The 72,089-nt window shown below is 44.3% G+C and overlaps 1 protein-coding gene across 1 annotated transcript; it reads left to right on the top strand.

The window, feature by feature from the left end:
- Positions 1–21,182: 21,182 nt before the first annotated feature.
- On the top strand, positions 21,183–62,689 carry GALNT5 (polypeptide N-acetylgalactosaminyltransferase 5). The gene is made up of 10 exons (XM_040440889.1): positions 21,183–23,199; positions 44,850–45,016; positions 46,311–46,430; positions 47,895–48,030; positions 49,675–49,794; positions 50,737–50,854; positions 51,878–52,201; positions 53,800–53,880; positions 55,232–55,393; positions 61,098–62,689. The coding sequence occupies exons 1-10, from the start codon at positions 21,452–21,454 to the stop codon at positions 61,236–61,238; spliced, it is 3,117 nt and encodes a 1,038-aa protein (XP_040296823.1). The 5' UTR covers positions 21,183–21,451; the 3' UTR covers positions 61,239–62,689.
- The last annotated feature ends 9,400 nt before the right edge of the window (positions 62,690–72,089 follow it).

The following is a 72,089-nucleotide window of genomic DNA, read 5'->3' as shown; positions in this document are numbered from 1 at the left end:
TTTTTCCTGGTAAGTTTTATCCTGCAATCCATGTACTAGTTTAGTAGCTCTTCTCTGAACTCTCTCCAAAGTATCAATATCCTTCTGGAGATATGGTCTCCAGTACTGAGCACAATACTCCAGATGAGGTCTCACTAGTGCTCTGTAGAGCGGCATGAGGACCTCCCTCTGTCTACTGGTAATGCCTCTCCCTATACACCCCAGCATTCTGCTAGCATCTCCTGCTGCTCTATGACATTGTCTGCCTACCTTTAAGTCTTCTGAAATAATGACCCCTAAATCCCTTTCCTCAGATACTGAGGTTAGGACTGTGTCACTGATTTTATATTCTGCTCTTGGGTTTTTACGTCCCAGGTGCATTGTCTTGCACTTATCAACATTTAATTTTAGTTGCCAGATTTTTGACCATTCCTCTAGTTTTCCTAAATCCTTTTCCATTTGGTGTATCCCTCCAGGAACATCAACCCTGTTACAAATCTTTGTGTCATCAGCAAAAAGACACACCTTACCATCGAGGCCTTCTGCAATATATATTAAACAATGTGGGTCCCAGAACAGATCCCTGAGGTACCCCACTGGTAACAAGACCATGGTCTGAATATACTCCATTAACTTCAACCCTCTGTTGTCTGTCCCTCAGCCACTGCCTAATCCATTCAACAATATGGGGGCCCTAGCCGGCGTCCATACATCAGCCAACAAAACACTGCTCTGCTGAAGACATCAGTCTCCCCCGGCCCACAGCCCAGTGCTTAGCACATGGACCATTCGCCGACGGAGACCCCTGCGCCCGGCAGCTGTGACAGGACATACACGGGAAGATATCCACTCCAATGGTTTACCCTGACACTGAGAGACATGATGACAATACACAATATATTAGAAACACATCCTAATAAAATTTCCACAACAATTGTAATGGTGAATGGAACCATGTGCACTGTTAATAAAAGTTTTATCCTTCTTGTTTTAAAACTAATAAAAACTAAATTTACAAGAAGTGACGTCAGAGGCTCAGTAAGAAGATGCAGTGCTCACTTGCACAATGTGGCCCCTTCCAGCAGCAGATTGGGGTGCCGGAACTTGGACCCCTACCTTTCAGGTATGGATGACCTATGCAGCAACCTCCTTTACACCTCATAGTAGCATCTTCAAGAAGCCAGAATGTAGGAGATCTGGAGCGCTGTATAAGAAATATAGAGCTCTATCTACTATAAAGATATAATAAATTCTGGACCTTTACGATAGCTAAAGGGGTTTTCTGGTTACACAAAAAAAAGTGAATTACACCAGCATTGAACCTTACTGCATTGGATAAAATCAGATGATGAAGTTCTGAGTGCACTTCAACTCTTCCAGTATAATTGTGATCTGTGACCTGCACCCTGTGTTTACATCCCAGCATAAGACTCACCAGGAGTGTCTGTAGTATCAGGTCTCTGCCTTTCCTTCTCCTCCCAGCAGGACCTGGCAGTCTCATTAGTATTCACTTCACTGAATACTAATGAAGCTCCATTGGTAGCCTTGGCAGCCTCATTAGTATGCACTTCACTGAATACTAATGAAGCTGTGTTGGATATAGGTTGGGGAGAGGGCCTATTTCAGCACATAGACTTTTACAAAAGAAAATATTCAACAGGTCTTCATCAGGATTTGAACCCCAGACCTTCTGCACGGTAAACAGCTGACTAAGGCTACTTTCACACTTGCGTTGTTTGATTCCGGCAGGCAGTTCCGTTGCCTGAACTGCCTGCCTGATTAGGCAAACTGTATGCAAACGCATGTCATTTTTTCTGACTGATCGGGCATTTTTCTGAATTATCAGGATCCTGATCAGTCTGAAAAATGCCTGATCAGTCTGAAAAATGCGTTGCAATACAGGATCCGTTTTTCCGGTGTCACCCGGCAAAACGGATCCGGTATTTTTTTTCTTCACATTTTTAAAGGTCTGCGCATGTGCAGACCGGAATACCAGATCCGTCAATGCGGTATTTTGAATGCCGGATCCGGCACTAATACATTCCTATGGAAAAAATGCCGGCATTCAGGCAAGTGGGTTTTTTTTGGGCCGGAGATAAAACCGCAGCATGCTGCGGTATTATCTCCGTCCTGAAAAGTCTAAAAGACTGAACTGAAGACATCCTGAACAGATTTCTCTCCATTCAGAATGCATGGGGATAAAACTGATCAGTTATTTTCCGGTATTGAGCCCCTAGGACGGAACTCAATGCTGGAAAAGAATAGCGCTAGTGTGAAAGAACCCTTACTCACTCCTCTAGAGAAAAGCTTTGAAGTAGAAATGGGATTTTTTGTAGTATGACAGTTTTTTCTTAAATATCACAAAACAGTAATTGTTATCTCTATATCATAGTGAACACATTATTTACGGTGATAGTGTAAATAAAAATAGGGGGGGGGAGCATACGGTTTGTCTGTATGGAGCCCTGAAATTCCTGATCACAGCCCTGGATTCAAGCCTGCCTGAAGCTCTTCTGGAAAAAACCCGCCCTAAGGCCTCATGCACTCGACCATTGTTCGGGTCCGCATCCGGACCCATTCACTTCAATGGGGCTGCAAAAGATGCGGAGAGCGTGTGCTGTCTGTATCCATTGCTCTGTTCCGTGGCCCCGCAAAAAAAATAGAACATGTCCTATTCTTGTCCGTTTTGCGGACAAGAAACGGCCTTTCTACAATGGGCCGCCCGTTCCGTTCTGCAAATTGCGGAAGGCACACGGGCGGCTTTCGTTTTTTGAGGACCGGAAAAAACGGAACGGTCATGTGAATGAGGCCTAAGACACAGCATGATTGCTGACATAACGTCGACAGGGCAGGGTCCAGGAGAATAAGAAGAATACTGCCTTGAAAGACAAGGTCATTGATGATGTTGTGTCTACAGGGAAGAGCTCTATAAGCCTTGCCATGCCGCAAATATAGACGTGATGTCACCAGGATAGGGAGCCAACACAGCGGAAAATGTCACGTGACCATGATTGGGGTGCAGAAAAACAGGGCATTACTGGTAAACAATCACTGTTAGTAAGTGATAATGTGTCGTTTCCTGTTAATTGATGCTGAAAATTGCAAAACCGGAATACCCCTTTAATTCAAAACAAGGGAAAAAATATGAATTTTCTGTGTATTGGCAGGGATGCTTGAGGTGACATAGGCTTTAAAGGGGTTTTCCAGGACTTTTTCTATTTAACCCATCCCTATTAACTCCAATGCAAGTTACTTACAAATTGATTTCCATTATTGATGCTCCTTCTGAGTCCGGATTGCAACCTCTTCACGCTTCACACTGTCTTCCGTGTGGAATAACTTTGCCCAAAGTAGTTTTAAGAGAGGTTTAGGAAAATTTCAGGTCCTTGAAAAGTTTAAATGTTTTCCCTTTATAATAATATACAAAAAGTTAAAAGAAAAAAGTTGTGGTGATTTTCGTACTGAATAATTTATCTCTTGGTATAATATGCAGCTGTTACTAAGGATGTGCTTGTAATTCGGGATAAAGTAGATCCATTATTTATGTGCATTTATTTGAGAAATTGACCTGAGGCTGCCTCATCAGCTCTTGCATTAAGCCAGCCATGTCAGTGATTACACAGCAAATTTACTATATGCAGGTATTCAATGACAGATTTTGTGAACTGCAGATGCTACCAGCAACTCCATAACGCCGTCCTATATTGATGTAGTAATTTGCAGAACTTGTTTCATAAATTCTCACCTTCAGTCTTCACAGCAATTTACTCGGCAACAACTTCAATCTGAGGCTACGGTTACATGGCGACTTCGGTCCACACGACATAAGATCGCTGTGCTGCGCTGCTAAAATCGCACAACCAGTGGCACTTTCAGTCATTGAATGGAAATTACTGAATAGGTCATTGTGACTTGCATTGGGGTCCTTGATAGCACAGTCACCATCGACCAAAAATCTATGGATTTTCTGCAAAACATCCCAGTAGTGCTGCATTGTGACCCCACTGACAATCATTAGATGACGTGTTACTACTAGGGTCCGTACCGAACTTTGCAGGAAAAGTTTGGGCTTGAGTTCGATGTTCGGGCATTTAAAGGGAACCTGTCACTGGGATTTTGTGTATAGAGCTGAGGACATGGGTTGCTAGATGGCTGCTAGCACATCCGCAATACCCAGTCCCCATAGCTCTGTGTGCTTCTATTGTGTATAAAAACCGATTTGATACATATGCAAATTAACATAAAAGAGTCATATCTTACTTGTGTGACCAGAGAAGAGTAATATTTTCAAGCTATGACTCATCTCAGGTTAATTTGCATATGTATCAAATCGTTTTTTATACACAATAAAAGCACACAGAGCTATGGGGACTGGGTATTGCGGATGTGCTAGCGGCCATCTAGCAACCCATGTCCTCAGCTCTATACCCAAAATCCAGGTGACAGGTTCCCTTTAACCACCTCCGGACCGCTGTACGCACAGACGCGTCCTGGAGGTGGTTGTTTCATTCCGAGTGGACGCGCCGGCGCGTCTTCTCGCGAGACGCGAGATTTCGGTCACAGCCGGCCCGCGCATGCGCATCGCGGGCCGGCAAAAGTTCGAGGAGAGTTGCATCAGCAACCTGCCAGCCAATGATCGTCGCTGGCAGGTTGCTGATTTTTAAAAAATCGAATCACAAACCAGATAACAGATCATATTAGTAAATATGATCTGTTATATGGCTTCTCTGCCCCTGTGCTGGTCCTTTTCGTCGGTTGGATCCAGCACAGGAGCAGACTTCACAGTGAGTACACCAAACAGCACACCTTAGCCCCAGATCACCCCCTTGCACCCCAATTAACCCTTTGATCACCCCTTTGATCGCCCCTGTCAATCACTAGTGAAAGGAAAAAAAGTGATCAGTGTAAACTGTCACTTTTTTTTTTTCACTGGTATTGGCTGTTAGGTTTTAGGGATAGTTTAGGCCCCTTGGTTAGGTAGTTAGCGTCAGTTAGCGCCCACCCCACCACACCGCAGTCACTTTTATTCGCTGATTAGCGTATCGCTAATCAGCATTTGTACTTTTATAGTATCTGTAAGTGATCAAAACTGATCACGGTCAGATCTATAATAGTATTAGTGTCACTTTAGTTCGCCCTCCACCCAAAACGCAGTGTTTGCCCGATCAGGCCTGATCGGTCGCCCACACGTGCGTTCACCCACGCCCGCCCCACCGCAGTGACAAAAAATTATTATTTTTTGATCACTGCACATTCACTTTACACGCACTGCGGCGATAAAAAAATCAGTTTTGATATTTTTTATCAACCGCAGCGGCCTCCGGTACTTCGCTAGCCTCCCCTTTGTAAGACAGGTTTGCTTTTTTTCTTGGGTAGTCTCAGGGAATACCCCTAAATTTAGTAGTCCAAAATGTCAAACAGGGGGTATTCTTCTGAAGAGGCCTACAGGATTCTGACCCAGTCGGATGAGGAGTGGGAACCCTCATCTGACGAATCTAGCGGGTCAGAATATGAACCTGTAGAAAGCAGTGGCTCTCTGACCCAAAGTTCGGACGAGGAGGTTGAGGTCCCTGGCAGCACCAGGCGTACCCGGCCCCGTGTCGCTAGACCACAGGTTACGCAGGATCCGCTTCAAGAGCAGCAGAGTGGGGCTGTCGCTGCCGGATCACGTGGTGAGGCATACACCAGCAGCGCAGCCCTTCCTGGACCTAGTACCAGCACTGCCGTACAACCTGGTGAAGTAGCGAGCACCAGAAGGGCAGTTGAAGCTGGTACGGTGGCACGTGCAGTAGTTACCCCGTCGCAGCCACCGCGCAGACAGGCCCGTAGACCCCCTAGAGTCCCTGAGGTGCTGGCAAACCCTGATTGGCAGTCACCAACTTCAGCCGCACCTGTAGTTCCCCCTTTCACCGCCCAGTCTGGAGTTCGGGTTGAGACGGCTCAAATCGCTTCGGCCCTGGGATTTTTTGAGCTGTTCTTGACTGCGGAGCTCTTGGACTTAGTCGTGGCAGAGACCAACCAATATGCCACACAATTTATAACCGCAAACCCGGAAAGCTATTATGCCCAGCCTTTCCGGTGGAAACCAGTCCAAGTTTCCGAACTTAAAATTTTTCTGGGCCTTCTCCTCAACATGGGCCTGACAAAAAAGCATGAATTGCGGTCATATTGGTCCACGAACCCAATTCATCACATGCCCATGTTCTCTGCTGCTATGTCCAGGACACGATTTGAGACCATCCTGCGTTTTCTGCATTTTAGCGACAACACCACCTCCCGTCCCAGAGGCCACCCAGCTTTTGACCGGCTCCACAAAATTCGGCCCCTCATAGACCATTTCAACCAGAAATTTGCAGATTTGTATACCCCTGAGCAAAACATCTGCGTAGACGAGTCCCTAATACATTTTACCGGGCGCCTTGGCTTCAAACAATACATCCCAAGCAAGCGTGCCCGGTATGGGGTCAAATTGTATAAGCTCTGTGAAAGGGCCACAGGCTATACCCACAAATTTCGGATCTATGAGGGAAAAGATCAGACCCTGGAGCCGGTCGGTTGCCCTGACTACCTGGGGAGCAGTGGGAAGACAGTCTGGGACTTGGTGTCACCCTTATTCGGCAAGGGGTACCATCTTTATGTGGACAATTTTTACACAAGTGTGGCCCTCTTTAGGCATTTGTTTCTAGAACGGATTTGCGCCTGTGGCACCGCGCGAACTAGTCGCGTGGGCTTCCCCCAACGGCTTGTAACCACCCGTCTTGCAAGGGGGGAGAGGGCTGCCTTGTGTAACGAAGAACTGCTCGCGGTGAAATGGAGAGACAAGCGTGACGTTTACATGCTCTCCTCCATTCACGCAGACACGACAATCCAAATTGAAAGGGCAACCCGTGTCATTGAAAAGCCCCTCTCAGTCCACGACTATAATGCGCTCATGGGAGGGGTGGACTTCAATGACCAGATGTTGGCTCCCTATTTAGTTTCCCGCAGAACCAGACGCTGGTATAAGAAGGTGTCTGTATATTTAATTCAATTGGCGCTGTACAATAGTTTTGTTCTCTACAGTAAGGCTGGGAGAACAGGATCCTTCCTCAAATTCCAGGAAGAGATCATCGCGAACCTCCTTTACCCAGGAGGTTCCGTGGCCCCATCCACCAGTGTAGTTAGCCGTCTACACGAGCGACATTTCCCCAGTGTCGTTGCTGGTACCTCAACCCAACCGCCACCCCGAAAAAAATGTCGTGTCTGTAGCAGGAGTGGAATAAGGCGTGACACCCGCTATTTCTGTCCTGACTGCCCTGACCACCCTGCCCTATGCTTAGGTGAGTGTTTCCGGAAGTACCACACACAGGTACACCTAGCATAGGGATTGCATCTCACAGGACAGGCACACAGGGCTATTAGGGCCCTTTTACTCACAGCTGCTGCAAACCTCTCCTTTCACCTGGGATAAAGTGCATAACGTACTTCGCCACATCTTTGGGCGATTTGCGCTTTGCACATTGTCCCATGGGGAAGGAGAGGTTTGTTCTATAAAGGTAAAAAAAACTAAACAAAAAAAAAATTACCGGTAAGTAAAAAAGTTACAAAAGTTAAAAAAAGTTAATATGTTCTGTTCTAAAGTTAATAAAGTTATTGCTTTGCGGCCTGGTTTTTTCTTTTTTGTTTTGTTTTTTTTTACCTTTCAGGTGGACCAACCGATCGACCAGCTGCAGCACTGATGTGCATTCGGACAGAAGCATTGTGCTGCTGTCAGATTACACGCAAGTCGGTGTATGCGGCGCTGCAAGACGAGATTTCTCCTCTGCAGTAAAAGATACGTTTGCCGAGGCATATGAGCTGAGGAGGTGGCGGTGTTCATATACTTTGGCAAACACTTTGTATATATAAAAAAAAAAATCCCGGCAATGATTTATTCATCCACATCGATTGATGTGAATGGAGAAATCGGGTTTGCCAGGGCATACGAGCTAAGTGGGCATGGATGTTGGGCGGAGCTCCTATGTCCTGGCAGACGCCTTTCCCCTCCTTTTTCTTTTTTTGGCAGAGATTTTTTCATCCACATTGATTGATGCGAATGAAGAAATCTGTGCCGTTCATTTTTTTCTTTCAGCCCAGAGGCTGAACGGAAAAAAAAAATCTCATTACCCGTATGCTCAATATAAGGAGAATAGCAGAAACTCCTAATGCTGGGCATACATGTAATGATTGCGGAGACCCTCAAATGCCAGGGCAGTACAAACACCCCACAAATAACACCATTTTGGAAAGAAGACACCCCAAGGTATTCGCTGAGGGGCATATTGAGTCCATGAAAGATTGAAATTTTTGTCCCAAGTTAGCGGAAAGGGAGACTTTGTGAGAAAAAAAATAAAAAAATCAATTTCCGCTAACTTGTGCCAAAATTTTTTTTTTTCTATGAACTCGCCATGCCCCTCATTGAATACCTTGGGGTGTCTTCTTTCCAAAATGGGGTCACATGTGGGGTATTTATACTGCCCTGGCATTTTAGGGGCCCCAAAGCGTGAGAAGAAGTCTGGTATCCAAATGTCTAAAAATGCCCTCCTAAAAGGAATTTGGGCCCCTTTGCCCACCTAGGCTGCAAAAAAGTGTCACACATGTGGTATCTCCGTATTCAGTAGAAGTTGGTGAATGTGTTTTGGGGTGTCATTTTACATATACCCATGCTGGGTGAGATAAATATCTTGGTCAAATGCCAACTTTGTATAAAAAAATGGGAAAAGTTGTCTTTTGCCAAGATATTTCTCTCACCCAGCATGGGTATATGTAAAATGACACCACAAAACACATTCCCCAACTTCTCCCGAGTACGGCGATACCAGATGTGTGACACTTTTTTGCAGCCTAGGTGGGCAAAGGGGGCCACATTCCAAAGAGCACCTTTCGGATTTCACAGGTCATTTACCTACTTACCACACATTAGGGCCCCTGGAAAATGCCAGGGCAGTATAACTACCCCACAAGTGACCCTATTTTGGAAAGAAGACACCCCAAGGTATTCCGTGAGGGGCATGGCGAGTTCCTAGAATTTTTTATTTTTTGTCACAAGTTAGTGGAAAATTATGATTTTTTTTTTTTTTTTTTTTTTACATACAAAGTCTCATATTCCACTAACTTGTGACAAAAAATAAAAACTTCCATGAACTCACTATGCCCATCAGCGAATACCTTGGGATGTCTTCTTTCCAAAATGGGGTCACTTGTGGGGTAGTTATACTGCCCTGGCATTCTAGGGGCCCAAATGTGTGGTAAGGAGTTTGAAATCAAATTCTGTAAGAAATGACGAGTGAAATCCGAAAGGTGCTCTTTGGAATATGGGCCCCTTTGCCCACCTAGGCTGCAAAAAAGTGTCACACATCTGGTATCTCCGTACTCAGTAGAAGTTGGGGAATGTGTTTTGGGGTGTCATTTTACATATACCCATGCTGGGTGAGAGAAATATCTTGGCAAAAGACAACTTTTCCCATTTTTTTATACAAAGTTGGCATTTGACCAAGATATTTATCTCACCCAGCATGGGTATATGTAAAAAGACACCCCAAAACACATTCCCCAACTTCTACTGAATAAGGAGATACCAGATGTGTGACACTTTTTTGCAGCCTAGGTGGGCAAAGGGGCCCATATTCCAAAGAGCACCTTTCGGATTTCACTCGTCATTTTTTACAGAATTTGATTTCAAACTCCTTACCACACATTTGGGCCCCTAGAATGCCAGGGCAGTATAACTACCCCACAAGTGACCCCATTTTGGAAAGAAGACACCCCAAGGTATTTCGTGAGGGGCATGGCGAGTTCCTAGAATTTTTTATTTTTTGTCACAAGTTAGTGGAAAATGATGATTTTTTTTTTTTTTTTTTTTTTCATACAAAGTCTCATATTCCACTAACTTGTGACAAAAAATAAAAACTTCCATGAACTCGCCATGCCCATCAGTGAATACCTTGGGGTCTCTTCTTTCCAAAATGGGGTCACTTGTGGGGTAGTTATACTGCCCTGGCATTCTAGGGGCCCAAATGTGTGGTAAGGAGTTTGAAATCAAATTCTGTAAAAAATGACGAGTGAAATCCGAAAGGTGCTCTTTGGAATATGGGCCCCTTTGCCCACCTAGGCTGCAAAAAAGTGTCACACATCTGGTATCTCCGTACTCAGTAGAAGTTGGGGAATGTGTTTTGGGGTGTCATTTTACATATACCCATGCTGGGTGAGAGAAATATCTTGGCAAAAGACAACTTTTCCCATTTTTTTATACAAAGTTGGCATTTGACCAAGATATTTATCTCACCCAGCATGGGTATATGTAAAAAGACACCCCAAAACACATTCCCCAACTTCTACTGAATAAGGAGATACCAGATGTGTGACACTTTTTTGCAGCCTAGGTGGGCAAAGGGGCCCATATTCCAAAGAGCACCTTTCGGATTTCACTCGTCATTTTTTACAGAATTTGATTTCAAACTCCTTACCACACATTTGGGCCCCTAGAATGCCAGGGCAGTATAACTACCCCACAAGTGACCCCATTTTGGAAAGAAGACACCCCAAGGTATTTCGTGAGGGGCATGGCGAGTTCCTAGAATTTTTTATTTTTTGTCACAAGTTAGTGGAAAATGATGATTTTTTTTTTTTTTTTTTTTTTCATACAAAGTCTCATATTCCACTAACTTGTGACAAAAAATAAAAACTTCCATGAACTCGCCATGCCCATCAGTGAATACCTTGGGGTCTCTTCTTTCCAAAATGGGGTCACTTGTGGGGTAGTTATACTGCCCTGGCATTCTAGGGGCCCAAATGTGTGGTAAGGAGTTTGAAATCAAATTCTGTAAAAAATGACGAGTGAAATCCGAAAGGTGCTCTTTGGAATATGGGCCCCTTTGCCCACCTAGGCTGCAAAAAAGTGTCACACATCTGGTATCTCCGTACTCAGTAGAAGTTGGGGAATGTGTTTTGGGGTGTCATTTTACATATACCCATGCTGGGTGAGAGAAATATCTTGGCAAAAGACAACTTTTCCCATTTTTTTATACAAAGTTGGCATTTGACCAAGATATTTCTCTCACCCAGCATGGGTATATGTAAAATGACACCCCAAAACACATTCCCCAACTTCTACTGAATACGGAGATACCAGATGTGTGACACTTTTTTGCAGCCTAGGTGGGCAAAGGGGCCCATATTCCAAAGAGCACCTTTCGGATTTCACTCGTCATTTTTTACAGAATTTGATTTCAAACTCCTTACCACACATTTGGGCCCCTAGAATACCAGGGCAGTAGAACTACCCCACAAGTGACCCCATTTTGGAAAGAAGAGACCCCAAGGTATTCGCTGATGGGCATAGTGAGTTCATAGAACTTTTTATTTTTTGTCACAAGTTAGTGGAATATGAGACTTTGTAATAAAAAAAAAAAAAAAAAAAAAAATCATCATTTTCCGCTAACTTGTGACAAAAAATAAAAAGTTCTATGAACTCACTATGCCCATCAGTGAATACCTTAGGGTGTGTACTTTCCGAAATGGGGTCATTTGTGGGGTGTTTGTACTGTCTGGCCATTGTAGAACCTCAGGAAACATGACAGGTGCTCAGAAAGTCAGAGCTGCTTCAAAAAGCGGAAATTCACATTTTTGTACCATAGTTTGTAAACGCTATAACTTTTACCCAAACCATTTTTTTTTTACCCAAACATTTTTTTTTTATCAAAGACATGTAGGACAATAAATTTAGAGCAAAATTTATATATGGATCTTGTTTTTTTTGCAAAATTTTACAACTGAAAGTGAAAAATGTCATTTTTTTGCAAAAAAAATCGTTAAATTTCGATTAATAACAAAAAAAGTAAAAATGTCAGCAGCAATGAAATACCACCAAATGAAAGCTCTATTAGTGAGAAGAAAAGGAGGCAAAATTCATTTGGGTGGTAAGTTGCATGACCGAGCAATAAATGGTGAAAGTAGTGTAGGTCAGAAGTGTAAAAAGTGGCCTGGTCTTTCAGGGTGTTTAAGCACTGGGGGCTGAGGTGGTTAATAAAGCTTGTTGAAAGGCTGCAGGGCAGCCAATCAACAAGCTTTTAAGCTGTAGGCACTTAGAAGCCATCACAGCCATGCCTACTAATGGCATGGCTGTGATTGGCCGGTGCATCATGTGACCCAGCCTCTATATAAGCTGGATCACGTGTAGCACCGCCCATCAGCTCTGAGTATTGCAGGGACAGGAAGCAGGCGGCTGAAGTGAGGGACAGTGTTAGTGCGATTTTTGTGGGTGCACCCCTAAAACAGAAAAGATAATCATAAATCAGGCTGTTAATTGGTGACCTACAGCGACTTTTTTTGTGGGTGCAATGTAACATTGTACTTTGTACCCCTGACACACAATTATAATAGTTAATCCCTCTGTTAGTTAGGTACATGTCATATAGCCATTTATTGCGTGAAGTACACCTGCACTGCATATGTGACAGGGAAATTTATATAGTTAATCCGTCTGTTAGTTCAGTGGGTGACTTCAAAGATGAGGAGAGCTTTAAATAAGGGACTTGGCCCCGGTCGTGGTGCTGCTGGTGGAGCTCCTGTTGCAGGGAGAGGACGTGGTCGATCTGTGCCAGCTACATGCCCAAATGACACACCTTCCTCAGGTGCACATAGGCGACAGAACGTTCAGCGTTATTTTGTAGGTCCGAATACAGGTGTATGAATGGTGAGGCCAAAACAAGTAGAGGCGGTAGTAGATTGGGTGGCTGACAGTGCCTCCAGTTCCTTCACATTGTCTCCCACCCGGTCCCCTGCTGAAAGCACAGAGTTGGCCCCTGCAGCCCATGGGCATCTGTCTTTCACCTCACCCCTTGCAAATAAGCCAAGCAGTCTGAGCCCCAAGTCATGCAGCAGTCTCTTCTGCTTTTTGATGACTCTGCTGGCAGGGTTTCCCAGGGCCGTCCACATAGCCCTGCTCCAGAAGTGGAAGAGATGGAGTGCACTGATAACCAACCACTTATGTTTCAGGATGTGGACATGGGAGGACCACCGCAGCACGTCTTTGATGATGATGATGAAACACAGGTGCCAACTGCTGTGGCTTTCTGCAGTATGCATACCGGCAAGGAGGGCAGGAGTGAAGAGTGGGTGGAAGATGAGGTGGAGGATGATGAGGTCCTAGACCCCACATGGAATGTGAGTTACGTGTGCAGTTAGGAGGAAGAAGTGGTGGTCACACAGCGCCAGCCATACAGCAAAAGAGGAAGCAGTGTGTGCTGTCATTCCGTCTGGTGGAGACGGAGACTTTTAAAAAACTTATGGCGGTGGCTGTCCCACAGTATGTGGTTCCCAGCCGCTACAACGTTTCCAGGCGAGCCATCCCTTCCCTGCACAACCAAGTGGCGGCCAAAATTAGGTGTGCACTGTGCAACGCCATCTGTGGCAAGGTCCACATAACCATCGATATGTGGACCAGTAAGCACGGGCAGGGGCATTATATCTTCCTAACTGCACACTAGGTAAATGCAGTGGCGGCGTGGCCTGAGGCGGATAGCAGTTTGGCGCATGTCCTTCCGCCACCGAGGATTGCAGGACATTTTTCTTTGCCTCCTGTTGCCTCTTCCTCCTACTCCAATTCCTCCTCTACCGCCTCCTCATCCGGTCAGCGTAACAACTTCACCACCAACTTCAGCACAGTCAGGGGTAAACGACAGCAAGCAGTTTTGAAACTCATCTGTTTGGGGGAAAAAACCCACACCGCGCAGGAGCTGTGGACGGGCATGGAACAACAGACCGATGAGTGGTTGGTGCCAGTGAGCCTCAAGCCCGGCCTGGTGGTGTGCGATAATGGGCGAAATCTCGTAGCAGCTCTGGGCCTTGCCGGCTGAATTTGGTGGTGCAGAGGTTCCTGAAAAATTACCCCGATATGTCAGAGCTGCTGCAGAAAGTGCGGTCCGTCTCTGCGCGCTTTTGGCGTTCTCACCCTGCTGCTGCTCGCCTGTCTGTGCTGCAGTGTAACTTCGGCCTTCCCGCTCACCACCTCATATGCGACATGCCCACAAGGTGGAACTCCACCTTGCACATGCTGGAGAGACTGTGCAAGCAGCAGCAGGCGATAGTGGAGTTTCAGCTGCAGCACGCACGGGTGAGTCGCTCTGCGGAACAGCACCACTTCACCAACTAGTGGGCCTCCATGCGGGACGTGTGTGCCATGTTGCGCTGTTTCCAATAACTCCACCAACATGGCCAGTGCCGATGACACAGTCCTCAGCGTTACTATCCCACTTCTATGTCTCCTTGAAAAAACGCTTCGGGCGATGATGTAAGAGTATGTGGCACAGGAGGAGGAGGAGGAAGAGGGATCATTTCCACGGTTATCAGGCTAGTCATTGACAAGTGGCTCGGAGGGTGGGTTCCTGCACCAACAGAGGCCAGGTACACAATTGTCCAGCCACGGCACAGTTCTGGAGGATGAGGAGGATGATGAGGAGGAGGAACCATGTTCACAGCAGGGTGGCACTCAAAGCAGCTCATGGGCATCACTAGAGCGTGGCTGGGAGGACACAGACGATGCACCCCCCACAGAGGACAGCTTGTCGTTGCCTCTGGGCAGCGTGGCACACATGAGCGATTACATGCTGCAGTGCCTGCGCAACGACTGCCGAGTTGCCCACATTCTAACTTGTGCTGATTACTGGGTGGCTACGCTGCTGGATCCCCGCTACAAGGACAACAAACCGTCCTTAATTCCGTCACTGGAGCGTGATCGGAAGATGCGCGAGTACAAGCGCACGCTGGTAGACACGCTGTTGATGGCATTCCCACCTGACAGCGGGGGCACAGTGGAAGCACAAGGCGAAGGCAGAGGAGGAGGAAGAAGTCGCCACGCAGCTGGGACACTGCCAGCACCTCCGAAGGTAGGGTTAGCATGGCCGAAATGTGGAAAAGCTTTGTCAGCACGCCACAACAACCAGCACCACCAGCTGATATGGAACGTCTTAGCAGGAGGCAGCATTTCACCAACATGGTGGAGCAGTATGTGTGCACACGCCTACAAGTACTGAATGATGGGTCTGCCCCCTTCAACTTCTCTGCCCCCTTCAACTTCTGGGTCTTCAAATTGGGCACATGGCCTGAGCTTGCCCTTTACGCCTTGGAGGTGCTGGCCTGCCCTGCGGCCAGTGTATTGTCCGAACGAGTGTTCAGCACGGCGGGGGGGTGATCACAGACAAGCGCAGCCGCCTGTCCACATCCAATGTGGACAAGCTCACGTTCATTAAAATGAACCAGGCATGGATTCCTCAGGACTTGGCCATACCTTGTGCAGAATAGACAAGTATACCGGCCGCACCCAGCCATTGTAATACTGCAGCGCACTTTCTCTTTGTTTTCTTTTTTATATTTCCCAATGTTTTGGGGTCTTTCCAAATTTATAAAAAATAAAAAAAAATACAAAAATAGTGTTGGCTACCTCCTCCTCCTCCACCACCGCTTCCACCTACACCGCCACGTCCACCGCCTCCTCAACCTCCTACTCTACTTTAACCTCCGCGTTCAAGATCATTATGTTGTAAATCTTTTTAAATTCTATGTTATTTTAATTCATTACCCTATCCACATTTGTTTGCAGGGCAATTGTCCTGCTCTTACCCCTATTTTGCTTCCTTTTGCACCCCCTCTAGCCCTTTCTATGACCTTTTTAGAGCCATTTTAGTGCCCCAAAGTTCGGGTCCCCATTGACTTCAATGGGGTTCGGGTTCGGGGTCAAGTTCGGGTCCCGAACCCGAACTTTGCAGCAAAGTTTGGCCGAACCCTCTGAACTTTCAGGTGTTCGCTCAACCCTAGTTACTACATGACATGTTGCTATGAAGCCCCAGCCTATATCAGCTGTCATGCAGCAGACACAGTAAGGGTGCATTCACATCACTGTTTAGCTTTCAATTCTTCTGATCCATCAGAAGAAGAGAGAGAGGAGAAAAAAACAAGATCATGTGAAAAACGGATCCTGTGCAATCCTATGCATAACTGATGCAACAGGATCTTTTTTCTTTACAGGATCCTGTTTTTTTTTTCTCTCTGTCTTCTTCTGACGGATCAGAAGAATAAAAAGCTAAACAATGATGTGAATGCACACTAAGGCCTCTTTCCCACGAACATATTCGTTCCGTAGCCGTATTGCGGGCCGCATACGGTGGTTCTGCAATACACATGTCACAAGTTATGTGCATTCCGCATCACGGATGCAGATTCATTCACTTGAATGGGTCCGCAAATCCAGAGTTGCGGTGTGGAACGGAACGGAAGCACAGAACGGTACCCCACGGAAGCACTACGGAGTGCTTCTGTGGTGTTCCGTTCCATGCTTCCTTTCCGCAAAAAATATAGAACTTGTTCTATCTTTTTGTGGAAAGGATGGATCGCGGACCCCTATCAAGTGAATGGGTCCGCGATCTGCATGCGGCTTCACCGCGGTCGGTGCCCGTGCATTGCGGATCCCAAGAGGGCTACTACAAGTAAGGCTACTTTCACACCAGTGTTTTTGCTGGATCCGTCATGGATTAGCAAAAATGCTTCCATCACGATAATACAACCGTCTGCATCCGTTATGAACGGATCCGGTTGTATTATTGTCACGAGGGTGTCAAGAGCCACGTCTGACTCCGTTATACCTGGGGTCAGGAAGTCGCAGCGGGTGGCTGCGCATTCAATGTACAAAGACAGTGCTGTTTCGTAATGGTAGCTTTCTGGGTTTGCCTTGCAATCCTTTTTGGCTCACTCAGGGATCCGTAGCTTCTCCTCCTCAGCTGTTTCTTGTCCAGCAATCCCAACCTCCTTATATTCCCATCTCCCACTTCTCTGGTTGCCAGATATAGAGCTTCCTGCCTGGACTTCTATACTGACCCACTGGAGCTGAGTAGCTGAGATCCCTGGTTGTTGTTCCAGAACGTTACCCTCCGGATCCCTGTTGGGCCTTGGTGGCCTGCGGTTGTCGCCCACCTGGGATTATATGTTTGTCTGTATTGTCTGTCCTCTCCTTGGTGTTTTCCTCTTAGTGTCAGTGGTGCGGACTAGTGATCCCACAGGGCTCATTTTAGGGAAAGCCAGGGTTTAGGCACGTGATCGGCGTATGGGTGAGGAACCCGTCTAGGGACGTCAGGGCAGTCAGGTGCCAGCCGCAAGGTGAGTTAGGGGCCTTCCCATTTCCCTCCCTTTGTGTGACGCCGGTCATTACAATTATGTTTAAAATAGCAATGATGGATCCGTCATGAACTCCATTGAAAGTCAATGGGGGACGGATCCATTTTCTATTGTGTCCGAGAAAACGGATTCGTCCCCATTGACTTATATTGTGAGTTATGACGGATCCATCTTGCTCCGCACCACATCACGGACAGAAAAACGCTGCGATGACGATGCAACCATTCTGGTGCACTCCATTTCGTCCATTGACAATGAATGGGGACAAAACTAAAGCGTTTTCTCCCGCTATTGAGATCCTATGACGGATCTCACTAGCGGAAAAGGGAAAACGCGACGCACCCGCTTCTTATCCGGGCCCTCACACGCGACGCCCGTGTGAAAGGTACGGCCACATGGTCAGGTTTCCTGATGCAGTTTTACAAGCCAAAATCGGGAGTAGAAGTAGATCATAAAAGAAGAGAAAGTATAAAAGACAGATATAATGTCTCCTCTTTTTTGAATTCTCATCTGGTTTTGGCTTCCAAAACTGCACCAGGAAACCTGACCGTGTCGCCGTACCCATAGTCAAGCCAGGAATGCGGCATATATGGTTTGATTAAATCTGGATGTGGTCAGGTCAGTGTTGTTTGGGACATATTGTATTTTGTTGATGGCGTCTAGTGTTTGTGGCTGTTTATAGTTCCTCCTGTATTTGAGACAAAAACTGTAATAGCATCCTAAAACATGATGGCAGACATCTTTCTTCCATTAGAAGGCGGTTTAACTGTAAGGCTGTGTGCAAATACAAAAGGACACAACTGATGTACGTGTTCACAGCTTTTGTCCACTTTGTCCATCCATATTACATTTTTCTGTCCAAAACTGATGTGGAAGATGTCAGAAATGATCCGGTATATGAACTATAGTATCGGTTCTGCCATCAGTTTCCCTCTGGCCATAATTTGCTTAGGAGAACTAATCAAAGGTCCCCAGTGTGATCTATAAAGAGCTACACACCGATATTTTAGTTTTACTAGCCGTGTCCACCAGGGGGTGCAAGGCAGTTTTAGGTCAGCAGTTATGTCACTGTGTGTAATGCTCGGTGATACACAGTAAGCCCGTGTGATGAACCCGCAGACATGTACATCTCTCTTATGGCAGTGAAGACATTGCAGCTGATGTGTTTGTACGTTACAAATAATAATTAGAAGAAGACGAATTTGTGCATTGCCAATATATCATCAGAATTCATTCCTTTTGTTATAAACAAATGTTATCTTTTCCACATAATGAAACAAGTTAATAAACAAAGTGAGAATAAGCACATGCATATACATATTAAAATGAGAACATAAAATGTTCCATATATCTACTCGGACAGGAAAAAAGAAGGAGGATAAACTGAAAAATAAAAAATAAAATAGAAAAGAAGAGATTATGGGTTAGATTTATTACTCCCACACTACATTAAGTTTCATGAAGAGGCCTGTGTCGTGTCTGCAGATTTATACTGACCTGTTACATGTGCTGAAGACATCTGTGTTGGTCCCATGTTCATATGTGTCTGTATTGCTGAGAAAAATGATGTTTTAATATATGCAAATGAGCCTCTAGGAGCAACGGGGGCGTTGTCATTACACCTAGAGGCTCTGGTCTCTCTGCAACTGCTGCGTCCTCGGCACTGTGATTGACAGGGCCAGGTGTGATGATGACGTTTTCCCTGCCTGGCCCTGTCAATCAAAGTGGAGAGGATGCTCCAGTTGCAGAGAGTGCAGAAAGAGCTGAGCCTCTAGGTGTAATGACAACGCCCCCGTTGCTCCTAGAGGCTCATTTGCATATAATAAAACATCATTTTTCTCAGTAATGCGGACACATATGAACATGGGACCAACACAGATGTCTTCAGCTGCCAAGCGCACATGTAACAGGTCAGCCGGTGTCATAGGTACAAAACTGCTGACAGATGCCCTTCAAATGCCTCCTTCAGCAGAGCAGGACCCATCATGACTGGCATAGGATGGTAAATCAGGGCCTGTATGTTTAGGAAGAGAAAAGGACTAATAATGAAGGAGAAAGGAGAAACACTTACGCCATGGAGGGGGGAAAAAGAGCAGAAGTGGCAACTTCTGTGAAGTTACTTTATGTGGGACCTCCTATCAGATTCGGACTGACCCAGAGGGGAACAGGTCAATCCCCCGGAGGGCCATCGAGCAAGGTGGGCCCCTAGTTCTCCACTCTCTGCACAAGAGGCACATGGCACTGACTGCACCACATATGGATAAGCAGTGTACAGCATCTCACTCAACCTATGTTCATATTAAAAACTGGGTACAGCATTTAACAAAGCACCGAGCGTATTATTGCAGATGCATCTGGTGGCTGAGTTGACTTCTTCTGGCAGGCCAGCCAGTATCTTCTTCCTCCAGAAACCTGCCCTCTAAAAGTCACTTCAGGGGCCCCCATAATTATCTTGTAGCCTCTTGCTGCTGCTGGCCCTCCGTGAACAGATAATATTTGCATGTAGCTTTACAGCGGACCCAAAGAATGAATCTTACTGGCACCCCAGTTTGACGCTGCCTCCTGCGATTCCCAAAACATCTGTATTCTTACTTTGATAATGAGTGCCTTCCCTAAAAGGGTTGTGTCAGCTTAGAAATTGGGGGCATAGCACTAGCAAAGCTTGGTGACAACCAGTATGGCTGCAGGGATTGCTAGGCACACCCCGGACCAGAATGGCAGGGAGTAGTCAGATATGGAGGCAGGCTGTGGGCATCAGGAAAAAATAATTTATTCTCAGACAACCCCTTTAAAGGGATTGTCTCATATGAGATATTAATATATATCTCTGCCATGTGTCCGATAGGTGTGGGTTCCAAATTTGGGATCCTCACCTGTCTCCAGAATGGGCCCCCAAAAGTGACGGAGCGCCCCCCACGCATGTGCCTCATGCTCTCCCTTCATTTCTATAGGAGTTACGAACATAGCCGAGCATGCTCGGCTATTTTTGGAAGTCCTATAGAAAGGATCAGAGAACGCACAGCTCTACCACTGCTCCATTTACTTCCATGGGACTCTCGGAGATGGCTCGGCTATTTTCAGCAGTCCCATAGAAATTAATTGGGGGCGGCTACGCAAGCGAGGCTGCTCTCCTTTACTTTTGGGGTCTCCCCCTCTGGAGATATTTGCAGGTCCCAGAGGTGAGACCCACACCTATCTGACATTGGTGGTCACTGTATGGATATATTCAAATATAATAAATAATCTAACAAGTTTTTTTTATATGAACATAGGCTGGTTGAAGTGCTGTACATTGAATATATGTATGTAGTGCAGTAAGTCTAATGTGTCATGTGCCACTTGTGCAGGGGGTGTGAGACTAGGGGCCCACCTCATTCAGGGGCCCACCGGGGATTCCCCTGTACCCCTGTGGGCCAGTCCGAGCCTGTTGGTGGTATATCCTAGCAATAGGTCACCGATGTCTCAGATGAGACAACCCCTTTTAAAGGGGTTGTTTGAGAATAATATTTTTTCCCTGAGGCCCACATCCTGCCTCCACTAGGGAAAGAATCATACTTACCTGCTCCCTGCCCACCTGGCAATCCCACTAATTGTCACCCAGCTTTGCCAAAATTCATCAAATTTCACAGAAACGTATGTAGGCTGTTGTTTTTTGTTTTGTTTTGTTTATTTATTGTAATCAGTTGTTTTAGTTGGGGGGAGGGGAAACAAAAAGTAACAAATCAATAGTTACAGTATCCAAAATCCACATTGGAAAGCAGTTAAAGAGATGAAAATCTTAATTGTCTCTAGTCCCAGAGTTCGGTCTGGGAAGGAAGAGGTTAACCACTGCACTAATTGCTTTTGCAGTCCTTCTTTTATCTGATCTCCATATGGGCTCTTTCCAGCAAGGAAAGGGTTACACAAGCCTTCCAAGGTGAGGGCTTGCTGCACTGCTGGCTCATACACACACTGACACAATTTCCTCATATGTGGCGGCTTCTCAAGTTTCAACACAAGGATGGGTGGAGAGAGTACACGTCTGCCCTGCAACCTTCACAGTCTGAAGTGTCTCCAGCAAGCAGGATATTGGATGTGTTACTATGTAGCCATGAGAGTGCAGATGTGCCGCTGCTGCTGCCCCTGAAAATCATCTCCCCAGAGTGGTGCCCAAGTGCCAGGAAGAGAGGAGAGAAGGAAGGACCCAAGACATGCCACGCAGGCAGAAGTGAGCAGGCAACCCATGTGCTTGTACCGAGAGGCTGCCGCTGTGTGACAACAAGGACTACTACTCTCAGGCGCTGCAAGGATGCACAGGGTAAGGAAGTACTTCAGGGGCAGTGGCAGAGCCCTGGCATTCATATTCATCGCCTCTATCATCTGGCTGATATTTGACATGGCAGCCCTGAGGTTTTCTTTTAATGAGATTAATAGCAAGGTGCATAAAGAGGAACTTTTCCGAAGGGACAAAGTGGGACCTGAGTCCTGGAATCCTCCAAGAAGGGGCAATGTGGACAGAAAGTGGAGAGAGGCGAGGGAGCCCCTGGGCAAGGAAACTACTAAGTTAAAAGGCATATTCTACCCACCAGTAGATGACATTGCTGGACCAGTTAATCAACTTTACAGTAACGCTAAGGTTATTTTTAAGCAGAAGAAAATGACTATAAAGCCCAGGATAGTTAATAAAATCTTATCTCCACTGGGGGTACCTGAAGCCAAAACCTTGACTCCTGTACTGAGAACTGAGAAGGAAAAGTTGGGAGCTGTAAATGTCACAAGTTTGCTGTTGCCTAAGGGGCAATTTCCTAAACACATGGCAGAAGACAAGTTACTTGTCAGCCTGAATAATACACCTCCTGTTGTAAAGGTGGGGGATGTGCCGGGTCAGGAAGAGCTTGTGGGTGCAGGCGACTTTCAGAATATAGCTGAGGGCATAGACATAGTAACCCCTAAATTCAGAGTTGAGTCCAAAACTGCTGGGCTCCCTAAAGGTGCAGTAGAATCAAAGAATGATGTGGCTCCTACTGCTGAAGCTAAACCAAAGGAGGCCGTGGGACCCCAGCATGTTGTGGCTCCTGAAGATGAAGTTGATCCAAAGGATGCAGTAGTTCCTAAGGATGCAAGGGATTCTAAAAATGCAGGTAAGCCCAAAGGTGATATGGCCTCTAAAGTTGGAGGAGCATGGGATTTTCAAAATGATGTAGCAGACTCTAAAGATGCAGGGGGCCCTAAACATGGAGCAGAGCACAAGGAGGCTCTGGTCCTTAGGGAGAGATCTGAACACAAAGATGTAGGAGCCCCTAAAGATGGCGTTGATTCCAATGATGCAGCTGCGCCTAAGGATGCTTTAGAGCCCAAAGAGGCACGGGTCCCTATAGAGGCAGGAGACAGCGGTCCAAAAAATGTCACAATCAAGTCTAATGGTTTACAAGATAAAAATGAACATCCTGAAGAAAATGTCATATTAATCAATAAATTAAATGAGAATAATGACAAAATGGATAAACCGCCAGCCTCAAACGTGTCCGCTGACGTGGTAAATAAAGTGGCAGCTGCCAGTAACGTATCTCTAAGTGATGCCAAGGAAGCCGAACCACTCAATGCAACGGTGCAAAAAGTGAACCCTCCTCTGAAGCCCATGTCTAACACTACTCATATCAGTGCCAATGTGAAAAACACCAACTTGCTGCGCAATTTCAAAGAAGGCTTTTTAGGAAAACTGGAGAATAAAGAAAAGAAAAGTCTGGTTAATGCAAAGGAGAACATTACAAGTGGAGTGGCGACCACCAGTTCCAACCGTACAGTCAAGATCGATGTTGATATTGAAGTACTTAAAGTGAAGGCTCCAGCAAGCACTGCCCGGCACAAAGTTCTCACTGTCGATTCAACTATGAGTCCAAGAAACCCCAGAGCACCAGGCCAGTACGGAAGGTCCGTGGTGGTCCCTAAAGATAAGGAAGAAGAAGCAAGTAGAAGATGGAAAGAAGGAAACTTCAATGTCTATCTCAGTGACATCATCCCTCTTGACCGAGCTATCGAGGATACCAGACCTAAAGGGTAAGGATTGACTATGGTATCTGAAATTTTAATTGGCAAATATGCATTGAAAGTCTATAATGGGTGGTAAATGTTACCTAAATGTTGACATAATCTTACAGCAAACTTGATCATTTTAAGGGCGTTTTTGGATTTAGGTGCTTTAAGATCAGGAAATAGTTAATGAATGAAAAATTTGAAATCTGATTCACATATTGTATTAAGGGTACTGTGTGAAATAATAAGAACAGCACCTTGGGCTGCGTCAGGTATTACAGTAACATTCAAATGAATACCAGATATAGCTCCTGGGCATTTATATGTCTGGAAGGAGGCAACTATGATTTTTAAATCTCAGATAGCCACTTTAAGGGTACTTTCACACTTGCGGCAGAGGATTCCGGCAAAACGTATGCAAACTGATGGCATTTCTTAGACGGATCAGGATCCTGATCCGTCTGACAAATGCATTGAAATGCCGGATCCGTATCTCCGGTGTCATCCGGAAAAATGGATTCAGCATTTTTATTTTTTTCAATTTTTTTGCGGTCTGAGCATGTGCAGACCGCAATGCCGGATCCGTTTTGCCGACACACTCGGGGCCAGATCCGGCATTAATGCATTTCAATGGGAAAAAATGCTGGATCCGGCATTCCGGCAAGTGTTCCGGAATTTTGAACGGAGATAAAACCGCAGCATGCTGCGGTATTATCTCCGTCCTGAAAAGGCAAAAAGACTGAACTGAAAACATCCTGATGCATCCTGAACGGATTGCTCTCAATTCGGAATGCATTAGGATAAAACTGATCCGTTATTCTCCGGTATTGAGCCCCTAGGACGGAACTCAGTGCCGGAAAAGAATAACGCTAGTGTGAAAGTACCCTAAGGCCTCTTTCACACGGGCATCACGTTTTGGCTCAGGATGCGTCCCGGGTGCATTGCGGCAAACCCGCGCGAGTAGGTACGCAATTTCAGTCAGTTTTGACTGCGATTGCGTTCCGTTGTTCAGTTTTTATCGCGCGGGTGCAATGCGTTTTGCACGCGCGTGATAAAAAACTGAATGTGGTACCCAGACCCGAACTTCACTGAAGTTCAGGTTTGGGTTCAAGGTTGTGTAGATGTAATTATTTTCCCATATAACATGGTTATAAGGGAAAATAATAGCATTCTGAATACAGAATGCCTAGTAAAATAGGGCTGGAGGGGTTAAATTATATATTTTTTTTTACATTTAACACACCTTAATCCACTTGTTCGCGCAGCCTGGCTACTCTTCTGTCTTCTTTCCTTAGGACCTGGGTAAAAGACCTTTGATGACATCACTGCGCTCATCACATGGTCCATCACATAATCCATCACCTAATCCATCACCATGGTGATGGATCATATGACGGACCATGTGATGAGCGCAGTGACGTCACCACAGGTCCTTTTCCTCAAAGAAGAAGAAAGAAGAGAAGCCGGGCTGCGAGAACAAGTGGATAAGGTGAGTTAAATTATTATTATTTTTTTTTTAACCCCTCCAGCCCTATTTTACTAAGCATTTCTGTATTAAGAATGCTATTATTTTCCCTTATAACCATGTTATAAGGGAAAATAATAATGATCTGGTCCCCATCCCGATAGTCTCCTAGCAACTGTGCGTTAAAATCGCACCGCATTCGCACTTGCTTGCGGATGCCTGCGATTTTCACGCAGCCCCATTCACTTCTATGAGGCCTGCGCTGTGTAAAAAACGCACATAATAGAGCATGCTGCGATTTTCACGCAGTGCACAAGTGATGCGTGAAAATCACCGCTTATGTGCACAGCCCCATAGAAATGAATGGGTCCGGATTCAGTGCGGGTGCAATGCGTTCACCTCATGCATTGCACTCGCACGGAAAACTCGCCCGTCTGAAAGGGGCCTTCTACCTTTTGTCTAAAACTAGCGCTAATTGACAATAAAGCATGTTGATCGATGCTCATTTACATGGAGCAATCAACAGGACTATATATGCCCAAACCTTCATCAAAAGGGTTGTCTGAATTTTTTTTATTTTACTGAACTGATGGGGGGAGTCTGGTAAAATATTAAAAACACATAACTTCCCTTCCTGAGCCGGCCCAATTTGTCACCACCACTCTTCCACTCTTTCTCAAGCTACAGCCAGTAACATATTCTTTGGCTGCAGTGGTGATGTTCTGTATAGCGCTATAGCCAATCACTGGCCTCAACAGTGTATGGTGCCAGACCGCTGAGGCCAGTGACTGGCTGCAGTGGTATAGAGAATTTCAGCACTGCAGCAAAAAAATACGACACTGGATGCAACCCAGGACCAACACAGACGCCTTCAGCTGCCAAGCGCACATGTAACAGGTCAGCCGGTGTCATAGGTACAAATCTGCTGTCAAATGCCCTTTAAATTGTATTAAATGTTATGCAATACCATCATAGATCAGACAGAAAGCAATGAAATAGGACCCGCCCTATGGCTGCATTAATTATTGCATTGGTTTGCACACCAGTAACATACAGTGAAGGCATGCTTTGTGTGAGATAACCTGCTTGGATCATCATCTGTAGATGAGATCTGTGCAGGTATCAAGAATACATCATCTTAGTGACCTCATTCTGTCGCTTTGGTGTCATGTCTATTTATATTGCAGGTATTTGGAGAATATCTGACATAATTAGAGGTCAGCTCAGAATAAATTGCTCATTTTAGTGGGTCAGGTAATATAAATCCAAACCATATAGTTAAGTAAATTGCACAAAGCAGTGTTGGATTTTTTTTGTGATTATGGGATCAAGACTGCGGCAACTTCTAACCCCATTCAATTCAACGGCTGCACTGCTACACAGTGATCTGTGGTCCCGTGTATGAGCCAAGATAACCACGTAGCCGCGGCCTTAGTTGCTAACAAACATATCTAGTGTCAGATTGGGGTCCTGAGGACCCTCTTTTGCTAAACTTATCATTGTAAGCACCAGGGGCCCCATTTTGTAGTTGGGTCCAAACTGATGTAAGATAGGGCCAGCTATACCATATACCACAAAATGTGGAATGCCCACGGCCGGTATCCGTGTTTTGAAGATCCGCAATTTGCGAACTGCAAAAACGGCAACGGCCGTGTGAATGAGCCCTAAGGCTAGGTCTACACGACGACATTTGTCGCACGACATAAGTCGCGCGACAGATAGGGCACAACTACACTGCAACATTTGTCGCACCAATGTTGCGCGACAATTTTTATAATGGCAGTCTATGGTGTCGCACTGCAACATGCAACATGCTGCGACTGCAACGTGACAGTCGCAGAAAAATCCATCTCAAATTGATTTTCTGCGACTGTTGCGTCGCAGTCGCAGCATGTCGCATGTTGCAGTGCGACACCATAGACTGCCATTACAGTGTCGTCGTGTAGACCTAGCCTAAGTCTACTTTAGAAATCCAGCAGTTTGTGGGTGTTGCTGTGGAGTATGTTGGTTTCCGGCTTTATTTATCAAAAGGAAAGTCCCAAAGAATTAACTGCGCTCCACTCCCGACATGTCACAGCTATGGTCGTTGAAAATCTGTCAAAATGGGATAGTTCGCCTGTGCAAACCGCTGCCTTTACAAAAATCGACAAATTTGAAGACAAATATCAATTTGGCCCCTGTTGATAAATCAGGTCCATAGTGTACTTGTGTGAACTTTTATGATAGTGTCCAAGCCTTTCATTTTTGTTAGTTTTTTGTTTTGTTTTTTGTCCCTTGGCATTTTTTTTTTCAAATCACAGAATGCTCTAGGTATGGTGGGTTTCTCAAGCAGTTTACCATAGATTTCTCTATAGGAAAAAAAACCCCCATAAAGGCAGAAAGAAAAAGAAAAACATCTAGAAGCCATTACAAACACACACCCAAAAAATGTCATGGTGTTTTTCAAAAGCCAAGACCCTCATAGATATTTTGCACATTGTGTGGTCTTCTATGAGTCAGCTGTCGTTTACTATAATAGCACTCACGGATACAATTAATTCTATAATTACCCATAGTGCTTTAAGCTTGTCCAGCCCCCTCCAGCCCCCTCCAGCTCACCGGTTTTGTTGCTTTTCTAGTTTTACAAGCTTTTCTTATTGCTCACTAGTTGAATTCTCATTGTCGTTTTGTGGGCCATACTGTGTTTGTTTTCAGGGCAGATTTTTCTACAAGTTAATGATGTATATAGAATTCTGAAAATAATACACGTGCAGAGAGGCAGGTTCCACACATTCAGCGTGTGAGAAAAACCTAAAGCAAACAGTCACTGCCATGGTGCTCAGAGCAGTCCGTCCGGTGAATACCCTTATTGACATACAGTACGTCACTGGTTGGAGGTGCTTTCCACCTCTGCTCTTTCATTCAGACCTCCTATAAACTCTGGAGGTTTATTCAAGGGGTATTCCAATCTTAGACATGTATGACATAGCCACAGGACGTGGTATCGATATAGTAGGATTCATTAAACATATAAAATCTTGGATGTACTGGATCTAGGTTGAAATATATGGTATGAAAGTTAGACGGCTACAGAGGGGACATCATGTATCTATACATAGGAATTCCTTTGCCTTGGTTTTCCCACCTAGAGTATCCTACAGTAATGGTGTCCAGGTGCATACTGTGAGGATACATACAGCACTTTTTATTAAAATGCATGTCACAATCTTTTTGGCTAATTTGTATTTTTACCCAGATTTTTTGCTAATAAAAAGGGTTTTCTGCTGTGTGGAGGAGGAAGACTCAAATACCACCATGAGTCAAGTCTTCTCATTCTCGTGCCCCTAGACTAAATTTTGAGATTTGGAGCATTGCAGACAACATGGTTAGATCCCTTGTTTAGGAATCATACACAAACTCGAAGCGAGTCTAAGAACCCTCACCTATCTCCAGGATCAGACTGAGCGTGAATGGAGAGATGGCGTACACAGCTCCCATTCATTTCAATAGAAGTCACAGAAACAGCTGATCATGCTTGTTCGACAAGCTCCCACAGAGGGCAAAGAGTGCAGAAGAACAGTATGAAAAGGATCCAAACTACTCATCATGGTGAAGGTAAGTATAGCCAAAATATATCCAACAGAACTTCTTTAAGATGGTACATTACGTGTTTAAATCCAAACTGGCCCCTTCATCTGATGAAGAAAGTGTCATCTATCATCTTAATAAAGAAGCCCTTTTGGATATATTTTGGCTATACTTACCTTCACCAAGACGAGTAGCACGCAGATCCTTTTTCATACTGTTCTTCGGCACTTATCCACGTGGTCGGCCTAGAACCCAACATAACACTCAGTAAGCCCGTGGTGTATTCCTCATGCCACCCATCAACTAACCTCACCACCCCCATATGGTCCTACCTATGTCTTTCATGTCTTACAAAAGGGACTGAAGAAGACACAGCTTCTTTCATTTTCTGCCTGCATGTTACAGTGGGTGGACGCTCCACCAGGGGGGTCAGAGGTACTTCAGTTCTGAAGAGAGGTGCAAGTCCCAAAAGTGGAACTCACATCTATTAGACATATCCTATGGCTATTCCATAAATAGCTAAATGAGAACATCCCTTTAAATGGCATCTGTCAGCAGATTTGTACCTATGAAAACGGCTGACCCATTGCGAGGGCACTTGGCATGGAGGCCCCTGTTCATATTTGAAGTTTTATTATATGCAAATGAGCCTCTAGGAGAAACAGGGGCATTGCCATTACACCTATAGGCTCAGCTCTCTCTGCAACTGCTGTGCCCTCTGATTGACAGGGCCAAGCAGTGAAAACGTGATTACACCTGGCCATGACTTCTCCTAAAGTCAATCAAAGTGAAAGGGTCATGGCAGTTGCAGAGAGAGCTGAGCCTCTAGGTGTAATGGTAACGCCCTCGTTGCTCCTAGAGGCTCATTTACATATATCAAAACATCATTTTTCTCAGTAATGCGGACACGTATGAACATGGGACCAACACAGATGCCTTCAGCTGCCAAGTGCACATGTAACAGGTCAGCCAGTGTCATAGGTATAAATCTGCTGACAGATGCCATTAACGAACCTGTGGAATCTACAGAGGTCTGAATGCAAGAGTAGGGGTGAAAACCACCAATAACCTTTGGGACCTGCATCTATCAGAGATTTGTGGCATATCCTGTGAATAAGCTATAAGTATTTATGATGGGAATACCCCTTTAAAAGTATAGTACTCATCCACTTTCAGAGATTAGATTATTAAAATATTAGCACATGACCTAATCATTTCCCACTTTGACTACTTCAACAAATCTATGGACTTCCAGTGAATAAGCTAATCCTGTATCAGTCTATACGCAGCTGTGCGGTTCAGCTCGTATACTTTGATGCCTGCTCCACACTTTTATTAAAAATGTTTTCAGCGAATTAAATATTAATGACCTGTTCTTAGGGCAGGTCACCAGTATCAGATTGATGAGGGTCTGACTCCTGGCACCTCCACAGATCAGCACACTGCTGAGCCTGTGGCGTCTTCGTCAGCCTGGGAAATCACATCCATCACATTCATGGCCTTTGTCCAGCTCAATCCCATTCAAGTCAATGGGACTGAGCTGCAGTACCAAGCACTGCCACTATACAATGTATGGCACTGCGCCTGGTAAGCTGTGATGAGGCGACAGTGCTCGTCCTTGGAGCCAAACCCCCCTATGATGTGATGTTGATGACCTGTTCTAAGAATAGGTCATCGATATTTATTTAATTCCTGGAAAACCTTCATGAACTAATGTTGTGCAATTTATTGTACATTCTTGGTCCATCGCACTTTTCCATGCCTATATCCAACATTTCTATGCCGCACATATTGTCTGTAGAGCTAAAGAAAGAGAAGAGGAGGAAACAACCGGCCGAGTACACTTTCAATGCAGAGCAGAGGATTTAAGATTTTACCTCACAGCAGCTTTTCATTTTCAAATGAGGCTACTGTCACACTTGCATTTTTGCCTGATCCGGCAGGGATCAGCAAAAAAACGCTTCCGTTCCTGATAATGCAGCCGACTGCATCTGTTATTAACGGATACGGTTGTGTCATCTTTAAAATAGCCATGACGGATCCGTTATAAACACCATTGAAAGTCAAAGGGTGCTGGATCTGTTTTCTATTGTGACCGAGAAAACGGATCCGGCGCCCATTGACTTGCATTGTGTGTCATCCGTTTTGCCCCGCACCCCATGCCGCACAGAAAACCACAGCTTGCTGCGATTTGCTCTCCGGTCTGGGAACGCACCGAAACGGAACGGAATGCATTTTGGAACATTCCGTTCTGTTCAGTTCAGTTTGACAATGAATGAGTACAAAACGGAAACATTTTTCTCCCGTATTGAGGTCCTATGACGGATCTCAATACTGGAAAAGTTAAAGAGGACCTTTCACCGATCCTGACATTGTGAACTAAGTACCATGACATATACAGCGGCGCCCAGGGATCTCACTGCACTTACTATTATCCCTGGGCACCGCTCCGTTCTCCCGTTATGTCCTCCGGTATGTTCGGGGACTTGGTTATAGTAGGCGGAGTCTGCCCTTGTTCTGCTGGGCGTCTCCTTCTCCCAGGCTGTGAGCTCTGTGCTGCGATTGGCCAGCGCTACAGCCTAGGAGAAGGAGACGCCCAGCAGAACAAGGGCAGACTCCGCCTACTATAACCAAGTCCTCGAACATACCGGAGGACATAACGGGAGAACGTAGTGGCGCCCAGGGATAATAGTAAGTGCAGTGAGATCCCTGGGCGCCGCTCTATATGTCATGATACTTAGTTCACAATGTCAGGATCGGTGAAAGGTCCTCTTTAAACGCAAATGTGAAAGTAGCCTCTGCAATTCAGTACAAAGCGTTTCGGTGTATAGAGTCCCCATCGTCAGATAAAACATAGCGTGACACAATGCCAAACATCTACGGCCTATTATTGTGAGACTCTTGCAACCTTTTTATCCCAAGTTACTCAGGTCCAGGTTAATTTGGCACCAACATGAGAGAAGAGATGGGACTAGAAGGTTTGGCACGATGTGGACTGGGCTTTTATCCGTGTCGTCCTACCATATTGAATGACTGTGTTGTGTAGAACATCGTGATGTGGACGGTGCTTTGAAACTATAAATCTATCAAGTACCTGGAGCTATTAGAGTCAAATTAAAACTGCCTTAATCTTAAATCGATTTCACAGAAGAAACGTTGATCAGTCTCCGTCTGAATTTTAAATATTTCATTTCAAATATGTTTTATCAAATGTGAATACAGTTAAGAGTACAGTCTGTGCTGAGAGATTGTGCGCTCGCCGATGGTCCCTAAATACTGTACATGGAAGAGTTCACATGGAATCTGTTACTTCAGATACAATGGAGTGAAATGTAACCCACCTTTAATCTAAGAGCAACATTGTAAAACAGCATTGGAAGCATGAAGCCTCTGAGGTGAAGAACAGATCCCTAATTCTTTACCTGTCCTCTAATGGATCATTTAGATACTTAACTCCCCAAGTCTTTCTTGTCTTCATACAAAGCCTGTAATTCTGCAGATGGCTTGATTGGCACGATTTCTAAACACTATTAAGGCTGAGTTCACATCGCTGTTTAGTTTTCCGTTCTTCGGATCAGTCAGAAGAAGAGAGAGAAAAACAGGATCCTGAAAATAAAAATAAAATAAAGGATCCTCTTGCATCAGGCTACTTTCACACCTGCGCTTTCCTTTCCAGTACTGAGATCCGTCATAGGATCTCAAAGCAGGAGGAAAACGCTTCCGTTTTGTCCCCATTCATTGTCAATGAGGACAAAACTGAACTGGACAGAATGGAGTGCACCAGAATGCATTCAGTTCTGTTTCTTTGCGTTCCCACTGCAAGCAGCGTTTTTGTGTGCATCATGGGATGCTGACCAAGACGGATCCAGCATGAAACACAATGTAAGTCAATGGGGCCGGATCAATGCAAGTCAATTGGTCATTTTAAAGATAATTCAACTGGATCCGTTCATAACGGATGCAGCCGGTTGTGTTATCATAACGGAAGCATTTTTGCTGATCCATGACGGATGTGAAAGTAGCCTCAGTAAGGCCTCATGCACATGGCCGTTGATCGGCCGTTCCGTGCAATGGGGACCACAATTTGTAATGACAACGCCCTCGTGGCTCCTAGAGGCTCATTTGCATATATTAAAACATCATTTTTCTCAGCAATACGGGCACACATGAACATGGGACCAACACAGATGCCTTCAGCTCCCAACAGGTAAACCAGTTTCATAGTTACAAATCTGCTGACAGATGCCCTTTAAATTGATGGTGTGTACTTAGGATGGTATTTGAACACCACTCGTCAGAACCAAAGGGCTGTGGCGTTCGCTGGAGCCTGGCTGTGCCTTAGGCCTCGTGCACACGGCCGTTGAATGGGTGAATGGGTCCGCAATCCGGAGCTGCGGAAAGGAGGCACGGAACCCCACGGAAGCGCTACGGATCGTCATCAGGTGCAGTTGTGCCTTTAAAGTTAATCTGTCATCAATTTTATGCTGAATTTACCAAGGACAGTATAAAATAGTGACAGAAATGCTGATTTCAGCGGAGTGTCACTCATCAGCTAAAAGTAAGTAGTTGCCGAGAACCAGCATCTTCATCATTGCAGCCCAGGCCTTGAAAAGAGTCCAGTCTACCGGAGAAGAGTCCTGGTTATTCCTAATCTCCTGCTCTCCCTGCCCATCTGATGATGGTTGGCAGTCTTCTCCTTACTTTTCTCCCTAGAAGACAACTGCCAATCATCAGCAGATGGGCGGGGAGAGCAGGAGCTTATGAATCACTCGGACTCTTCTCCGGTAGACTGGACTCTTTTCAAGCCCTGGGCTGCAATGATTATGATGCTGGTTCTCGAGAACCGCTTACTTTTAGCTGATGAGTGACACATTACTGAAATTAGTGCATCTGCCACCACTTTATGCTGCTCTGAGTGAGGGCATCTTAAAGTTCATGACAGGTTCCCTTTAAGGGTTTTTTCAGGGAGATCGCCGCTGCCTTTCTAATTCTGCTCCAGTCCCTGCTGCTCTCCTCCACTTCCTGGTCCCAGCTAAACACACAGATAACATCAAGAAATGCAGTTCAGCCACTTACTGTCTAAGGCTAGTCTCACATGTGCAGGCTGTTCTGGCATAGAATACTGGGAATTGACCAGACAAAAACATTATGCCCAATGGGGTCCAGCAGGCAGGCGGCAGTATCCAGCAATGCTGGATCCGGATTCCGGAGACCTCTGCAGCAGATTTAAAAAACCCTAAGGCAGGTCACTACAGCCAATGAGTGGCTCAGCAGTTCCGTCCTGTCATTTCCAGCATGTCAACCCAGGAGCAGAAAGTGGAGCAGCATCGTAATGAGAGATTGGTGAGGGTGAGTATGGCTTCTTTTTTTATTTTTTATGGTCCTCTTTATGGCCCTCTAAAAAAACAACAACAAAAAATACATCTCCTTAGAATGCCCAATTGCATATTGATAAGGACGGGTTCACATCAGCGTTACGAATTCCGTTACTGTTTTCCGTTCTAACATGGTTAGAGCGGAAAATAATGGAATTTGTAAGACGGAATTCAAAGCGAAAACCTTTAGGGGCATTCTGTTTTCATCCGCCTTAATGGAGGTCTATGAGCAACATAACGGATCCATCTGGTTTCCGTTATCCAGGACCGAAAAGAAAGACGGATCCGTTCTGCTTGCCCATAGACCTCTATTATGGCGGATCAAAATGGAATGCCTCTAAAGGTTTGTAAAATCCGTCGCACAAATTCCGTTATTTTCTGTTATAACCATGTTAAAAAACAGAATTCGTAACGCTGATGTAAACCCATAAATTGTCAATAGATGTTGGTCCCAACTCTGGGACCTCCTCTTGTCTCAAGGACAGGGTCGCACTGAGAATGGAGAACAAGCCGCCCATGCACGGCGTCTTCTCTGTTTTAGGACTTTCAAAAATAGCCAAGCGCTTGCTCGGATATTTTCGGAAGTCCCATAGCAGTGATTGGAGAGGATACCGTGCATGCATGGCATGCTCTTCTTTCACAGCAGCCCCCGTTCTTGAGATAGGAGGGGGTCCCATCAATATACCAAAAATGTCCACTCGGAAATATCCTCTGCAGTGTACACATGAGAATACCCCTTTAAAGGTGTATTCCCTTCACAGACAATGGGGGCATATCACAAGGATATCCCCCCCATTGTCTGATAGGTGGGGGTCCAACCTCTGGGACCCGCACCTATAACGGAGCGGGGAAAGTTGTGGCTACAGAACCCTGAGTTTCACCCGGGTCCGGCCACCACTAAGCGCTGCTCCCAAACAAGTGAATGGGAGTGCACCGCGCATGCGCGGCTTAGCCGAGCCAGCTCTCGGCTATTTTCGGCGGCCCCATAGAAATGAATTGAGGCCGGCTGCGCATGCGCAGTGTGCCTTCCACTACTTTCCCTGCTCTGTCCTCTGTGTAGGTGCGGGTCCCAGACTGGTGGGAGTTATTCTGATTTCAGGAGTTTACAATCTACAACATATTCGAAAGGCATTAGAGATAATGAGGTGTATTTTCTTCTACTAAGCACCATAATAGCCCAGTGAATAAGGATAATCCTTCAGATTGACATGCAGTCCTATGTAAAACTATAGAGAAATAGCAGGTTATACCAGCTTATAATATCTGCTCTGGCATACAGTATATCTGATATTGTTGCTTGGTCTAATCTATTGTTGCACACAGATTCCTCTCATTACTCTCATCCAGCTAATTATAGCAGTATTTCCCAGTGTGACTCAGTGCAGCCCTGTGACTGCGTCACGTACCGACGCAGATGTGTCAGTGCAGATACCAGAGCCACGCTTCAGCCTTATCACCTGTGTGCATGATGTTACAGTGACCGGGGTGAAGTGACACATGCAATCCCACCTTGTGCAAGGAAACACCCGCTGTATATATAAGACTAATACAGGGCAGCTATCGGGTTGTACAGTTATAGGAGTCCCTGTAGTTACTGGTACCTGAAGAGCAGCTTTGCTCACTATATACAGTATTTTTAATACCTGGCGCATTTTTTGTATTTTTTATACCTTAAAGGGGTTGCTTCATACAGACAACCCCAGCATATATGCTATAGTATGGCATAAGAACGTCGTACAGGGGGTCCTCTTCAGGAGGGAATGGAGAAGACTGGTCATAGACCGTACAGGGAAATTTCCCTGTGAACCAATGCCCAGGGGGTCCCACTAGCCCTTTGGCCAGGTGCATAACTGTCTGATGCTCCGAGCATTAATTAATACTTAGGAGCATCAGGTGATTATGTACCTGGCTGGCGGTGGCGGTGTCTTTCATCCTCAGGACAAGGATATAGTTGAAGAGTGTGGTAAGGGTGACAATATATTGTAAAACATACGTAATGTTACAATTGGATGACAAGAGTCATGCTACAGAGTAAACCAGAGCATGAAGAAGGCATGAAACTCTAAAACGTAACCTTTAATAAATATACGATAAAACCTCCAGCAATGTGGGAAGTACAAAGCACCCCATCAACAAAAATAGATATATAAGAAATAATTCCTTGAGGAATACACCCTGTACAGAATTATTAGGCAAATGAGTATTTTGACCACATCATCCTCTTTATGCATGTTGTCTTGCTCCAAGCTGTATAGGCTCGAAAGCCTACTACCAATTAAGCATATTAGGTGATGTGCATCTCTGTAATGAGAAGGGGTGTGGTCTAATGACATCAACACCCTATATCAGGTGTGCATAATTATTAGGCAACTTCCTTTCCTTTGGCAAAATGGGTCAAAAGAAGGACTTGACAGGCTCAGAAAAGTCAAAAATAGTGAGATATCTTGCAGAGGGATGCAGCACTCTTAAAATTGCAAAGCTTCTGAAGCGTGATCATCGAACAATCAAGCGTTTCATTCAAAATAGTCAACAGGGTCGCAAGAAGCGTTTGGAAAAACGAAGGTGCAAAATAACTGCCTATGAACTGAGAAAAGTCAAGCGTGCAGCTGCCAAGATGCCACTTGCCACCAGTTTGGCCATATTTCAGAGCTGCAACATCACTGGAGTGCCCAAAAGCACAAGGTGTGCAATACTCAGAGACATGGCCAAGGTAAGAAAGGCTGAAAGACGACCACCACTGAACAAGACACACAAGCTGAAACGTCAAGACTGGGCCAGGAAATATCTCAAGACTGATTTTTCTAAGGTTTTATGGACTGATGAAATGAGAGTGAGTCTTGATGGACCAGATGGATGGATTGGTAAAGGGCAGAGAGCTCCAATCCGACTCAGACGCCAGCAAGGTGGAGGTGGAGTACTGGTTTGGGCTGGTATCATCAAAGATGAGCTTGTGGGGCCTTTTCGGGTTGAGGATGGAGTCAAGCTCAACTCCCAGTCCTACTGCCAGTTTCTGGAAGACACCTTCTTCAAGCAGTGGTACAGGAAGAAGTCTGCATCCTTCAAGAAAAACATGATTTTCATGCAGGACAATGCTCCATCACACGCGTCCAAGTACTCCACAGCGTGGCTGGCAAGAAAGGGTATAAAAGAAGAAAATCTAATGACATGGCCTCCTTGTTCACCTGATCTGAACCCCATTGAGAACCTGTGGTCCATCATCAAATGTGAGATTTACAAGCATGGAAAACAGTACACCTCTCTGAACAGTGTCTGGGAGGCTGTGGTTGCTGCTGCACGCAATGTTGATGGTGAACAGATCAAAACACTGACAGAATCCATGGATGGCAGGCTTTTGAGTGTCCTTGCAAAGAAAGGTGGCTATATTGGTCACTGATTTGTTTTTGTTTTGTTTTTGAATGTCAGAAATGTATATTTGTGAATGTTGAGATGTTATATTGGTTTCACTGGTAAAAATAAATAATTGAAATGGGTATATATTTGTTTTTTGTTAAGTTGCCTAATAATTATGCACAGTAATAGTCACCTGCACACACAGATATCCCCCTAAAATAGCTAAAACTAAAAACAAACTAAAAACTACTTCCAAAAATATTCAGCTTTGATATTAATGAGTTTTTTGGGTTCATTGAGAACATGGTTGTTGTTCAATAATAAAATTAATCCTCAAAAATACAACTTGCCTAATAATTCTGCACTCCCTGTACAATGGTAGGGGTGGTAAGGAAAGCAGGTAAAAAAGAACTTTCCCTACAAGGACACTGACTATCCCCTCAACACAGGGAAGCACCCTGAAGGTGGTTGCCCCCTGCACCGGAACCAACCCTTAATCTGCCCTAGTACACCCGCCTTGTTTTATATTTATAGAGGTGCAAAGTTGAATATAACATATTGTTCCTTGTAAACATAATGCAATATGCTAGAACAGAGTAACTGCAAAAGGTTAATTGTTATACTATTATTTGTTTAATTGAAATGTTCTGATTTGTTGGATTTGACTACTCAGTAGTATTGTATGGATAGGTCAGGGTTAACAACCTTAACTCGGCCGCTATAGGTTGCTAGGAGATGGACGTGGCTCCACCCCTAGTCACAGAAAGTCTAATGCTAACTGAGGAAGACAGAGGTTCTATATGTGCTTGCTCCTCAGGACTAGGCCTGAGTCCCAAAGAACCATCCCCACTGAGACAGTTACAGCTAGAAAAAAAGCTGCTTTATCCAAAGAATATTAGAAGGTCCAAAATTTGCAAGGCCGTGCATTGTAGTTAGTCAGCAAGGTGCTCGTTTGAGGCTTATAATGATATTGCTGCTATTAGTGGGAATATTGCCAGTGCACCCTTCCACACTTTGAGGCCGTTTGGCCAGCCATATCTTAATTCTGTACCCCTCGGCCCGGGAATGATAATGAAAAACATTTCTACTGGGTTTTTCTCACAGGGACTTAAAGCACAGGGCTGGGGCGACTCCTTGGGGAGTCAGTGGCTGTCATATACTGTAGGCACTCGACCCCAACAAACTCTAGGATCAATTTTGTAGCGAGACAGTTTTTCCCTATTTGTATATTTTTGACGTGTGGGGGGAAACAGTAGTTTTATTTAAAATACATGTAGAAATTGTGAAAGTTGGTGAAAAAATCATTCGGATCCCCTATCAAATGAAAAATGCTATAGTCAAGTATTGGTAAATCATGTCAGGCCCAAAAGGGGTCTAGTTTCCTCGGTCGTTAGTGGGTATTTTGACCATAGACATTTATGGTATAACCTGGGTCGTAGCTATAAGGGAAGCAGGGAAAGTAGTTGCTTTGGGGCCCGAACTTAAAAGGGGCCCACCCAGGATAAGGACTAAAAACTTTTATTGTCATTATATACATTGACATTGTAGGAAACGGACCGGGCGGCTGTGAGAGCCAACTTGGGTTCCAAAGAAGTTTCGGGGGGCATTCAAAAATTTGCTTTGGGTCCCAGTCATTTCTAGTTACACCACTAGGTATAATTGTACCATATGCTATATATGTCACCCCTGGAACTCAGTCTTTTACGAAATGTGGGCCTTTGTCCCATTCTGCCATACAAGACATCTTTGATAAATAGGAGAGTGCTGGCTGCACACGAAAGTCTATGTGAGGTGTGGGAACAGTCCAGTAAGTACACTGTCCCTGGCCTCTCCTATTTGTTATGGCTGCTGGCCTACTTGCAAAACAGAGAATCGCAAGGTGTGCTAATATGTCATAGATGGTAGGGTAATATAGGTCATAGAAACACGTATTGGTTCACTCTGGAAATTCTTAAATCAATGTAACATTTAAAGTCTTGGACAGTTCCTGAACTTTGAATCCCATTGTGCGTAGAATGATAGTACAGTAGATAGATACATTAGAGAGGACAGTGCTGCCCACCTTTTGGATACCCCTATGTCATATATACTAGTGTTGGTCGAGCACCAAAGTGCTCGGGTGCTCAAGTAGAACACCTCAGGATGTTCGGGTGCTCTACCAAGCACCTGAGCACAATGGAAGTCAATGGGAGAACCCGAGCATTAAACCAGGCACCCCCTGCTCTGAAGAAGGGAGGGTGTCTGGTTCACAGGAAAAGGTCAGAAATTGATGGAAACACCACTGAAATGGTTCGGGAACAGCATGGGGAGGATGTCTGGATGCATCTTGGACTCCCAGGTCGCTGCTGGGAACGATGTCGTCCGAGTAGAACGACACTTTTACAGACTGGCAATAATAGGCACAAAACCGAAGATAAAATCGGTTTTAGAGGAAAAATTGTTAGGATATATGTATTTATAGCGCAAGTGCTGCCAAAAATTACAAGGAAGAGGCACTCCGATACAACCTGTATATCATATAAAGGAGGGCCTCATTCCCATTGTGATACAATTGTTCAGGTAGTGGGACTCCTACAATCATAAAGTCTATGCACTAAGTGAAAGGGCTGCCAAAAATTACAAGGAATCGGCACTCCAATACACCCTTTATTACACATAAAGGAGGGCATCATACACACCCTTGAAAAATTATGATTGATGGCCTGCTGGTGACCCTCAAAAACATTAGGAGCAAGGGCCTGCTGGTGACCCTCTAAAACATTATGGGTGAGGACCTGCTAGTGGCCCTCAAAAACATTATGGGTGAGGGCCTCCTGTTGACCCCTTAAAAACATTATAGGCGAGGGCCTGCTGCCGAGCTGACCATCTAAAATTTTAGGGGTAAGGGTCTGCTGATGAGCTGACCCTCTAAAACATTATGGTTGAGGGCCTGCTGGTGACCCTCTAAAACATTATGGGTGAGGGCCCGCTGCTGAGCTGACCCTCTAAAACATTAGGAGCGAGGGCAGCCTAATAAGCATGTTGATATGATGGAGGAGGAGGACGAGAAAAGGGAGATTGAACCATATACCCTTTTCAGTGGTGGAAGGGGTGCATGGATATACAGTGTATTCAATACACCATAAAAGCCACATTTAGAGTGCCTTTATGTTCAGCCGCTTTCCTCTGGTGGAGTAAAGAAGTCAGGGGCAATCCAGGTCTTGTTCATTTTTAACCATTTTCAGTTGACAGGCGGATGCGCTTATCAGATATTATGCCCCCAGCAGCACTAAATACCCGCTCTGACAAAATGCTGGCGGCCGGGCAGGCCAGCACCTCCAAGGCGTAGAGCGCCAGTTCGTGCCATGTGTCCAACTTGAACACTCAATAGTTGTAAGGCACAGAGGGATCACTGAGGACGCTGAAATGGTCTGCTACGTACTCCTTCACCATCTTCCCAAATTTTTCCCTCCTTGTGACACTAGGCCACGCATCAGGTTGAGAGTGTTGCCCTGCCTCTGTTGGAACTGCTGTGTGTTCCCCTCCTCTCCCCTCCTCGGTTGGCCAATGAACTATGTACTCTGCATCCAGCGTTGTCAGCTGGAAATGTTTGGAGCAATTTTTCCACAAGGATCTTCTGGTATTGCACCATTTTACTCGTCCTCTCCACCACAGGAATGAGAGATGAGAAGTTCTCTTTGTAGCGGGGGTCGAGAAGGGTGAACAACCAGTAATCGGTGTTGGCCAAAATGCGTACAACGCGAGGGTCACAGGAAAGGCAGCCTAACATAAAGTCAGCCATGTGTGCCAGAGTCTCAACAGGAAAGACTTTGCTGTCCTCATCAGGATGACTCTCAATCTCCTCATCCTCTTCCTCCTCTTCTACCCATCCATGCTGAACAGATGGAATAAAACCTCCATGGGTACTACCCTCTGTAGCGGAGGCATCCATCTCCTGCTCCTCCTCCTCCTCCTCATCCAATTTGCGCTGAGAAGACGAACGGAGGGTGGTCTGGCTATCACCCTGTGTACTGTCTTCCCCCATTTCCACCTCTTCAACATGCAAAGCGTCCGCCTTCATTGTGAGTAGCGAGCATTTGAGTAGACACAGAAGTGGGATGTTACACTGATAATAGCGTTATCGCCGCTCACCATCTGTGTTGATTCCTCAAAGCTGCGTAAAACCTCGCAGAGGTCAGATATCAATGCCCACATTTCGCTTGTGAAGAGCGGAAGCTGACTGGAAAGGCGACGACCATGTTGCAGCTGGTATTCCACTACTGCCCTTTGCTGCTCACAAAGCCTGGCCAACATGTGGAACGTGGTGTTCCAGTGCGTGCTCACGTCGCACAACAGTCGGTGAACTGGCAATTAAAAGCGCTGCTGAAGCGTTGCCAGACCGGCGGAAGCTGTCGATGACTTGCGGAAATGGGCACACACCCGGAGCACCTTCACTAGTAGCGTAGGGGTAGATTTTGAGAAACCGCTGAACCCCTAGGTTGAACACGTGAGCTAGGCATGGGATGTGTGTGAGCTTGCCGAGCTCCAAAGCCGCCACCAAGATACGGCCATTATCAGACACAACTATGCCTGGTTGTAGGTTGAGTGGCGAGAGCCACAGCTCAGTCTGGTCCCTTATCCCCTGCCACAGCTCTGCGGCGGTGTGCTGTTTGTCACCTAGGCAGTGCTACACTGCTTCCAGCTACTGACTGATGGCTGACTGGTGCTGCAAGATGATAATTCAATGGTGGAAGTGGAGGAGGAGGCTGAGGAGGAGAAGGGTGGGTTGCAGCCACCAAAGTATGTGGTGGCGGAAACCCTGATGGAAGTAGGGCCCGCAATCCTTGGAGTCGGTAGCACCTGTGCAATCCCAGAGTACGACTCGCTCTCGGCCTCCACAACATTCACCCAGTGTGCCGTCAGGGAAATGTAGCGTCTCTGGCCAAAAGCACTTGTCTATGTGGTAGGTTGTGGTGGCTCACTAGCAAGTAGTTAAGGTATGGTGCTGCAAGCTCATATAGAGGGAATCACCCCACCCTCTCTTAAAGGCAAATGTAGTAATAGAGTAATGAGCGAGCACTCATACACTTGGCAACCAAATTGACATGTGCAGAAAATATTTATTAAATCCCCATAAAATACAAGTAATAAAATTTATAAGAACAATGTAGCAATAATATACAACATTACAGTCACATATTGTGGTAGATATGATCAACACTATATTCATATGACTCAATAGTGTCGATAAATTCAATAATATATATCACACCAAGAAACTTCAAGTATATGCTGTTATTTGGGAAGAGGGGGTATTATCTTCTAGCGCTCTATCCCAATTTGGGAAACTGAATGTCACTAAAAATGTTGTAGGTGTATTCACTGGGAGCGCAATATGTTCATAAAGTGTCCACAGGAATCCTGATAATGTGAAAAGTCTCTTATAGCATATCCTTTTAAGCTCGATATGAGCTTTGGATTGGAGAAAACTTTAAATCGATGTTTGGCTTACCGTCTAGCGTCTGCTGTCTCCCTATTGCTTCAATGGAGCTTTAAATATTTGCCGGCTTATTCAGTCGCTCCATACAGCAAGCTGGTTTAAATTTCGCAGGAGTTCCAAAATTTTTTTTTTTTTTTTTTTTTTAAATCAAGGCTGTATAGAATTATCCCTTGATTATGTGGGAGGATTCCCTTGCAAACTGGGAGTAGCATGAACAACAGGTGTCCGAGATTTGGGAAGCAATCAAAGGAATGGATAAAAATGGAGGCAGAGCAGGCAGACACTTGACCACTGAGGAAGGGAGAGTGAATCTACCCGTAACGCGTATGGTGAAACAAGTGATGTACCTGCATTGAAAAGCCTCCGATAATACTGTATGGCCATACAGAAGAAAATCTCTACAGTAAAGGATTAACTATTCTTATCGTCGAAAGCTGCACCAAAGGAAATTGCGGAACAGAGTGGCAACTCCCGCGATCTTTGGAACTCCTGCGAAATTTAAACCAGCTTGCTGTATGGAGCGACTGAATAAGCCGGCAAATATTTAAAGCTCCATTGAAGCAATAGGGAGACAGCAGACGCTAGACGGTAAGCTAAACATCGATTTAAAGTTTTCTCCAATCCAAAGCTTATATCGAGCTTAAAAGGATCAGCTATAAGAGACTTTTCACATTATCAGGATTCCTGTGGACACTTTATGAACATATTGCGCTCCCAGTGAATACACCTACAACATTTTTAGTGACATTCAGTTTCCCAAATTGGGATAGAGCGCTAGAAGATAATACCCCCTCTTCCCAAATAACAGCATATACTTGAAGTTTCTTGGTGTGATATATATTATTGAATTTATCGACACTATTGAGTCATATGAATATAGTGTCGATCATATCTACCACAATATATGTGACTGTAATGTTGTATATTATTGCTACATTGTTCTTATAAATTTTATTACTTGTATTTTATGGGGATATAATAAATATTTTCTGCACATGTCAATTTGGTTGCCAAGTGTATGAGTGCTCGCTCATTACTCTATTACTACACTTGTCTATGTGTCAGTCGTTAAGTGGACCTTCCCAATAACTGCGTTGGTCAGGGCAGGAGTGATGTTACGGGACAAATGCTGGTGTAAGGCTGGGACTGCACACCATGAAAAATATTGGCGACTGGGGACAGAGTAACACGGGACGGCCACCGCCATCAGGCTGCGGAAAGCCTCAGTGTCCACAAGCCTAAATGGCAACATTTCCAGCGCCAGCAATTTGGAAAGGTGCGCATCTAGTGCTATGGTCTATGGGTGGGTGGTTGGGTATTTGCACTATCGTTCAAAGGCCTGGGATATAGACATCTGTACGCTGCGCTGGGACACAGAAGTGGATGTGCTAGCTGATGGTGCTTGCGAAGTTCCAGGTGCAGGGCGGGAGGCATCCGGGCCTGCGTCTTGAACAGGGAGCCGCACGGACGGTAAGTATACCGCTCCCCCGCTCCTACTATGGCAACCAGGACTTTAATAGCGTCCTGGCTGCCATAGTAACACTGAAAGCAATTTGAAGACGGTTCCGTCTTCAAATGCTTTCAGTACATTTGCGTTTTTCCGGATCCGAAGTGTAATTCCGGCAAGTGGAGTACACGCCGGATCCGGACAACGCAAGTGTGAAAGAGAAAGTTTTTTCAATAAAATATTACTTCTTGACTCCCTACACTATCTGTGCCTTCTTCAGCACAGCTCTTCCTGACTAAGGCCTATTGCACACGACCGTATGGCTTTTTCAGTGTTTTGCAGTCTGCAAAAAACGGATCCGCAAAAATAACAGATGACATCCGTGTGCATTCCGTTTTTTACGGAACATCTGGCCCCTAATAGAACAGTACTATCCTTGTCCGTCATGCGGATAATAAGGCTCCATTCACACGTCCGTAATAATGGGTCCGCATCCGTTCCGCAATTTACAGAACGGGTGCGGACCCATTAATTTTCTATGGGACAGGAATGGATGCGGACAGCACACTGTGTGCTGTCCGCATCCGCATTTCTAGAGCACTCCACCGATCTTCCGGTCCGCAGCTCCGGAAAAAAATAGAACATGTCCTATTCTTGTCCGCAATTGCGGACAAGAATAGGCATTTCTATGGGTGTGCCGGCCGGGTGTATTGCGGATCCGCAATTTGCAGATCTGCAATGCACTATGGACATGTGAATAGACCCTAATAGGACATGTTCTATCTTTGAATGGAAATACAGAAGCGGAATGCATTCAGAGTACACCGCGATGTGCTGAGCATCGCGATGCTTGAGTAAAATTTGTGTTCGACAGAGCATGCTCGCCCAACACTAATATATACCAATACAATAATCCATACATAAATATGTCTGAAGTATTTATTAAAGAATGTAAGTAGAAATGATGGTGTTTCCACATTTTCCTTCCAGGTGCTCAGATCAGCTGGTCCACGATGATCTTCCCAACACCAGTATCATCATGTGTTTTGTGGACGAGGTGTGGTCCACCCTCATCCGCTCTGTTTTCAGTGTCCTCAACCGATCTCCAGCTCATCTCATCAAAGAGATTATTCTGGTAGATGACTTCAGCACAAAAGGTCAGTGTTTTACAATGTCAGATCTTGGAGTGAGGTCTGCTGAAGAGTCTCAGACACCACAACTCTTATATACCGTGAAGCCCTCTCACTTTAAAGGGAATCTGTCACCTAGTTTTACCCTATAGAGCTGTGGACATGCACGGATAGATCTCGGCTAGCATGTTCTCAATATATCTGTCCCATAGCTCTGTGTGGTTTTATTTAATTAAAAAAATGATTTTAGAGATATGTAAATTAGCCAAGTAAGGTGCCCAAGGTGTGGTTACTTACAGTTAAGGAGCCCACCACGCCCCCTGTGAAGGAGCCCAGCACTCCAAGTTAGTGGAATATGAGACTTTGTAAGAAAAAAAGAAAAAAAAAATCATAATTTTCCGCTAACTTGTGACAAAAAATAAAAACTTTCATCAACTCACTATGCCCATCACGAAATACCTTAGGGTGTCTTCTTTCCAAAATGGGGTCACTTGTGGGGTAGTTATACTGCCCTGGCAATTTAGGGGCCCTAATGTGTGGGAAGTAGTTTGAAATCAAAATGTATAAAAAAAAAAAATCATAATTTTCCGCTAACTTGTGACAAAAAATAAAAAGTTCTATGAACTCACTATGCCCATAAGCGAATACCTTAGGGTGTCTACTTTCCGAAATGGGGTCATTTGTGGGTTTTTTCTACTGTCTGGGCATTGTAGAACCTCAGGAAACATGACAGGTGCTCAGAAAGTCAGAGCTGCTTCAAAAAGCGGAAATTCACATTTTTGTACCATAGTTTGTAAACGCTATAGCTTTTACCCAAACCATTTTTTTTTTACCCAAACATATTTTTTTTTTATCAAAGACATGTAGAACAATAAATTTAGAGAAAAATTTATATATGGATGTCGTTTTTTTAAAAAAAATTTACAACTGAAAGTGAAAAATGTCATTTTTTTGCCAAAAAATCTGTAAATTTCGATTAATAACAAAAAAATTAAAAATGTCAGCAGCAATGAAATACCACCAAATGAAAGCTCTATTAGTGAGAAGAAAAGGAGGTAAAATTCATTTGGGTGGTAAGTTGCATGACCGAGCAATAAACGGTGAAAGTAGTGTAGGTCAGAAGTGTAAAAAGTGGCCTGGTCATTAAGGGTGTTTAAGCTAGCGGGGCTGAGGTGGTTAAGAAAAGTTTCTTCATGAAGATATTTTGCGCAAAAACCTCTCTTATAAAAGTACAGCACAAAGAGACACAATACAGAACTTACACCCTCCTCATTGGCTGATTTTATTCATTATTGTCCTTCATCTTTTTTCATCTCTGTAGCCTACCTCAAAGACAAGTTAGATGATTTCTTGAAGAAATACCCCAAGGTTCAGATACTTCATCTCAAGGAAAGACACGGGTTAATTCGAGCTAGGCTTGCTGGAGCCAATATTGCAACAGGTACTAACCTCCTTTCTATTTTGGTAGGGTTTATACTGTATGTATGGAGTAGAAAACCGTCCAGTGTAACAGTCTCCCAGTGCTGTAACCACCAGTGATCAGTTGTAATCTGCATCACCACAGGAGAACTGAGGCATTACACGGTTTGCATTGAAATCCATGGACTGCGTAATGCATGGACATGTCAGGTCCTCCTAGAGTGAGAGACCCTCTCTGCTCTGGCCAACAAAGGATTGGATGGAGTTTTCTCCCTCTATTAATTCCCCATTGCCTCAGGTAGACTTGCCCGGTGTAGGCGTCAGCTAGCATCTACTGGAGGTCAGCAGGGGATGTGAAAGTAGTGTAAGTGCATTCTTTACCAGTGCTTTGCATTACATTAGATAATTGATAGAGGTTTCCCTTGCCTGGAAACTCCTTGTACAATACACTTGACTAAAAGGCTAGTGCAGTATGTCAAGGACTGTCAGGGTCGTGTGATGGATTTCTATAGTAGATGAACAGTAGAAGAATTTCTAGGCTATTTTGAGAAACTATTTTATAGTATTAACCACCTCATATCATTAACAGTTTCATATTATATGATGTATGTGTAGCAGAGATGAATTATACGCTATGTAGCAGATCTGAATCATATGTAGCAGAGCTGAATTTATGTATTATTGCCATGTTAACACAGCATTGTGGCTCTTTAAGAAATGCTATGACCACTTTTGCAACCAATTTTGTGCTACTCTAATGCATTGAAAATACAAAATGGCAACTTTGCAAATGTTGTTGATTAAAGAGTAACTAAACTTTTAATACAATTTTTAGTAAAATGTCCCTAATGCCCTAAAAATACTTTTTGTAATATACTTTATTAATTTATCTTTAATTTTTAATAAAGATACCCCCCCCCCTCTAAAGCGCATCTTATCCTGTGCGCTTAAATTTCACTTTTCTGTACACCGCTGACTGTACGGAGTACGGGCTCTACAGTTTATGAATGGGGCCACAGCGCATGGAGTACAGGACTTTCAGTTTAGTGAAGCAGGCACAGGCAGGAGCCCGCTTAGCTAATCCTGGTATAGTACATGGTTACAGGGTACTGATATGCTATGCCAGCATTTGGGGAGGCACAGGCAGGAGAAGCAATGTGCGCTCCTGCCCGTACTCCATGCGCTGTGGCCCCATTCATACTGTACTATATGTTCAGGAACTGTTAATTGGAAGCGTGACTGCAGGATCAGACTACACAGGGTATGTTTGTAGTCTGTTACCATGGAAACTTATAGGCCAGTCTAGGAGCTGTAAACACAATATGGTAGCAAATTTTACAATCGTAAAGTTGCATTATTTTTTATTTTAGATGCATTAGAACCATAAAAGCTGGACATATGCTCTAGAGTACATGACGCACAATCTTGTGTGAAGCTATCCTGTAAGTCATTCACTATGTAGTAAAGTGCTACCTTTATCTTTTAGGGGACGTATTGACGTTCTTAGACTCACACGTTGAGTGCAATGTTGGATGGCTGGAGCCTCTCCTGGAACAAGTTCGGGTAAACAGAAGGAAAGTAGCTTGCCCAGTGATTGAAGTAATTAACGATAAGGACATGAGGTAATGTTCTGCTGCACGTGGGTATAGCAAACCCAAGTGAAATTGTGTAAATTTTTAAATTTTTTAAATATAATGTTATGTTATTTTAGGCATTGAAAAAAATAAAATGTATACATTATAGTTTTATGACAATAATCTGACTACTTAACAAGCTGCTGCTCTATAGAACACATTGTACCATGTCCAAGGGCAAACATACCACAGAGACTCACTTTTCTAAATAGTATATGTGGTCACTCATGTTTGTGGTTCTGTTTTTACGATAATGGGAGTGCCTGGCTCTGCTGTCTTCATATCTCCCACAGACTTCTGTGGAGAGGGGCATATACAGTACGTGCATGATCTCTTCTTCTACATGTGGATACTGTAGGGTTTCTGGTGGTCCCAGAGATAGGATACTTGGACATGGCAACTAATAAGTGCAATGAGCAGGACCGTGGTACGGTTACACGGATGCCAAATTATGCAGTGGGTCAGGATATGGGTATAATAGTCTATAGTTTAGTTTTTGACGCCAATTGCAGCATGCGCAGGGTACTGTCACAGGGCCCTTTAAGGTGTTGTAACTCACGCACCAGGTTAGGAATGCCAGAGTGGTGTAATGTCTCTGTATGGTAGTGGTAATGGTGTCAACGGTGTCTCCTACCTGGGTACGGCTGGACTCCTGGATCCTGGCTCACTTGCAATAAATTAAGTGTAGTGCTAGTAGGAGTAATAGAGGAATTTGCAGCAGTAATTGAGATCCAGACTTTTGTTAAAGTTCAAACTTGTCTTTACGGAGGATAACTTTCATCCAAGCAAGATACAGCTTTAGTCTTAGGTCCCAGCAGGTATTGGAAATGGGAGGGCAGGAATTTATCTTCTGCTCTCTCATGTACCTGGAGCTTGCAGGAAAAGACGTCTGCTTTGTAGCTCTAAACTGTGGCAGGAATTTGGCTTATGCACTTTCTATCTTCTGCTGTATGGGGACTGACTAGCTGAGGAGGAATATGGCTTCTCCTGGGGTCTCTGGTCTCTACTCAGTTATCTTCACAGGGTATGCTTTCTTCCTGGAGTTCTGGAGTTTATCTGCTTGCTTCATCCAGCTGAGGCTGCAGGCCTCAGGCTGGGGATGATGATCAATGTCTCAACCGAGACAAGATCCTGGCTTGATTCCCTATATCTGGGAGCTCCTAACATGCACACCCTACCTCTAGCAGGGGGTGGGCTACACTACTACTCTAACTTCCTTCCCTCCCCATGAGGCAGGATGTGGGCGCAGCCCACTCTACTCACAGAGGGGGGAGCTAAACTGGAATGGACTATTCCAGCTTAGATGTGCTAACCTGTAGCTATGTCCTTGCCAGAACATTGCTGCCACCTGCTGGTGAACATGAAAATTACAGCAATATATATTTAACAAGGTTTACAATACACAATTGTGAGAATATGATATAAAATTACACAAGATGACAAGGTAAATGTTCTTAACAGATTGTAGCGGGGTAAAAGAGTTTAGTAACACAACTCTGGGGTGTTACATAAGGTTGCATCTTTTGTTTTTTAGAGGCCCTTTTGGGCAACTGCTCTTATAGCTGACATCCGTTTTGATAAATATATCCCATTCATGGTTTTTGATTGTTAATACTGTTCTCTTCCATCTAGCTATATGACTGTGGACAACTTCCAGAGAGGGATTTTCACATGGCCAATGAATTTTGGCTGGAAAACCATCCCTACAGAAGTTCTCCAGAAAAATAAGATAACAGACATGGACCCATTAAGGTGAACACTTCTCGTTTTAATCATTTCCACCTACAAAAAGTGATTTTGTAATTTTTGCACAATTTGATTGGAATTACGTTTTATGACATGTCTTGACAAACGTGTAAAATCATTTGTATAAATTGCAATTTTGCTCATGTTATTCACTGGTATGGGAGCCTCAAAAATAGCTGAGAAAGTGCACTTGTCTACTTTTGAGGAGAGGCTATAGAGACAGTCCCAGAGGTGGAAGCCTTAGCCTATAAAGGCCATGGACACCGTAGGGTACATTTTTCATTATTGCATTCATATTGGGATAAAAAAATTTTTTTAACTGGGTCCTTATTAAAAACATTTAACAGTTTGTCTTATACAGTTTTCACTTTAAGTGCACTTGCAGACTAGCATGCTTTCTGCCTCAGATTGAATCCGTCACCAGCAGCTCTGATGGCTCATTCTGTAGCTCTTATCTCTGAATCGCAGATCCAGCTGTCAGAGCAGCTCCCTGACATTTTCTGCTAGTCTGCAAATGCACTGAAACTGAAAGTTGTAGAAGAAAAACTGTTGAAAAGTTTTAATAAAGACCAATTGAAAATCAGATTCTTAGCCCAAAATGAGTAGAATGCAATAATAAAAAAAATTGCTCCCAAAGCTACCTATAGCCTTTAATGAGACATTCCCCATATTATGTTACATTTTTATGGTGAACTGGAAGGTTGCTTTAAATTCAGCATTTTTATCATACTGACACTAAGCAACAATATCCCAAGAATATAACCCTGAACATAAAGGGGAACTTAAAGTGCTCCATACCATGGAAGGGACTCCATAAACAAGTAGCCAAATCTGCCGTCAAAATATGATAGTAAAGCATCGCAGCTATGGAACTGACGTTTGAAGACTTAATTTGCTAAATTTATATTTAATAATATAATATCTTTGCATTTTGCTTGACTGTTTCAGATGTCCAGTTATGGCTGGAGGATTATTTTCCATTGACAAGAAATATTTCTTTGAACTTGGTACATATGACCCTGGCCTGGATGTTTGGGGAGGAGAGAACATGGAAATATCATTTAAGGTATTTTTTATTAGGAAATATTTTTGTTAGCCCGTATTACCGTTTTATAGCTTGTGATATAGGCTGCCGTGACAATAAAGCGCTTGTTTTTCATAACCCTATTAGATAATTCTAGGTTAATAGAGGGGTCCTCTGCTCTGTATCCTCATCCAGAGTAGAGAGTGGTTACAAGGATTGCCACTGTTGCCTCTGTAGGACACCAGTTTCTGGCACACATCATAGTAAATCCATCGGGCAGAGGAGGCTTTGTCCCTCACACTAAGCCTCACTCTTTTTCTTGCTTTCTCTCTTAGCAAAGTGGTGCAAAGCACAAAGAGATGCAAATTATGGTGCAACTATGGCACGCTCCATAATTTGCAACTATTAACAACACCTTTATGCTATGTAAAACCCTTAAAGGGCATCTGTCAGCAGTTTTGTACCTATGACACTGGTTGACCTGTTACATGTGCGCTTGGCAGCTGAGGGCATCTGTGTTGGTCCCATGTTCATATGTGTCCGCATTGCTGAGAAAATGAGGTTTTAATATATTCAAATGAGCCTCTAGGAGCAACGGGGGCGTTACCATTACACCTAGAGGCTCTGCTCTCTCTGCAACTGCCACATCCTCTGCTCTTTGAGTAATAAGACCAGGCAGTGAAAACATCATCACACCTGGCCGTGTCAATCAAAGTGGAGAGGACGCTGCAATTGCAGAGAGAGCAGAGCCTCTAGGTGTAATGGTAACCCCCCCGTTGCTCCTAGAGGCTCATTTGCATATAATAAAACATAATTTTTCTCAGCAATGCGGCCACATATGAACACGGGACCAACACAGATGCCTTCAGCTGCCAAGTGCACATGTAACAAGTCAGCCAGTGTCATAGGGACAAATCTGCTGACAGATGCCCTTTAAATAAATCGCCCCATGGTTTTACTCAGTGTCTATTCAAATGGCTTATTGAAGATGTATGGAAAAGAGTTGTCCAGACTCCAGATGGGACAACCCCTTTAATTGTATATTTGGCTTCTCCTGTACTTTAGGTTTGGATGTGTGGTGGAGAAATTGAGATCATCCCTTGCTCCAGAGTTGGCCACATCTTTAGGAATGATAACCCCTACTCGTTCCCTAAGGATCGGGTGAAAACTGTAGAGAGGAATCTGGCTCGTGTTGCTGAAGTCTGGCTGGATGAGTACAAGGAGCTTTTCTATGGTCATGGTTACCACCTTCTACAAGAGCTTCCAAACATTGGTGACCTGACTGAGCAAAAGGAACTGAGGAAGAGATTACAGTGCAAGAGCTTTAAATGGTACATAGACAATGTCTATCCAGATCTGGATGCCCCTCTGGTCAGAGCTAAAGGAGTGGTAAGTACCCACCATAAACAATGTTGCTATATGAATAAGGATTTGTGGCAGCTATCTATGGTCCCATAAAACGTATGGTATAATACAGGGAACAGCAACCTCCGCACTCCAGCTGTCCTGAAACTACAACTCCCAGAATGCTCCACTCACTTCTATGGAAGTTAGAAGAACAGCTGAACTTGTTGCATGCTGGGAGTTGTAGTTTCACAGCATCTGGTTGCTGATCCCTGGTGTAACCAAACCCATTTATCCAAGTTAGGTGTTAATGTTTAATCTTTGAGGGCTCCCCAACACTGAGTACGTCAATACTGAGACCCCCAATAATCAGTAGAAAAGGGGTCCGAGTGAAGAACAAGAGTAAAACTGGTACATGCCGACTGGACCTCTCTATCTGATGCTGCATATTTCTTTGGGAGATACAGTTCAACATGTTGCAATAGAGTAACTTCAGGTGCATCTTCTATATTATCATACTATTTATACTAAATATATTAGGTTTTAGTTTAATATTCTGAACATGTTAATAGTCCAGCATTTACATGGTCAGTTTATTGAGATTCTGCTTTAATTATATGAAAAAAGCATGCTGATATTATCATTGTGTGCCTTGTTGTAATGTAAGCAAGTATCACTAGGGGGCACTAGAGTACAGTTCAGGAGATAAACAGACTAAATATTTGCAGTATTTTTCTCTTTTAACCACTTCACCACTGTTTAAGCTGACATGTCATAGTTGCCAGCAGCATCTGGCTATCCCTAATTTTGAAGCTTAGTCCTAGCAAATACTGTATTTGTCCCTGTCAAATGCAGTTTAATCATCTGTCTCCTATTGGATTAATCCAATAGTTAATTGCCGATATAAAGTGGTTAGCACTGGTGCCTTGCAGCGCTGGGGTCCTAGGTTCGAATCCGACCATGGACAACATGTGTGTTACTCCGGGTTCATCCCACACTCCAAAGACATACTACTGATAGGGACCTCAGATTGCGAGACCCATTGAGGACAGCTTGATGCTAATGTCTGTAAAGCGCTGCGGAATATGTCAGCGCTATATAAGTGAGTATAATAAAAATAAGTAATTAAAGGGGATCTGATCTGGGGTATTTTCTACCTATGACACTGGTTGACCTGTTACATGTGCACTTGGCAGCTGAAGACATCTGTGTTGGTCCCATGTTCATATGTGTCCGCATTGCTGAGAAAAATGATGTTTTAGTATATGCAAATGAGCCTCTAGGAGCAACGGGGGCGTGGTCATTACACTCCTACCACTAGCGGAAACTATCCATGGGAGCTGAGCTGCAGTACCCCAGCCCGGCCACTACACAACGATTGTAGCCATCTGCTTCTGGCTCCATCCACTCTATGGCTTCTAGTACCAGAGACTGCCGAATACAACTGATTGGTGTTGAACCCCCCACCGATCTGATACTGATGTCCCTAAAACCCCTTTAAGGAGATAAGACAAAAAAAATTCCTGTCTTAACAGGTAAACCAAAAACAAGTCAATAGGGGAAGAATGCAACTGTAATATGTGATATTTCCACTTTAATTTTAATATGACTAATATAACTAACCTTTCAATGTTTTCTTTTAGATAAAAAACCCTGCATTGGGAAAATGCCTGTCTTTACAAAATTCTACTGTCGTTGCTGAGTCTTGTGATGCCAGTAAGGAGGTAAGTGCTTTACGTGGCTGTATTGCTCTACATTGGGAAAAATACATTATTATACATTTTATAAATGGCATTTCTGTTTTAGAAAATACAGGTATTTCCCCACCAAAAAAACTCTGGACCATATATCCTTACAACTCGATACTGTGCTGTTCCTCAATTATCCGTTATCGAAATGTTTGAGTAAATGGATTACAGGACGTTACGTTCCCCTTGTCAGTGGGGTGTACCCATTCAGTGTGGCCAGTATCAGACTGTGTAGAGCAGGAATCAGCCACCTGCGGCACTCCTGCTGCTGTGAAACTACAACTCCCAGCATGTAACATGCTTGTCTGCTCTTCTCATTCTCATAGAAGTGAATAAAGAATTCTGGGATTTGTAGTTTCTGAACAGCTGGAGTGTCGGAGGTCGCTGACCCCTGGTGTAGGGGCACGTCCTATCCTTTGATCCATTGATATCCGTAATCAATAATAGTCTTTGCAGTTGGTTTCAGACCACTTCTTCCCACTAGTATCCAGTCTGAAGTTATGGGGACCTCCATCATGGAGACGTTCGATAGCATGACTACTGCTGTGTGGCTTGCGGGACTGAATACATCCACTCTACTGTAGAGCCAGACATTTCAGGAAAAGTGCATTTTCAGTTAGAGGATTGCCTTATCACTTTTAATGGTGGGGGATATGAAGATCTAACTGCTGGGACGCCCACCGTTCCTGAGAATGGCGTCCCTTTTGCCGGTCTGAATGGAGCAGCAAGTCGAGCATGTGCGCATATGCTCTTTTCATTCTCCATAGGACAGACAGAGATTGCATTGCTCATGCTCCATTCAGATGAGGGAATGGGAGCCCCATTCTCCAGATTCATGTTGACCACCACCGATCAAATAGTTATCCCTTATCCACAGGAGAGGGGATAACTTTGAAACTTGGCACAGCCCCTTTAAGGGATTAACCTATGATGTCACATTGGCTCCTACTTTAATCTAGGTCATAAAGTCCATATCTGCTGCACCGTTTCGGAGCTCTCCTCACTGGACTCCCGCTCCCCATTTGTCAATTTCCACATGTGCTGATCCAGCCAATGACTGACCTCAGTGGTGATGTGTCCACAAGAGGCAGCTGACCTAGCAATGATGTGCCACACGTCACCGCTGAGGCCAGTCATTGGCTGCAGTGCCACATGTGACCCCATCCATGCAGAGGTTGACAGAGGTGGACCAGAAGTCCAGTGAAGGGAGGCCAGGCCTCACAGAGATGGACATCCTCTTTACGGAGCTATTTTATTTTGGGACCATTTGGTGTCTTCTCTTATAATTTTGGAAGCTAATGGTTATGTCCTGTTATTCCCCCCACAGAACCAGCAGTTTAACTTCACCTGGTTAAGATTAATTAAGCAGAAGGATCTCTGCATTTCACCCGACCCCAATAAGAACAAAGTGGTCGTATTACCATGTGACAACCTGAACGGCAACCTGCGCTGGTTACACAAGTCCCTGACCGCATTTCAGCCCGTACTAGTAAGTAAACTGTTTCCCCACACGGTAGAAGGAAGCAGTTCACAGGTAACATGTCCGCCCAGGCGTATTTACTCGATGTGTGAGCAGCTGTGGGTCAGATCCTGAGCCAGGTAACCCTCCCTGCTTCTCCCTGGGCCCTAATCAGCCTGAAATAAAGCGTCATTAAGATAAAGAAAGCAAACAGATCTGCTGCTGGGAGTCCTGATAGTCCTGAGCACCTGACATGCCATCTCCAGTCACTGCTCTTTGCCAGTTCTTCAGCTGGTATCTCAAAGTTTATACTTGCGGTTGGCAGCAGCACAATCACCAGTCCGTCTCTTTTTGAGCTATCTAGTAACATAGTAACATAGTACATAAGGCCGAAAAAAGACATTTGTCCATCCAGTTCGGCCTGTTATCCTGCAAGTTGATCCAGAGGAAGGCAAAAAAAAAACTCTGTGAGGTAGAAGCCAATTTTCCTCACTTTAAGGCCGAATGCACACGGCCGTGTTCAGCGGCTGAGAGCGGTCCGTGGTAACACGGCCTGGATTCCTGTTGAGAGCAGGAGCGCACGGCGTCATTGGTTGCTATGACGCCATGTGCTTCATGCCGCCGCAGCACTACAGTAATACACTCGTATAGTGTATTACTGTAGTGCAGCGGCGGCATGAAGCGCACGGCGTCATAGCAACCAATGACGCCGTGCGCTCCTGCTCTCAACAGGAATCCAGGCCGTGTTACCACGGACTGCTCTCGGCCGCGGAACATGGCCGTGTGCATTCGGCCTAAGGGAATAAAAAATTCCTTCCCAACTCCAATCAGGCAATCGGATAACTCCCTGGATCACCGACCCCTCTCTAGTAGCTATAGCCTGTAATATTATTACACTCCAGAAATACATCCAGGCCCCTCCTGAATTCCTTTATTGTACTCACCATCACCACCTCCTCAGGCAGAGAGTTCCATAGTCTCACTGCTCTTACCGTAAAGAATCCTTTTCTATGTTTGTGTACAAACCTTCTTTCCTCCAGACGCAGAGGATGTCCCCTCGTCACAGTCACAGTCCTGGGGATAAATAGATGATGGGAGAGATCTCTGTACTGACCCCTGATATATTTATACATCGTAATTAGATCTCCCCTCAGTCGTCTTTTTTCTAAAGTGAATAACCCTAATTTTGATAATCTTTCAGGGTACTGTAGTTGCCCCATTCCAGTTATTACTTTAGTTGCCCTCCTCTGGACCCTCTCCAGCTCTGCTATGTCTGCCTTGTTCACAGGAGCCCAGAACTGTACACAGTACTCCATGTGTGGTCTGACTAATGATTTGTAAAGTGGTAGGACTATGTTCTCATCACGGGCATCTATGCCCCTTCTGATGCCACCCATTATCTTATTGGCCTTGGCAGCAGCTGCCTGACACTGTTTTTTGCAGCTTAGTTTGCTGTTTATTAAAATTCCTAGATCCTTTTCCATGTCAGTGTTACCCAGTGTTTTATCATTTAGTATGTACGGGTGACTTGCATTATTCCTTACTATGTGCATAACCTTACATTTGTCAGTGTTAAACCTCATCTGTCACTTATCTGCCCAAGCCTCTAATCTATCCAGATCCCTCTGTAGCAGTATACTGTCCTCTGTAGTATATATACAGTATACTGTCCTCTGTAGTATAATGTAATTACTTTACACAGTTTAGTATCATCTGCGAAAATTGATACTTTACTATGCAAGCCTTCTACAAGATCATTAATAAATATATTGAAGAGAATAGGGCCCAATACTGACCCCTGAGGTACTCCACTAGTGACAGTGACCCAATCTGAGCGTGTACCGTTAATAACCACCCCCTGTTTTCTATCATTGAGCCAGTTACTTACCCACATACAGAGGTTTTCTCCCAGTCCGAGCATTCTCATTTTATATACTAACCTTTTATGTGGTACAGTGTCAAATGCTTTGGAGAAGTCCAGATATATACGACATCCATTGATTCGCCGCTGTCAAGTCTAGAACTTACCTCCTCATATACAGGGAGTGCAGAATTATTAGGCAAGTTGTATTTTTGAGGATTAATTTTATTATTGAACAACAACCATGTTCTCAATGAACCCAAAAAACTCATTAATATCAAAGCTGAATATTTTTGGAAGTAGTTTTTAGTTTGTTTTTAGTTTTAGCTATTTTAGGGGGATATCTGTGTGTGCAGGTGACTATTACTGTGCATAATTATTAGGCAACGTAACAAAAAACAAATATATACCCATTTCAATTATTTATTTTTACCAGTGAAACCAATATAACATCTCAACATTCACAAATATACATTTCTGACATTCAAAAACAAAACAAAAACAAATCAGTGACCAATATAGCCACCTTTCTTTGCAAGGACACTCAAAAGCCTGCCATCCATGGATTCTGTCAGTGTTTTGATCTGTTCACCATCAACATTGCGTGCAGCAGCAACCACAGCCTCCCAGACACTGTTCAGAGAGGTGTACTGTTTTCCCTCCTTGTAAATCTCACATTTGATGATGGACCACAGGTTCTCAATGGGGTTCAGATCAGGTGAACAAGGAGGTCATGTCATTAGATTTTCTTCTTTTATACCCTTTCTTGCCAGCCACGCTGTGGAGTACTTGGACGCGTGTGATGGAGCATTGTCCTGCATGAAAATCATGTTTTTCTTGAAGGATGCAGACTTCTTCCTGTACCACTGCTTGAAGAAGGTGTCTTCCAGAAACTGGCAGTAGGACTGGGAGTTGAGCTTGACTTCATCCTCAACCCGAAAAGGCCCCACAAGCTCATCTTTGATGATACCAGCCCAAACCAGTACTCCACCTCCACCTTGCTGGCGTCTGAGTCGGACTGGAGCTCTCTGCCCTTTACCAATCCAGCCACGGGCCCATCCATCTGGCCCATCAAGACTCACTCTCATTTCATCAGTCCATAAAACCTTAGAAAACTCAGTCTTGAGATATTTCTTGGCCCAGTCTTGACGTTTCAGCTTGTGTGTCTTGTTCAGTGGTGGTCGTCTTTCAGCCTTTCTTACCTTGGCCATGTCTCTGAGTATTGCACACCTTGTGCTTTTGGGCACTCCAGTGATGTTGCAGCTCTGAAATATGGCCAAACTGGTGGCAAGTGGCATCTTGGCAGCTGCACGCTTGACTTTTCTCAGTTCATGGGCAGTTATTTTGCGCCTTGGTTTTTCCACATGCTTCTTGCGACCCTGTTGACTATTTTGAATGAAACGCTTGATTGTTCGATGATCACGCTTCAGAAGCTTTGCAATTTTAAGAGTGCTGCATCCCTCTGCAAGATATCGCACTATTTTTGACTTTTCTGAGCCTGTCAAGTCCTTCTTTTGACCCATTTTGCCAAAGGAAAGGAAGTTGCCTAATAATTATGCACACCTAATATAGGGTGTTGATGTCATTAGACCACACCCCTTCTCATTACAGAGATGCACATCACCTAATATGCTTAATTGGTAGTAGGCTTTCGAGCCTATACAGCTTGGAGTAAGACAACATGCATAAAGAGGATGATGTGGTCAAAATACTCATTTGCCTAATAATTCTGCACTCCCTGTAAACTGATTAAATTAGTTTGGCATGACCGATCCCTCACGAAGCCATGCTGATATGGCGTTATTTGCTTATTTCCGTTGAGATGCTCTAAGGCTACCTTAACACTTGCGTTCAGAGCAGGTCCGTCTGGTGTCTGCACAGACGGATCCGCTCCTATAATGTAGACGTTTGGATCCGTTCAGAACAGATCCGTCTGCATTATAGTTTAAAAAAATTCTAAGTGTGAAAGTAGTTCAGACGGATCCGTCCAGACTTTACATTAAAAGTCAATGGGGGACGGATCCGTTTGAAAATTGAGCCATATTGTGTCATCTTCAAACGGATCCGTCCCCATTGACTTACATTGTAAGTCTGGACGGATCCGCTTGCCTCCGCACGGCCAGGCGGATACCGGAACGCTGCAAGCAGCGTTCAGGTGTCCGCTTGCTGAGCGGAGCGGAGGCTGAACGCCGCCAGACTGATGCATTCTGAGCGGATCCGCGTCCACTCAGAATGCATTGGGGCAGTACGGATGCGTTCGGGGCCGCTTGTGAGCCCCTTCAAACGGAGCTCACAAGTGGAGCCCCGAACGCTAGTGTGAAAGTAGCCTAAGATAGCATCTCTCAGAAAACCTTCGAAGAGTTTACCCACAACAGATGTTAAACTTACCAGACTCTGTTTTTGGACCCTTTTTGAATATTGGCACCACATTTGCTATGCGCCAATCCTGTGGGACATTCCCAGTCAGTATAGAGTCCGCAAATATCAGAAATAAGGGTCTGGCTATGACATTACTTAATTCCCTTATGATACGGGGGTGTATGTCATCCGGTCCTGGCGATTTGTCTATTTTAATCTTTTTAAGTCGCTGATGTACTTCTTCAGCTAATCAGCTAATCTTCTCGGATACTTGTTATTGTCCTTATTTTCCGAATATACTGTGTAAACTTGTAAGGAGCATGTGAGCACCGCTGTGCAAAGTGGACATATATGGCTCGCTAGTCCATTTTCCAAAGGTGGCTGAATGGGCAGGATATAGACCCCTACTGGAGATTGCTAGCGCCCAGTATTGCACATGTGGATTTTCCAACACATTGGGAATTCTGTGTGTGGCTACTTAAAGGGGAATGGCACACACACAGCGGAATATGATGGCATAAGAAGCTGCTGATTGGCCTCTGAGCTTACCTTAGTCCTCTGTGTCCAGGGTAAAGGTGTAATTAGTCACTACCATCCATATCCTTTTCCAAGATGGCGATGTTTTCCTGTACTGTGCCTGCGCTAAAAGATACAGTATAGCCAGTGCTTCCTTGATGTTTTCTACCTGCTCCTGTGCTGACTGCTATCAACACAGGTGCAGTATAGGAAAATGTGCCGTATTGGAAAAGGATATAGATGGTGGCAACTCTTTACACCGCTACCCTGGACACCGAGGAGGGTCAACAGTAAGCCCACAGGCCAATTGGCAGCTCCTCATGCCATCACAATCTAGTGTATGGCATTGCTTTAATTTAGCAGCAAAGTGACCAACCCCCTTTAATCGAAACGACCTCACCTATTCCCCCACTGCAGCTAACCCACCTCAGCCAGTAATTGGGTGAGTAGCTACTCCAAGCCATTCCGATTCTTCCAGGAAACCCTTTAAGGAGGAGGCTCCCAGGAACAGAACCTGCCAAGAGCAAACTAAATCCAGTCAGTATTATTTAGCAGTGTATAGCAGTATTATTTAGGAGTATAGTGGCAATATTATATGGGCTATTTAGAAAGTATTAGTATTATTCGGGTACTATATGGTGCTATTATATGGGATGTATATAGCAGTATTATGTCAGCTTAAATTATGAGATAGACTGTGTAAAAAGACATGTTGGAGATGGGGTTCCTTTGCTAGTTTTCCGTACGGGGGGGGCCTTAGCAGATGTAGCTACTGAACTTCTGGTTGTAGAATTCTGAAACAATGCAGTCTTATATTTTCTTCGTTGGTGTCTGCTGAAAGACAAGCCATATGAGAGATGCTATATGTTCCTCCATTGTCTATGCCAGGGCATAATTGCTCCATGTCTGTTGTTCTTCTACTTGCCAGTCCTTGACTTTTTGGTATTTGATGATTTATTTATTTATTCCTTTATTTATTTATTTTTTTATTTGTTATAGGCGGACCATTTAGTTTTAGAAAACACAAAGCATCCAATGTGTCTGGAGATGGAACCTTCTCATGGAAGAGTGCAAATCAATGTCTGCAGCCCCACAAGTCCTCTTCAGAAGTGGAGTTTTGAGACGTACTTTGCCTCGTGAGGGCGAACTTTTTTCGGAAGAATTTAATATATTGTTGCAGATGTTACAGATTGGAGCAGATGGACAATACTGTTGCATCGAACTAAGTTTTTTGAATTTCTGTTTCAAACAGGCGGAACTAGGATGTGACCATAAACAGGAATATGGAAAGACTAAGGTTCCCTAAAAATTGGAAATGGTGCTGCAGAACAAGAGATTAATGAGGATTCTGGGACTTTCACTAATTCTGTTTTTTAAGCTATAGGGGGCATAGGTGTTACAAAGGGGATTTTATGTTTGGGGCTCCTGGTAGGGACCTCATCATTATTTATTTGATTTTTTGGGGGTAACTGAAATTGTATCACATCAATATGCTGTCATAGGACATACGGACAGGAGTTGGTCTGAGCGGACAAACCTTTAAATATTAATGACTTCATAAATAATAACAGTTGCCCCTTACATGAGCCGATGGAAAGTGGTGTCAAAGGGGGTTGTCTTGTGCTGGACCTTTGGAGGCCATTATTTTGTCAGAACCTGGGCCCATCAGAGGCTTCTCTGGTACTCAGGAGGGTCAGTCAGACCGTTAATCTGACACAGACGCCGACTATGTAGAAACCTTACTGTCACAGTGAATAAGGGAGCACAGAGCATGTACAATGTTCAGATGAGACGTAAACTGTTTTTAACTTCAGATTTTTATTTGTCTGGAATTTTTTTAAACTGGACGCATTGCTCTCTCTCCTTTTAGTGTGTTGTAGCCATACATTTGTCATCAGTGGATCTGTTTCATGATTTTTTTCCTTCAATTACTACAACAGTACAAACCCCTTTTTCTGTGCTCCTGCACATTTATCGGTTTTAACCTCTATTTATTCCTATAATAAATCATTGATTTCTGGTAGGATCTGTTGAGACAATGTCACATGTAAGCAGCTTGGGTGCCTAAAGTTTCTAAAATGTTGCCAAAAATTGCATTAACTGCAGTGGTGATAAATTATTATTTTTCTCTCCACCGCTACAGAAGCGCTTGCTATTAGTTCTGTATTTGACCGTCAATTTGAATATGTGAATGTGAGCAAATAGCGCCACCTGCAGGTTATATCCTGTTATGCATATTGTAACTCCAGCCTTCGATTTCCTGTATGAAAGAAAACTTCATTGGTCTTTCTGTTGCAGAGTTTACTAGTGCACTTTATCCCTGCAGGATTGTTTTATAAACTTTTGATAGAATGTATCAATCTACATTCTAGTCATCTTTTCATTGGGTTTTAAGTATTTTTAACAACTCTTTTCATTTTTCGCACCAACAATGTGATATGATATGTATGACCAGGCTCACTCTCTTAGTAGAGGGTGTGGGGACTCGCTCTGGTAGACAGGATTAGCGGATGCAGTATAGAGGCAACAAAAAGTTCTTTGGATCAAACAGTTCAGTGTTTTATTCACACTTTAGGTAAGTGACAAAACAAGCAGTCATATTCAAACAAAAAGTCACCTTGCGGTGTTGGTGGTAATTCACACCATGCGGCAATTCTGCCTCAAAGAGTCCTTGACCATAGCAGCACCAACCTGTTTTCACGCCAAACAGGTAACAAGCCTTCATCCAGACACAAGGCTCCCAGATCCCAACACAGAGACATGGCTTCTAAGCCCAGCTGCCTATTTAAGGACAGCCAGCAGCACATGCTGGGAGGAAAATATGTGTTTTCCCAGACCAAACCTCTCACTGTGTCACAAAGGCAAGAAACAAATATGTCCTGCAGTACTGATTCTATGAAGACTGATATTTAAAATGTGTGTATATATATATATATATATATATATATATATATAGTTCTGACTTAGGCTACTTTCACATTAGAGTTAGCAGGGTCCGGCAGGCTGTTCCGGCAGGGAAACAGCCTGCCCGATCCGTACTACTAGCCGACGTGTTTGGCCTGAAGTCTTCCCCGGCCCCATTCACTATAATGGGGATGGACTGGGTGTCCGGCCGCAGCACGGCAAATATGCAGAGAGGTGGCCAGACAAAAACCTGATGCATGCTGCAGTTTCTGGCGGCACACATGGGCTGGCGTTAGTACGGATCCGGCAGGCTGTTCCCTTGCCGGAACAGCCTGTTGGGCCCTGCTAACGCTGATGTGAAAGTAACCTTAAAGGGGTTATCTAATGAATAACTATAACTGGAGCCACCCTGGAGGAAACAATGTTGAGCCAGAGTGAAGGGCCTTTTACAAATCCTGCAGGTCCTGTATCATGCAGAAGAGGCGCGCTCACTCACTACACTACAGTAATTCTTCCTTTCCAAACCTTGTATCAAGGATGGATTATGGTGATAGGTTTTGAGCGAAAGATCCTGTTCACCTTATGTTATAACTTGCAGGATTAGAAACAGGCAGATAAGCGGCTGATCCTCACACAAGCATGAACAGCTCAGAAAAGGGTTAAATGGTAAAGAAATGTGTATGTAAATATATAGTTCTGTGCAAAAGTTTTAGGAAAATGCTGCAAAGAATGTAGTGAATGAACAAAAGAGAAATCGAAATCCAATCAATATTTGGCGTGACACTGACCACCCATGACTTCAAAACAGCCTCAGTTCTTCTAGGTAGACTTGCACGCAGTTATTGGAGGAACTTGGCTTGGAACTTGGAGGAACTAGGGAGGTTGTTCCAAACTTCTTGGAGAACTGAGCACAAATCTTCTGCAGATGTAGGCTTGCTCAAATCCTTCTGAATCTTCATGTAATCCAAGACAGACTCAAGGATGTTGAGATCAGGGCTCCATAGGGGCTATATTATCACTTCCAGGACCCCTTGTTATTCTTTACACTAAAGACAGTTCTTAATGACATTGGCTGTATGTTTGGGATAATTGTCCTGCCGCAGAATAAATATTAACATTTCTATTTTTGAAAGCATTGCAGCATTTTTTCCCCAAAATTTTAAGGATAACCAAAGGAGGAGGAGGCTACAGACATCGAGGAGCACCCCGCCTAATGTCAGAAGATCCAGGTGGAGACGTAGACAGCCCCTCGCTCCAAGCAGCACACACCCGTTACCGGCTAAAGAGATTCCACAGGAAGCAGCGTGCTCCTCCTCCGGTTACTCTTTGTATATATATTTGCACTTGAGGTCTTAAGTATGGTAGACAGGAAACATCTAGAAAGAGGAAATTGAACAGCAGACACATATTGCTTCATAAATAGAGTATAGAATTTATTGTGGTTTTCAGGTTACATGCATAGATCTATGTACTGTATGTAGTGCTGGACTTTGGTCACATGCACTGAAGAAAATACTTTGGTTGGTTGAACCTGTTTGATTGCAAAACTTTTCTCATAGTTGACAACGGTGTGATCAGAGTAGACGGGAAACCGGTATCTCATGGGTGTGACCTTAGAAGTGTTAAAAATAGATATAAGCGTATGTTCACACAGAGCTTTTTGTACGCAGGAAAAAAAAACTAATGCTGAATCTCCTTCAGGATGCCGCACCTTTTTTTAATGCGTTTTTTCTCCATGACTGACATTTTTCCATCCTCAGTGGAAATTCTGGACACAGATTCTGCATGGGATCCATGTCGAGAATGGACAGGTCACTTCTTTTTTCTGTGGTGTGCTTTTAAAAACTGCAGGTTGAAATAAAAAGCTCTGTATGAATTAACATGTGGATTCCTTATTGAATCAATGGGGAAGATAGGCATGCGTTTTTGGCCCAACTTTTTGGCGTGGAATCCAAAATCTGTGAAGAAAAAAACTCCATGTTGAAACTTCTCCAAAAGGCCACCTCTTTGAGAAGATCACCCCTGTCTTAGATTTCCTTTCAATCCCATCATGTCCAGTCAAAGTGTATCGACCAGCTTTCTTAGGAGGACTACTTCCATTTTTCAGTTCTCAAAGATGTTTCAGAATCAGAATCTTGCAAAGGTCCTTAGACCTAATACTAGGACCACATGACAGCTGAAGGTCGCAGTAAAAGTGGACTCACTATGAAACTTCAGCGATTCATATAGCGAGAAGTGACCCTGTGATCATTGCATTGTCTAAGGATACAACTACTCCAATGGTTTACATTTCTTGACAAAAAAAAATATTTGCTATGTACCTTTGTAAGTAAAAGGTGTTTTCTAGGAAACGGTTGTATGAAAAGTCAAGTGTAATGTCAAACTGAAGATGAGGGGTCCCTCAGCCCGGTTCTTGATGGACCGGTATATTTAGTTACATTTTACAGCAGATATGGTACAGAAATCCTCTAATGTCATCCTGTGTAATCGTCAATATGAAGGGAATGTTAATAATGGTAAAAAAAAAGTGTTTATTTGTTAATTTTAATGTGCAAATTGGGAACATGATGAAATAAATTATTTTTGGACAGTAGCAGTTATTGTGTCATAATTTTTAGCATTTGGTTTATGAAATTATTTCCTCTAATATGTATTATACTGTTTTATTCATATGTTACACTAGAACTCTCCCCTCTCCTGACCTGTCTGTTTTAGTAAATATTTGTTTTCCCCATGAACTAACAATTCTGGAGCATTTTTTCCTTAGTACTCTACATTGTTCGGTTCAGTTATTATTCCTAATGGAAATGTATACATAAATTGACAGTTGAGCCTGTGCCCTACCCTGTTTGACGTTGTTAGCCCTTTCAGGACACGGCCTCATTTTCTTTTTTTCTTTTTTTCTTTTAACCTTCCCCGCCTTCCAAGAATCATCACTTTTTTAGTTTTCTGCTCACATAGGCATATTAGGGCTTGTTTTAGTTTTTTTGCAGGACAAGTTGTACTTTTTAATGCTACTGTTTATTTTACAATAGTTAGTATTGAAAACGGTAAAAAAAAAAAAAGTTTTTGTTTGGGAAAATTGGAAAAAAAATTCTATTTCGCCAAGGGTTTTTTAGGCCCTAAAAATAACATGACTACTTTATTCTGCTGGTCAGTACAATTACGGCGATATTTTATTTTACTAGTTTAAAAAAGAAAAAACATTAAAAAAGCATCTTTTTTCTTTGCTATGGCATATTCTGACAGCCATAACTTTTTCATAGAGCTATTTGTGGGCTTTTTTTGTGGGGAGAGCTGAAGTTTTTCCTGGTTTTTCAGGTACATATGACTTTTTGATCACTGTTTATTCCATATTTTTGGGGTGAATGAGTGAGGTGACCAAACAACAGGAAATCTGCTATTTTTATATTGTTTTTTCATTACAACGTTCACCTCACTAGAACATTTTTGATTATATTTTAATATTTTGGACATTTTCGGATGCAGCAATACCAAAGATGTTTATTTTTTTTAATTGTTTATTTTTATTTGTAAAATTGAGAAACAAGGTGACTTAAATTTTTAGTATTATAGTATTTTTAAACTTTTTTTTTTACTTTTTACACTGCAATTTTTAGCCCCCTTAGGGGACTTGAACATGCTGTCTTCTGATCGTTGTCCGATAGACCTGTGACGCCTGTAGTTAACCGCCCCTACACTACTTACGTGCAGAGACAGACAAACACTAAGAGACAAAACAACACAAAAATAGGGTCGTATGTAAATGGGTCAGAAGTTGAACCAGACAGGCTATGCAGTACCAAACAAGAGACAGAGAGTGGTCAGAAGACAAGCCAAGATCAGAACCAGGCGGACAATGCAGTACCAAACGAGAGACAGAGAATGTTCAGAAGACAAGCCGGGGTCATACAAATGAGCAATCCAATAAGCACAGGAACCAAGAAAACAGCTAGTGAGTCACTGGCACTGGAGTTTGGCCAGGAAGGGGTTTAAATAGGCCATTGAGTACCAGGATCAGAACCTGATAGGTCATGACTCGCGCTCCATTAGTCAGAAACACTAGCACATAGGAATAGAGCAGCTGAGCAATCAGCCCACTGCTAGTCTCCACCAGCACACGCCCGCTGTGGGGAGAAACAGAGCATTGCATCCTGTTGCTAAGGATGCTCTCATATCACCAGGGGGCGTGGCTTAGCAACACATCTCTCCCAGTGCGACCAAAACCGGAGATTGTGCCGTTGGAGCCCAGACAGGTGAGTTTGTGACAAGACCACAATAGAATGCATATGGAATGTCTATGGAATTCTGACAGGCTGCCTGTGAAGCTATACCTCAGACACAGCTTTGCAGGCAGGTAGCCATGAGAGGCCTGAGAACCTTCACAAGGCCCCAGGGTGTCATGGCAAATGATCAGAGCCTGTGATCTCCCTGGGGAGGCTACAGTTAGAAAGGGGTTCCCTCTGTCTAACCCTTCATCAGGGCCGGCATTAGGGGGGGGGGAACAGGGCAATTGCCATGGGGGCCCCTGTTGAGCTGCCCAGACAGATGTCATTTCTGGAAGAAAGAGGGTGGCCGCACCTGAGAAGAGCACAGACAGCAGAGCACGGAGCGCCGGTCCCTGGTCTCCCGCCCACTGTAGCCTGCTGTAGTGAGGAGCGGGGTGCTGCATTCATAGCACCAGCTCCACTGCAGTCAGGCAGACCTTGGCCCCGCCCCTTCCTCTCTCTCTCTCACCGGAGGCCCTGCACTGTGATGGCCTCCTCTAGTCTGCTCCTGCGGTTCACTGGGTCTCTGGTGGGTTCAGAATGTCACCCCTCTTATGACCTGACATATTTGCTGCCAGTCCCTCTCTCCTCTCTGTGCTGCAATAACTTACAAGGGCTGCTTGTTGGCAGACATAGCCTGATAGAGCCTGCAGAGAATGTACAGGACCTGTCCTCTGCAACTGCCCACAAATCTCTCAAATATCTTTCTTTATGCATCCTCTATCTACCCATTTATCTTTATCATCTGTATCTATCTATCGGTCTATATCTATCTATGTACAAAAGAAAATTCCACGCTGCTTCCAAAAGTTGTTCAATGCAACGTTTCAGTCCTCTTACCAGGACTTTTCTCAAGTAGTATAAAAATACTGCTTGAGAAAAGTCCCAGTATAAGGACTGAAACGTTGCATTGGTGATTAAAGAACACTGCTTTCGAACAACTTCTGGGAGCACCGTGGGATTTTCTTTTCTATTTAGGGCGGGTTCACATGAGCGTTATGAATTCCGTTATTGTTTTCCATTATAGCATGGTTAGAACAGAAAATAACGGAATTCGTAAGACGGAAGTCAAAACAGAAAGTTTTAAGAGGCATTCCATTTTGATCCATCATAATAGAAGTCTATGGGCAGCATAACAGATCCGTCTGGAAAAGAAAGTCCTGTCGACCTTTTCCCTTGTGTCACTTGACCAGGACCATGACATCCAGGGTCCCGAGCAGACCAGCAGGTGCCAGCCTCATTACAGGGGTTGTCTCACCTCCTTATTTACAGGCTCCCTCGCGGCTCTTGGGGCCTCTTGCTGGGGGCGGAGCAGAAGGCACAGTGTGCAGGGCAGGGAGGATGCAACCCTGCCCCTTGCTTGTGCGTGTGCGCACCCTGTAAATCCTATGAGCTTGTAGTGTAGCTCTGACGAGGTGGCCGGGCCGGGAGTAAATGCACATGCACAATAATTTGTGCGCGCTCGCTCCCGTGAAATCCGGCCACCAGATCAGCCGGCCGATAGGGTTTCTGTGCGCCTGCGCGGCCACCGCTGATAACATTGCAGTGGTGGCCGTAAGCCCTAGAAACGAGCATGGAATTTGGGGCACTATAAAGAGGAATAAGAGGTGACAGAGGCAAATTGGAAAATGGATCTATATTACAGAAACCATCCTAGAACTACAAGGAAGTGATTAAATGGTGATTACTGAGGTGAGACAACCCCTTTAAGCAAATAAGTATGCTTCCTTTGGCAGATCTGCCCAACCGTCCCCTTCCCCCCAAAATTGAGCAACCCCTTTAAGTTCTGTGTACAGGCTTATTTTCAATTCCATTTGTTCAAAACAATGAAAAATATGGGGGTGATTTATTAACCTGAAATACACCTATATTAGGCGTATTTCAGGTGCAGATTTCAAACCGTTGTGCTGCAATCTGCCACTTTTCCCTGTTAGGAAGCTGGCTTACGTTTAGAAGTGGCGCTGGATGCGCCGAAGTTATGTGGAGGCTGGCGCCTCTACATAACTTTGGCGATCCACTGCCAGAGCAGGGGCTTTAATAAGACCGACATTTAAAACGCTGGTCTTAATAAATGACCCCCTATGTTTTACATTACTCTATTTGTTTTAATTTACGGAAGTGAATAAATGTGTCTGTTGATACAATGCTTAAGAATATGGGGCCCCACTTTTAATTTCGCCCAGTGCCACATTTTGTCTAAAACCGGCCCTGCCCTTCATATGCCATTATCGCTATTGACCACAGCATGTAAGAGGTTAAATGACCAAGATTGGTATTGTCGTTGATCCCAGTCAATGCGGCCGGTGCCTGCTGTATTATATGCATATAGAGAGCTCAGCACTAGAGCCCGCTCCAGACAATTTACACTGCATCATGACGTGCAGTAACGTTGTGGTGTGTATAAAGTTACATTTGAAATTAGTTAAAGGTTAAAAAGTGTCAGACTAGAAACCCTGACAAGGGAAATGGTAACATATAATGATTAAAAAAATATCTAGGAGTAGATAGAACATATAGCATCTCTCCGTTCTGGCTTATAGAGAGTGATCGTGAATGTGCAATATTTGGGCAATATCACACTGCTCAAAGGCCCAAAGCATTCCACAGGCTGCACCTAGAACTTGTGTCATAAATATTAATAGGGTTCACAGCAATGCTGTCCATCAAAGAGTTAAAAGATAATATTGTGGCTGTCAGAAGCTGTCAGTAGGGGGAGCTCCTGATACATGGATTTGATGAGCTAGTATTTTGAATTTAAGGGGGTAATCCAATTTCAGGAAAAAAAAAAAAAACAGCACTAAACTTTGCAAGCTAAAAAAAACAATACCTCTCTAGTCCCCTCCTAATCTACCAGAGAGACAAACTGCTACAGCCAATGAGTGGGCTCAGTGATCAGGTGTCATACTATTGGCATCACCAATCAGCAATGCCAGGGGATTTGAGAGGTGAATATTACTTTTTTTGTTGTTAATTTAGAACATGTGCTGCTGTTTTTATTCTTTTTTCTTCCAGAAGTAGGATAGCCCATTTAAATGGGAGCTATGTATAGTGAGCTTCCCCTTGTGGTGGCTGTGGAAGCCAGAATTACATAATTGAAAGGCTATATACACCTTTGGAGTAAAAAAAAATTATGATTCCATTTAACTTATTTTTGGCTATAAATCATATTTTCAATTGGCCTTTATTAAAAATATTGAGCTGTTCAGTCACAAAGGGTTAACTGTTTTTCTAAAGCTACTTTCACACTAGCGGCAGCCTTTTCCGGCAGGCTGTCCCGGCATGTTTGACGTGCTGCCGCCAGGACTCCGGCGGCACGCGTGCACTAGCGGCAGCACAGATCCGGCATGGCTCCCAGCTCCTCTATCCATACAGCAACCACATGACCTAGTCACATGGCTATTAACAGTAATGGATCTGTTGCTGTAGAAGTACTAGGCCTATTGCATAAAGGAAGGGGGTATTATCTGAGTTGTAGTATTGCACCAGCTGAAGCTTGGAGATCATTAGTTTACAGCTTTAGGGCGGGTTCCCATTTGCATTATGGAATTCCGTTATAGGGTTCCAATATAACGGAATATAATGGAATTTTAGGACAGAATGCAAGACGGAAGCCATAAACATGTATTAGGACGGAGCATTCCGTTTTGCTCCATCCTAATACATGTCTATGGTCACAAATAACGGCTCGGTTTTGTTCTGTTATACTTGACGGAAAAAATAGTCCTCGACAGGAAAGGCTTCCGTTTTACATTCCGTCCTAAAATTCCATTATATTCCGTTATAACTCTGTTATAACAGAATTCCATGATGAAAATGCAAACCCGCCCTTATTCACACATCAGTGTTTTGGTCAGTGATTTCCATCAGTGATTATGAGTAGAGTTGAGCGAACACCTAGATGTTTGGGTTAGGGACCCGAACTTGATCCGAACTTGGACCCGAACCCCATTGAAGTCAATGGGGACCCGAACTTCACTTTATTATTTTCCGTTATAACATTGTTATAACGGAAAATAATAGTATTAGCTTTTTCAGATCTGAGTTTTCACGATCGTGAAAACGCAGATCCGACAGTATATTCTAACACAGAGGCGTTCCCATGGTGATGGGGACGCTTCAAGTTAGAATATACTAAGAACTGTGTACATAACTGCCCCCTGCTGCCTGGCAGCACCCGATCTCTTACAGGGGGCTGTGATCCTCACAATTAATTGTGCGGATCTCAGCCCCCTGTAAGAGATCGGGTGCTGCCAGGCAGTAGGGGCCAGACCCCCCTCCCTCCCCAGTATTAAAATCATTGGTGGCCAGTGCGGCCCCCCCCCTCCCTCCCTCCCCAGTATTAAAATCATTGGTGGCCAGTGCGGCCCACCCCCTATTAAAATCATTGGTGTCCAGTGCGGCCTCCCCTCTCCCCCCCACCCCTAATTAAAATCATTGGTGGCAGTGGCCACAGGTTAACAACCCCCCCCCCCCATTATTGGTGGCAGCGGAGCGGCAGTTCCGATCGGAGTCCCAGTTAAATCGCTGGTGCTCCGATCGGTTACCATGGCAGCCAGGACGCTACTGCAGTCCTGGCTGCCATGGTTACTTAGCACTTTTAGCAGCATTATACTTACGTGCGCTGTCTGTGGCCGGCCGGGCGCTCCTCCTACTGGTAAGTGACAGGTCTGTGCTATAAGCAATGCGCCGCACAGACCTTTCACTTACCAGTAGTGTTGAGCGCGAATATTCGAATATTAATCGTGAATATCGCAACTTCGATAATTTGCGAATATTACGAATATACTGCTATATATTCATTTTATCGAATATTCGTCAT

This window comes from Bufo bufo, chromosome 7 (assembly GCF_905171765.1).
Source record: "Bufo bufo chromosome 7, aBufBuf1.1, whole genome shotgun sequence".
NCBI classification, from domain to species: Eukaryota; Metazoa; Chordata; class Amphibia; order Anura; family Bufonidae; genus Bufo; species Bufo bufo.
Note: the sequence above shows the minus strand (reverse complement) of the source record. Positions and strands in the feature narration are given on the sequence as shown.

Excerpts from the sequence above, each read along its gene's own strand:
- GALNT5 (XM_040440889.1), top strand. The coding sequence starts at position 21,452 with ATGCACAGGGTAAGGAAGTACTTCAGGGGCAGTGGCAGAGCCCTGGCA. Across the intron at positions 46,431-47,894 it reads TGGAGCCAATATTGCAACAG|GGGACGTATTGACGTTCTTA; the intron begins GTACTAACCTCC and ends TTTATCTTTTAG. Across the intron at positions 55,394-61,097 it reads CCGCATTTCAGCCCGTACTA|GCGGACCATTTAGTTTTAGA; the intron begins GTAAGTAAACTG and ends TATTTGTTATAG.